This window comes from Pinus tabuliformis, chromosome 8, assembly GCF_031772625.1.
Source record: "Pinus tabuliformis cultivar Carrire ecotype Pingquan chromosome 8, CPIR1, whole genome shotgun sequence".
In the NCBI taxonomy this organism is placed as follows: domain Eukaryota; kingdom Viridiplantae; phylum Streptophyta; class Pinopsida; order Pinales; family Pinaceae; genus Pinus; species Pinus tabuliformis.
Window position 1 is genome coordinate 116,908,219 of NC_142294.1, and position 72,089 is coordinate 116,980,307.

A 72,089-nucleotide genomic window follows, 5' to 3' on the forward strand; every position below is an offset into this window, starting at 1 on the left:
TTAATAAAGCTGCTTGTGGAAGATGCATTGCACTCATATAAGGTCCCCCTCTCATGGGAATCCTTCCGCAATTTGACCAAAGATGGGGATATTAAAATGTTGATCGAAGAAACGGGCTCCTCTAGCAGTGAGGAACACGAAGCAGTGGCTGAGGAAAAGAAGGACGAAGAAAAGGGTGGCACACCAATCCTGTCAGCAAGGGAAAAGAGGATGAAAGGCAGAATGGACAAAGCTGAGGTAGTCCACGTCAGCCCAAGTACCTCAACAGCACCTGCAACCAAAGCAAAAAGCAAAATTCAGGCAGGTAAGCAAGCAAAGACGGAGACACCTGTACCTACAGGAAAACAGAAGCAGGCTTCTACAGGAAGCCCGAAAATCACTAAGGAACAGACTTCTACAGGAAGTCCGGAAACAAAGACACAAGCTTCTACAGGAAGCCCAAAGACTCAAGAAAAGGCTCCTACAGGAAGCCCAAAGCTGCTAAAGGAAAAGGCTCCTACAGGGAGCCCAAAACCGGTCAAGAAAGGGTCTTCTACAGGAAGCCCAAAAGTGCTGAAGGAAAAGGCTTCTACAGGAAGCCCGAAATTGCAGAAACAGGCTTCTACAGGAAGCCCCAAAAAGGTAAAAACCAAAGAAAAGGAGGTGGATATTCTGGCACGGGAGGCAGCAGCTGTATTAGCTGGCCTCAATACGCCACCTAAGCCGAAAGACAAGAGGAAGAGGGAGACTCCTCTGTACTTTAAGGCTCGGAGAAGTGTTAGGATAAAGACGGGCAAGCCACAGGCCCAATCCAGCAGCCCGATCGTCATCGAAGATACACCTACTTCTCCCAAAGAAAAGTCACCCTCCAAGGTCACAGTCACCTACGAGAAGGGGAGTCCAAAGAAAAATACATGGCAGGAAAAGTTAGAAAAAACTCAGCTACAGGAAGCAGAAAACGTTCTACAGGATACTCTGGCCCGGCTACAGGAAACAGAAAAGAGGGAAGGAGAAGGACCCTCATCACCAAGGGAGGGTGAGGCAGAACTGCCTGAAGAGATAGCAAGAGAACACATACCAGAACCTAGCCCTTCGCCCAATCTGAATTCATATTACACCTTTTTAGAGGCGGGCAAAATCATACCGCAGAAATTCACTGTGCCTCTATTTTTTGAACTAGAGAAAGAAAGAGTCCGTTCCCACACATGGATGCAGATCGCCAAATCAAAGGGTGTGGCAGACATAGGCCCTCTACAGGATCAACTCAAGGAGGTCAGGAGTGAATTCACCATGGCTAAACATGTGGCTAGTTGCCAGCAGGCACTTCTACAGGAAGAAAATCAGAAGTTACGGTTGCAGCTACAAGAACTAAAGGCAAAGGCAGGAACATCCTCCAAGGACATCACAAATGAACAAGAAGGAAAAAAGGAGCTGACCACCAGTCTTGAAGAGCCACTGACACTTCTACAGGAGGCAGAACAGTAGGCAAGAATTGAAGTGCAAGCCTTAAAGGAACAGCTGCAACAAAAGGAAGCACAATTGGCCTGCATGGCCAGTTGGGCCATGGAAGCAATTCAGTGCAGAACGCCCGCAAAATCCTATGGATTGTTTTTAAAAGATCAATGGCTTCAGTTCCAAATAAACACCTTGGCCCAAAGAGGTATTGCACACATCGAAAACCCACAACAATTTTCTGAATTATGCACTACTAGTTCGGCAGAAGACAAAGCCAAATTGGCAGAGTTTTACCTCCACAACTTGGCTTTGCCTAATGAAGTCTCATGGGATCCCAACATTGCCTTGGGTGATATGCAATTGATGGCCCTCGCCTCATGGTTAAACCATGAAGATCAAAGAGCAGCTGAAGCAAAATCGGTCATGAACCGAGAAGTGATCGAACCACTGTTCATTAGGCCGGAACTAGAGGACCCGGTGGCACTCATCTCAACCCACCAACAGTTGGCTACGGATCCCACAGCTTCCTTGAGGTTTATGGACCAACAAGCCCAGGCCATAGCTCACTTTGAAGACATGGAAAGGTTGTTGGGAGAAAGTGCTGCCCAGGCTTGTGCACGCAGATGGAATACCATGGCCCACAGCTTGAAAATCCGAGAGTACCATACCCCCATCCGGATGAGAGAAGCTTTGGCAAGGGTTGACCTTTACAAGAAGTCCATGCAAAGCCTCCAGGCCAGCTGGATTGGCCTTAAACTCAGCCCACCGCTATTGCTAGGATTGACTGAAGGAAATACAAAGGAAGATGACAGTCAACAATGGGAAGAGGTAAACAGAAAAGCAAGGTTTCACATCTACAGGGAGGACCCTACCACAGAGCCTTGGGATGCAAGAGAAGCAGTGAAAGCAATGAAAGATGAGGACTTGGACTAAGTTGCTCAAGGATGAGCAAATAGTTTAGCTGGGGGGTGATGATGAGCCCCAATTTTTGGTATAATTTGGGCTCATTTGGCCTGCTTGTTTTGCTCAAACCATTCACTTTTTATTGCTTATGCATGCATTTCTTAGTTTATTCGTGTTGTTTGTAGGAAGAAGGGTAGACATTTTATCTACGTGACTAATGCATTATGATTTCAGGTTTTTGCATTAAAAGGGAGAAAAAGACAACGAAAAAGGAGGAAAGGAGACAATGAGGTGGCACTGCTGGTTTTTAGGAGAGGATGTCCACAGTCTTGGGACCCTCCTCGTGATTCCCACCATAGCTCCAAGCTCCAATCCATCTCCCCACCGAGCTTAGAAGCAGCCAGCTGTTCTACAGGAACAATAGTTATAACTGTTCTACAGGAATAGTAGTTATGACTGTCCTACAGGATCAGCAGTTAAACTTTAGTTGGACAGCCGAGCTCCTAAAATCAAGGACACCTGTTGGATGATCATTTTTGCATAAGTATGGAGGCCGTAGCCTTTGATAGGTTGTTGAAACTTTCGCATTACTATTGTAATTTTTGAGCACAGCTCGGTGTAGTTCTTTTTGTAAGCCAATTTGGCATGACATCAGATTATGAATAAAGAAGGCAGATTTTGATCTAGTTCTGAGTTTTCTCAAGGAGCTATAGCTCTCAGGTTAGGGCCCAACCTGAGAGCAATAGATCTCCTCAGTGTTGTAATGTGTTTGCATTTCGTTCCAGCACTTTGAGTTTGTTTATTTTCACATGCAATTCGAATTCACAGTTTGGTAATTTAGTCGTTTTCATGAGCATAGATAGGACTAGTTTATGGTGATTTGCTTTCAGTTGCTTCAGTTTGATAGGAGGATAGATATAATCATTGGAGCTCCAGCAAAAAAGGTTGAGGAAGTCTCCACTGCCATCTCTATTTGGAGATTGGAGTGCAACCTATACCAGCCACAAAAATACGCAGTTCTTCACTTTATACATGCTGCAACATAGTCTCGGTTATGATAGATCTTTCCATGCACTTCACTCTTGCACCATACACCTTCATCACCGCTTCATGCACATTCCTCTACACGCTTTATACTGCTGTTCATTGAGTTCAGGTAGCTTAGGTTAATGAATTTTCATCTTGGTGACAGTCATAAGCCATTTGTTTCATTTACACTGCTTTTCATCATTCTATTACCTTCTTCTTCGTCTTGATCGCGCATACAACCACATTCTTGACCTCTGTTACGCTCTGTTATCTCCCAAACTCCTCCATTCCTCACGTAACTTCATTCTTTAGACATTTTGTTGTTATAACCTTCCATCCATCAACCCACTTCATACACTCGTTCTCCATCCTACTTCTCCACTCCCGAGCCATCACCAGCCTTATTCCTACCTTACACATCTCCCCCTACCATTCCATCACTCCTCCATCACTTCAAACACCCACGGTAGGTCATCCTGTAGCAATTTGTAGACTTCCTGTAGAAACCCCTACGTTTCCTGTAGAATCCCCTGTAGACATCCTGTAGGAGGCCACTCACTCGGTTGCTGAGCCTCTGAACGTGAGGAACCTCTGTGGACTGATGCTAAGGATCTATGGGGACCTCTCCTAGCCTCCCCAACCTTTCCCAAGCTTTCCTTCCTTCCGCATCACATCTGCACAACCAAACCCTAATAAGCACAAAATCACAATCACTCCATCCACTTAAAGAAAAAATACAAAAACATATCTTTTAAGCTGCAAGTAGATTAGATTCATGCATTTTCACTTATTAGAAGTAATGGCATCATTGGTAGAAGTTTCCTTCACATTCTTTTCATCATAGAGGTTAGACTAGTTAAATTAGGGTTTCCTAGGGTTTCCATGTTTTGATTTGCTTTCAGTTCATTTTTGCCAAGTAGATTAGTCTTCTTTGAGCTAGCTTTCGTCCATCATTGATAAAGCTTCTTCTGTGAGCCTATAGAAGTTGGCTTGAGCCCTAGCGGACTTGTGCCAGCTGACCAAGTGACAGCTGCGACAAGAGCTAGTACTTGTGCATACAGCACCGTCGCTTCCAAGTTTGTACGAACTACCGGGTTGATAAAATTAAGAGACAGGAAGCCCCAGGAGTTGTAGCATTATTGCTACAATACTGGAGCTCACCACAAGTGGTAATCAGTAAATCAATCAGAGGGGTAGATCCAAGGAGGTTACTAGAGCCACCACAAGGGCAATTAGAGAGTTTGTAAATTAGTTGTTTAATTCATAAACAAAACCCGGAGATTGACTGAAGCGACATTTATCTACTTTGCATTTTCATAGCAAATGCAGTTCGAAGGCTACCTAGCTCAACTTCAGGCTCCGTCTGTAAGTTTATAAAGTAAACAAATGTAGATAAACAAACAACCTAGTCGCTCCCCAGCGGAGTCACCATTTTGTTACAGGGAAAAGTGTCTATGCAGAACTGCTAATCCCACTAAGGCGGGTAGCTACCTTAGAAACAAACAAAGTAAAACTACTTTCGTTTTCCTTTATGAAAGATAGATGAGAGAAGAATAAAGGAGACCAACCTCTGTCTTGCGCTTGGTTCCTTGTTTGATTCCTCTCTCTTCTGATAGTCCTTTGCTACTTGCTTTCTTGTATACCCAGCTTCACAGAGTACCTGTAGAATCAAAGCAGCATAACACTATACGAGAACATGGATCTATTATCATAAACAATCTAGGATCAGATGTAAATTGACCATACAAATGCACAAAACATAAATTACACAAGAGTATGGAGGAAAACTTGAATAGCTTTATTGATAATCAAGAAAGAGCCAAGAGAGTTACAACCAGTTGTTCTGACCCAGCATCATCCTCTCAGCAAGTAAGCCCTTCTTCACCTCATGTAAAGGTTAGATCACCCAACACTATGATGTTGCCTCAAGAAACCAACAGCAATTCCTTACAAGATGCAAAATTCCAGCCTCTCTCACCCCTGGATCTTTGAGATGAGAGATCTATATATAGATATTTGCAGAGGTGTGAGTCAGCTCTAGGTTTTTGATTAGTGTCTTCTCTCTGATAGTTCTTGATTCCACTTGGAGATCTCATTGATCTCTTACTCATCCTTGGGCAATTCTGAGAGGCAAGTGTCACAAGAGAAGTTTCTGGAAGATTCCATGATCATCCACCTCGCAAACTGTCTACTCCACTTATCTTTTCTCGTCCATCGCACCCCATAGAAGGGCTTTTTGAAATGCAACGCACTTCCCGTGTGTACAAGGTGAGATGCATCGCACCCTAGCCATGGAGCAAGTGAAATGATCCAGTTTTGACCAGTTCTGAGTAGTTTTTCATGGAGAACTTAAGGGAGATGATGTAATCAGTTGACCTTGTTCTTTTAGGGGTTGGAACAACACCTTTAGGGAATTAGGAGCCCTTATTTTATGGACATTTATGATTGGGGTTGCAGTGCCCAAAAATGTCTATAACACCGGGGATTTTTCAAACTTACTGTCATACGGGAGCACTAAGTCATTTACCTTTAAGGTGCGCAACTTAATATGGTGATCGTGCCAGGCCTTTTCATGCTACTATTGTACCTACTGATGAAAATCAGCCAAGAACCGTTCCTCCTCAAGTTCTGCATGAGCCTTTCTTCCAGAGCTTCATGGTCCATCATACCTGTGAGCATTGCTATGCGCAGACTAGGTACAATATACTCCATCGGCATGACAACTTCCACGCCATAAACTAACCGGAAAGGTGTTTGTCCTGTCAATTTCTTTCATTTCCTATAAGCCCATAGTACTGCAGGTATGCACATGTCCCAGTCAGTTCGTTTCACATGGTGGACCGCGTTTAATGCTTCGCGTACTTTGTCAAAAGCTTTTGCGTGAATATGCTTTTGCGCACTCGGTCTTACCATACTTCCTGGTCTCAAATGGAGGGGTTGTTCATGCCATTGTCTTGCCCGCTCCTGCTTACCAATCGTGTTTCCTACTGTGTGGACGGTGTGCCTTCGTGCAAGTTGCGCACCAAACGCTTGTACCCATCTGGAAAGGTGGGCGCGCAAGCTGTTTCGTCCATCATACTTGGCTTTTCTCTGCATCTGAGGCTTCCAAAATCATAGGCGCATCATCCTTCTGCATTCACGCCAGTCCTCAAAACTCTGCTGGTGCATACCCCACCACCTTGCGGGCGTAGCGTGTAGTACCCATTTCAAAGCATCGAAATGCTGCTATTCTAGTACTTCTCTTTCAAATTTGTTCAGGAAATCATCCACCTTGATCAAACCATTGTACATAGGCATATCTCTTACCTCTGTTTCCATGCAGCACAGTGACCTTGTCATCATGTTAGAGTTAAGTGTGGTTACCTCGTGTAACCGGTTCTGCCATCGTTATATTTCCTCGTTCGAATCTGAGGTGCAAGAGCTTTCACGCTCCCATGAAATCCTACCATCCACTGTTGGATTAACCCAGTGTAGTTATCTTGTAGATAGAGTCTAAATCATCGTCGCTATCGTAGTCATGCACTGGCTCTGTGTAGCACGATCCTTTCGCGGGGTCTAAAGGTACCACTACGTGCAGTGATTTTTTCTCAAAAATCATCTTGCGCTTCTTTAGATTTATCACTCCATTCATGTCAGTGGCCCAATCTATTTCCAGTAGCGCGGGATAGGGATTGCTATCATCAACAATCTCTATCACTTTGAAATCTACAAGTGCGCTCGCTCCTTCAATATCTACTATGATTCCCTGCAGTCTCCCCATAGGTAGGATCTTCTGATGGTTTTCCATTCGCAGTTGGATAGGAGACCATTGCAGCACAGGCCTACCCATGCGCTCCCATGTCTACTTTGGCAGGACATTCACGTCCAATCCTAGATCCAGAATCACTTGATCCATTTCATATTCCCTGATCTGCGCGGTCAATCTCATCTCCCTTCCTGTTCACGTCATGTGCTTCCCAAGTTTCTAGACTATGCGCAGTTCTCCTAGCGCGGTCCCAGCACATCTAGTTATGAGTTCTTGCAGCCCCTTCATAGCCTTTCTATCGCACAGCAGCTTCATGCATGTCTCCAAGAATGTATTGAGTATCGATGGGTCCATTTCTGGTTCCAGTCTGTGTTTACTTCCTAAAGTAGAGGCATCCGTGAAGCTCTTCTTAGCTTCCATGAATGTCTCTTTAGCACACTTCAGATCAAATTCAGGTTCCTTCGTCGGAGCCTTGTGAACCCAGGTACTTTCTTCGGGTTGCTTTCCCATGTCATCCCCTATCACGATACCACTCCAGAGCACGATATTTATATTTGGGTCTTCCTCGTACCGCTCAGACCTCATCATTTGCAGGTTCTAATTCGGGGGAGGTTGGAGTGCTTCTTTATCGCACAACCTCGCTATCAACGTGGGAAAATCCTCCGTCTCATGATCAAACTGCGTACAATATAAGCATGATGATCTCGTTGTATTTGTACAATCACGGGCATAATGCCCTGGTCCTCCGCAATTGTAACATAGCAGTTGGTCGCGACCTCTTCCTGGTCCCATTCCTCCTTGGCTCGTCTGCGCCCCTGAAATCTAGTGCACGCCATTCTTTCATTTTGATTGAGGGGCCGTGTTTTAGCCTAAACTCTGTAGGTAGGAGTATGATCCATCATCAATTCATAACTTCTACAGGTGCACTCATCATGGCCTACTAACCTGCAGAAATTACATAACAACTGTTGGGCATTCTGCGTATACTTCTGTAATAGATGGCAGCTATATGTAATGTGCTTCCCTCCTATCTGAAAAATCGCACACCATAGTGCACATGTCATGCTCGGTCCTAATTGTGCCTTCGGTCTCAAAGGCATTGGTCCTCCTCCCACGAGGTAATTCGTGAAGACTGGAAAATGGTCCTTGTCATGTCCCTCGCCTTTGCACTTTACACACAACCTCTTCGTGCGCTTCTGGGCGAGTTGTCCTGTCTTGTTTCAAACTTTGCATCTCAAGGCACAAGCTCTTCAACTGCGTGCGATTCTGTTGCAATCCCAGGTTTGGATCTTGTATCGAAGTCTCGTGCAATCTCATCGCGACCTCCAAAGCTTCAGCCTAAGTGGTTAGCCTTTATTGCGACAGCGCGTTCCATAGATGTGGTGTTAACGAGGCTACAAACCATTCGCAGTGTTGACCGTCTGTTAAGGTCATGTTTGCTTCGCTAATTTTGCACTTCAGTCTTTGATCCAACTCCCACAGGGTTTCGCCTGGTAGCATGGTGATTTCCTTGAATCTAATGATCGATTGTGCCTCTGATTTAGGCCTGCTAAATTCTTTGTTTAGCACAATCTGGATATCCACTATCCCCGCATTCATATTTTCATTGGAATGTTTAATGTACCAATTAAGCGCGTGATCCTGCAAAGCACTGACTAACGTTTCCTTCTTTATATTTTCATCTGTGACACCCTGTGCTTCCCATACTGGTTTTACCACGAACCAAAATTGGCCCGATATCTTCATTCCCTACTCCCTTGAACACTGGCAGCTTTATCGCACTGGCTATATTGCTTTACGGTGGTGGCGAAAGTGGTATGGCCGAAGTTAGGGATGAAGATGGTGAAATTGGTGGTGGTGTGGGCGGGGGCAATATGCGTGGAATTCTCTACTTTACTATATTGATCGCACTTCTTGGTGAAACCTTCGTGAGCTCTTATTCATGCCCTCGTGGGGGTGATATCAAGGGGCTAGTTTAAGTTTTGTGCTACCTTCGTTTCTATAGATCATCCAACTCCGCGTAGCCCCAAACATCAATTTATTTGCATAACCCGATTTTCACACAGTAGCATTTTAATCCAATTATTCAAAGATTTAACATACTTACCTTGCGGTCCCTTAAGGAAGTTTCGTTCTGCCTCGCTATAGCTGACTGAAGTATCTACCGCGAATTCGGTGATGAGCCCTCCTATGATCTAATCTAGCCAGTGATCGATGGCACGCGAGATCTTATCTTCTGATTCTTCCAGTCTGTGCACCAATTCTGGAGTCCACACAATAGGTTTGTCGAGCCTACACCTTCCTTGACTATCTACTAGCTTTGCAATCCACTCATACAACTCAGAGAGGAAGGATGCAAAGAAAATTTCATGGATTTCCGTATATAAGTAGCAATCTAACCACTCTTCCTTCGATAATCACGGATCCTTGTTTTCTTGCGCCGCGAACTCGTGAATCTTTCTGTCCAACCACTCTTCAATTCCTTTCTTTATCGGATACCAGTGATATGACTTTAGACATCTTGTTAAATTGGCAACTAGGGCCAAACTCCATGTGGGTCGGCTTATTTATGGCAGCTGATATTTTTATTGGATCCCTCTCATCAAGAGGTGTAGGATTGATCCAAAGATCATCCGATTCCGATAAGTATTTATGGAGATATGAATTTATTTTGTCTATGTAATTATTATCAAGCCGACCAGCTCTTATGTAGGATCTAGAAGCCCAACCGACGTGTCTATTCATCATCCTCATTTTAGTATAAATAGATGAGTATTTGATGTCATTTGAATATGTATTCTTGAGTGATCTCCTCCTCTCCACGTCGTGGGTTTTTGGAGAAGGAGTGAGACACCAAGAGTAACATGCTCATACGTGGATGATGCCCTAGCTATATACGCAGCAAACCTGTTACATGCACAGCATGCCCTATACTCTACACGCAGACATACAACACAGCTAAAATGGATCTATACGCAGCTATGAAGCCAGCGTAATGAAGCAAAGGATCAGAGTCATATAATATAGATCTATACGCAACTATGAAGCCAGCGTAATGAAATAAAAGGAACATAGTCATATAATATGGAGACAGTGATACGTGGACAGCCCTATCAATATACGCAGTTCATAATTGATGAAATACGTGGACATTTCACGCTGTAGCATGCTCTCATGGGAATGACTTACACGCAGTCCATACAACGCACTCATGTGAAACGCTGGATACTAACCATGTAGTCCATACAACGCACAACACTTACACACAGTCCATACAACGCACAGCTCTCTATATTCGTTGGCAATATATGCACAGCTCTATATATACGCACAACTCTCTATACGCTGTAAAAGGTAACGAAGCTGCAGTTGTAGTGATGCTCTAGCCGCAATAGCCGTAGACACTTAGCCGCAGAGAGCCAAGATATATCCACAAGGATAGAAGAGCCGCAGTCCAGGTATGTGGAACCGCAGTCAAGACATGTACGCAATCATGAAGACTCAGTTTCAATCTTCTCCCAGTCTCGGTGATCTCCGTCATCACTGAAGCAATTACAATCTCGGCATACCTGAAACGCAGTATCTCGGATGGACAAAGAAGACTGTGTATATATATTGCAGAAAGAACAAGGGTTACATCTCGGCTCTATATTCAGATCTGTCTATACATATTACAATGAATATATGTGATACTTAGTATACCTGTGATTAAAGGAAATATCTGCGGATGTATAAATCTAGGAATATATATGAACAGCATCTCGTCAACCTGCAAGTGTTTTCATCAAACAGATGAAGCTGAAGGATTTGTCCTATGATCAAGGATCTCAGCATACAATTTATATTAACCTGCATACCTCAGTGTGCACTGCAATTTGATATCTCTCGATGGGTATTCGAAATAAAGTTCCACGGTTGCAATCACAGTTTAGACACACATGGAGATCTAACCTTCAGGTAGACTTCATGGATATGATAAGGAAGCAACAGTGAGGGTCTCAATGATGATGAAATAATGGTGCAGCAATAAGGACAACCTCAGTCTCAGCGCTGGAAGTCTGGGCATAATTACATTCATAGCAAGGTCAAGATCTCAATGAAGCAGTGATGAATGATGATGAAAAATGCGACACTGTGGGCGAAGTAATCATGGGCAGCATGATGAAGATCATGGGCAGCACAGTGATGTATGAGAGCATGAGCAGCATGATGATAATGGGCAGCATGGTTACTGTGTAGCAAATGGACGAGATGCAGCACGATGATAGGTGAAGGAGTCACCTTGAGAATCAGTTGAAGCAGAATGTCTTCAACTGATTTCATCATGATATGATCTATGATAGATCTAGATAAGTCAAAGTATTGACTTCTGTTGTAAATGTACTCTCTCTCTCTCTCCTTCTCTGCTGAACTTTGAAGATAAAAGAAGATTTGATCAAAGGGTTTCCCCACACATTGTGGGGTTTGTCCCTGGCTCACGCCATATCTTGTGTCCTCTTGCCTTGTCTTGTCTTCTGCGTTTTATATTTATGTTCTATCTGCCGTTTATCGTAATGTTGATGTGATTGCTAACTATAAAAATTTTATAAATTGCTCTAGCATAGAACATACCCAAAACTTAACACATCTCTATGCAGATCCCGGTCCCGGCAACATAACCATTTGTTGGCTTGTTGGGGCCTGACCCAAGTTTGGAGTTAATTAGCCAAACAAATCCCAGTACTACTGGCCCTTTCGGTAACAGTCTACGGAGCACAGACTGAGGTCTCACCCAAAGTAGTACGGGAGGGTGCTAGAACCAATTTTTCACACCCTAGAGATGTCTGATGAGTTCAAGTGGTCCGCGGTTTGACCCTGCGTGTAGGTTCCTTCGCGCACTTTCCCGTACTTTTCAACCTGATATACTACCTTCACGCAGCCCTACCCAGGGGCTGAACATCACGCTCTACATTATTACCCAAGACCTTACCGGTATTCCAATGTTAGTTGATTATTTTAGCCTACTTGCATGCTTTATGTTATACTTAACATAAACCATTCACACAGGTGCGAATAGTAAATAAACAGTATATTTGAAAATTATATCAATCCCAAGAACAGATACACATAATTATAACAAAACTTCTCTTTATTAATTCCTTTCTCGGTTATAGACTTGACTCCGCCCTACCCACTCAGCCCCCCTGGGTCCGTGCACTTAGCTGCAGACTACTAGGCATCTGCGCACTTAGTTGTAGAGCCTTCTCCTACTCTACGACCCAAAGACACACTTCACACTGTGACTCAATCACTTAGACTTCTCATTCTTTTCTTCCTTTCTTATTAGTTCATTAGAGACTCACTCTATTTATACAATCCCATGGTCCACAAACCATGGGTAGGTCTATCCAACCGACATTACATTTACAAAACTAGGGCGGACAACCCTGTGACTTTATCATATTTTCGCGCTCTGCGCCCGCAATTCGCAAACCTTTACAAGAATATTCGGTCAAAACTTGGGCTTTGAGCCCCAAAACATGCCTTGGGGGGATTCCATGCCCAACAACCACTCCTTTTAAGGTACAAGTTAACTTTGATATTCACATATTTGAGGGCTAGATAGATGTGGACATTGTAGATAAATGGTTGAATCTGTTGGAAGGATATTTTTCAGTTCATGACTTTTACAATCAGGAAAATATTACTTTTTCACTTCTTAAATGTGCCCCACACGTCAATGACTAGTGGGAAACCTAATGTGAACAAAAGGATAAGAGAGAATCCTCACTGTTTTCAACTGCACCCACTTTCCAACACGCCATCAAGGAACAATATTACCTTGTCGGTAGCTATGAAGATAAATACATAAAGTAGACCACACTACAGCAGGGAAGGGACCAAGATGTGCCGAAGTTCACAAATGTTTTCCATACCCTCCACACTAAGTTGGGTATCAAAGATTCTGAGTGACATTTGGTACTTAAGTACTGTGGTTGCCTACACAAGTACATCCAAGATGCGATGGAGTTCATAGACATCTCCTCGCTCAGCACGACATACTGATACGCTATCAAGATTGAGCATATGTTTTAATAGAAGAAGCGAGCTTTGGATCTGCGAATCCGAAGCAAGGAAAAGGCACTCCCAAACCACAGAGCAAAGGCCAAATCCAAGGCAAGGCGACCTAGGACAACCCGCTGAAGCCACAAACAAAGAACAACAACACAAAAACAAAGAAGAACACGGGAAAATTATGTGAGTTCCATAAGAGCTCCACACAAAACACAAGTGAGTTCTGGGCCAAGCAGTCATTGGTGGCCGAGCAGAAGGCCTCTGAATTAGATGCATGTTCTTACTCTAAGTCAGAACCCGAAAAGGGGAATGACAAAAGGAAGCAAATCATTGGCGCAGAGCCCAGTGCCACAGTAGCCAGCACCAAGATCCAGAAGAATGAGCCTGAAGATCCATAGGAGGGGGAATGCCTCTTCCACTCACAGATGTGGTTGAAAGGTTCTCTGTTGCAGTTCATTATCGATAGCGAGAGCCAAAAGAACCTCATTTCAGCAGAGGTCGTTAAGCGGTTGGGCTTACCGACAATAGTACATCCACATTCGTACACCACCAAGTGGCTTCACCAAGGACAAGATATCCACGTCAGCCAACAGTGTCGCCTTCCCTACAACATCAAGCCCTTCAAGGATGAGGTACTGTGGGATGTTGCTCCTCTTGAGGTTTGTGATGTATTATTAGGATAACCATACTTGTACAAGTGACATGTTGTATATGAGTCTAGACCTTGCTCTGTGATTATTAATTTGGGAAATAAGTTGTACAAGATACTAGAGGTAGAATTAGGGGAATTTTCAGGTCTAAAATGGGCCTCCTAAGGAAATTATAAAATAATAGTGGAAATTGTAAAATAAGATTAGATTACATCATCAAATTTTAAAGGGAAAAAACAAAAAACTATATTTTCAACTCGTATTTTCAACTTATCTCCCTATGGGTTTACTCGAATTTTGAGCGGAAACAGTCGTTGGATGTATAATTTAATTCCTCATCCAAGGGGTAACCATGTTCCATACTTTCGATGGACCCCACTACACAAGAAATGAGAAATACATGAAAAATGTGATTGCAATCACGTTTTCCATGTATTTCTCATTTTTTGTGTAGTAGGGTACATTGAAATTATGCAACATTGGTACTCCTTGGATTATGAATTAAGTTTTTCATCCAATGAGTACTCCTGCTCAAAATTTGAGTAAAACCTTAGGGATATAAGTTGAAAATACGAGTTGAAAAAATTATTTTATTATTTTTAATCTTTTTACTTTTTAACTCCAAAAATGGTGAATCATCCCCCATGGTTTACATCATCATCTTGAATCCTATTGATTCTTATAAAGTTTATTTTGGTTGTACATTTTTCTTAGGAGGCCCATTTTAGACCTTAAAATTCCCCTAATGCCCCGCCTACCGCCATCTCTTTGATCACTGCAAAGCAATGCAGTAAGATCATTTCCCAAACCAGGAAATTTGTTTTCCTTATGATTTTCCCTCAGGTCAAGAAGAAGGTTGTGGCCATGGCTTCCAGATAGGGCTCCTCCACACAAAAATAGCAGATGGACAAAGTCGTGAAGGAGTAGAAGGACATTTTTGCCTCACCTACAGGGGTACCTCTGCACTATCAGGTCAATGACTCCATCAAGTTGACCCCGGGCATGCCTCTACCCAATGGATCGATCTATCGACACTATACTTTGGAGAATGATGAGATCAGGAGGCAAATTTAGGAGCTATTGCAAAAAGGGCAGATCCGGCCAAGCTAATCACCCTATGGGAACCCGATTGTATTGGTGCAGAAGAAGGACAAGACCTAGAGATTCTGGATTGACTATCGGGCGTTGAACAAGATCATTGTATGGAATAGGTACCCAATCCCACAGATTGATGACCTGCTGGCCCAGCTCAAGGGGGGCAAATATTTCAGCAAGATTGACTTGAAGTGTAGTTATCACCAGGTGCCTATTGAACCCTCTAATGTGTGGAATATTGCCTTTAAATCCAAGGAGAGCCTTTTCGAATGGTTGTTCATGCCTTTCGGGTTGACAAATGCCCCCGAAACCTTCATGAGATTGATGGACGAAATCTTGCGACCCTTCACCAATGCAATCATGGTGGTGTATTTAGATGACCTCTTAATCTTCAACCAGAGTTGGGAAGAGCACCTCCACCATATTAAATGGGTCCTTCAAACCCTGCAACAACATAAGTTGTGTGGCAATTTGGAGAAATTCACTTTTGGCATGACTCGGACATCATTGATGAGAAGGGTGTTCATGTGGACCCATAAAAGATACAAGTCATTCGGGATTGGCCAGCCCCAACCACTCTAACAGAGCTCCACATCTTTCTGGGTATTTCCAATTTCTACCGTAGGTTCGTATTCAGGTTCTCTCATATCACTTGGCCTTTAAGTCAAGTCACAAAGGGCGGAGTGAAATAAATTTTTTTTGGTTTGAAACCCAATAGAAAGATTTTGTCGAGTTGAAGCATCGCCTCCGCTATACACCAGTTCTCACATTACCAGACCTGCAACAACCATTTAAGATTGAGACAGATGCTTCTGACTATGCTATTGGTGCAGTCCTTACTCAACAGGGGCATCCAGTGGCTTACCACTGTGATACACTTTCAGACATAGTCTGAAAGTATCCCACTTACGAAAAAGAAATGTATTCCATTGTGCAGGATTTTTGTCAATGGAAGCATTATATTATGGGGAAGGAAACAGTCATCCACATAGACCACTGACCCCTGCAGTTCATATAGACACAAGGGAAGTTGCAGAATGATCGCCACTAAAATTCATCCACATAGCTGCAAAAATTCCATTTTAAAATTAAGTACAAGAATGGAAACACCAATAATGTTGCATACTGCCTCAGCCAACTACCAGTCATGGTTTTGATAACTGTGGTCAACTCCTGTGAGCACGAAATTTCAGGGTGGCCGCATCTTTACGAGAGCGATCCAGAATTCGGTAGAACATACCAGACACTCCTGGAAGGTAACCAAGTTTCAAATGTTCACCTCCAATATGCATTTTCATGCCACCTGGGACACATCTGTGTTCCTTCAAGTGAGTGTGCCAAGATGATTTGGGATACGCACTACAGTTAGGTCGCTCGACATTTTGGAGTAGAGAAAACTGTTGCAGTACTGTAGAAGTAATTTTATTGGCTGAACATTTGTCAGATATTGGGAGGTACATTAACTCATGCACTTCCTGTGCCATTTCCAAACCAACCATCAAGAAGCAAGGCTTATATACTCCTCTGCCTACTCCTAGTCAACCTTGGGAATCCATCTCCGTGGATTACATGTCAGACCTTCCTTCTACTAAGCACGACAATGATTGTGTTTTTGTGGTCGTTGACAGTGTCTCTAAGATGGCCATTATCATTGTTGGGCCACTAGTTTGTCATTATTATTATCACTCTTTAATGCCTATTTCATCCATTTCTACCATTATTTATCACGTCATTTATCATACTTTATCATATAATTCTGTTTTATAATTATTTATGCTCTTATGGATAAATATTATTTCTTCTCCTTTAATTTTAATAAATTGATTATTATGTATGTTTTTACCAATGATGGTTTATTAATAAATTTTTTGTAACTTCACTCACCATTTTAGCCTCCAAGATATTTCTAGATTGCAGATTTGATCTCCAACTCATCATTAAATGTGCCAACTCAGAAATTCGCTGGAATAAGAAGTGACAGTTTTTCATTGGACGTTTCAGGCAAATGGAGAAGAACCTGGAAAATCCAAAACATGGGTTTTGTTCAGAACGGACCATATTAGTTTTGTAATGAGCTATTTTCCCAAATTCGGTCCGTATTAAGAGAAATGGAAGGTTCTATGAAGACGTTTTTCTCAGATTCGTTGTTGCGGCCGATTTCCAAATTATCCCAATTGAAATACCAAATTCAACCTGTTCCTGTTGAATGCTAATGGAAAAATATTTTAGATATGATCTTGCTAATCAATTTGTTGTGAACAATCCAATTTTTTAATGGGAATCATATTGTAATCATCTCGGTTGTAACTTCTCTTTTCTCTTTGTGTATTTAAATCAGAATAGAGATCAAAGAGGGGGAGAGATTATTATAGGGATTATTAGAGATAGGATAGGATGGATCAATCCTTGTTATTTCAAACTATAATTTTAATTTACAGACTTGTGTTGTCAAGAGAACGGGATCATATTGTAATGTTACTCAAGTTCAATGATTAATATATAATTTTAGGTTGCTATTAATTTTCCTTATCTAAAGTAAACTAGCAGTGTTCGCTGGCAGCCAAGGGCCCGGCCTCTAGTGGATTTAACTACTTCCGTTGTGCCATACATTTCTGATTCTCGCAAGTGTGATGGTTTGATGGTTTTCTTGCTTTATGTGATTTGATTTCCTTTGTTTTTTATTGTTTTCTTGTATTGACAGAATATCTCTACTTTATATGATTTACAGCACTGTCATTTGATTCAATTTACACTCATTCCAGATTCAATTACATATATCGTGAATCATATTGATTTAATCAACTGTAAAGAGTATAACTATCGTTGTTGACACTCTCAGATTGATATCATTGTTGTTTAGATTATTTATTGAAGACTGGATTTGATTTAGACTAAATCAGTTAAAGAGAGATGAGTTATCACTATTGTACTCTCAACTAATGTTGCTGTTACTTGAATTGATGTAAGATTTGATTTAGTTAGAATACTGAGTTTTCTTTCATTGCAATTGGAATTTATTAGGTGCATCCATTTACTCTTGTATTTAAAGATCTATACTGCAAGTTAGGAAACATTGCTCTCTAAAATTATAGCGTGCACATATTGTATACATTCTTGAAATAACAAGACTTACCCAGGTTGATAATTAATGTGGGATAAATAGGAGTTTTAAAAGGCACCTTTTAGCACCCAAAAATCGTGGCCTATAAGAAGAGTATCACAACAGAGAACACTGCTATCCTCTTCTTTGAGAGAGTGTAGGTACATTTTGGGATCCCACGGTACATTATCTTTGATCATTACAACAAATTCCTAAGTGCATTTTGGTAAAATCTCTAGTCAATGTTGGATACCAAATTCACTAAGTCCACAAATTTTCATCCCCAAACTGATGGCCAAAAAAAATTCGTACACAAGATGATTGTACACATTTTGCACATGTATAACTCGAAGGGTCCATGCACATGGGATGAAAGCCTCCCCTATGTCCAACATAACTACAAAAGAGCTCTCCACAACTCAACGGGCCACAACCCCTTTCAAGTAGGGCTAGGATTTTAGAAATTGTGTCCCATTGATGTGGCTATACCATTTGAATCTATTCTGGAATATTTGACTTATGTCCAGTCTGAACCCGATAGGGCTAACAGCTTCATTGAGTGCATTCAGCACATCTGCCAGCAGGTCCATGATACATTGGACAGAGCCAATGCTAAGTACAAGAATCACCATGATCAACATCGGGTGTCCCACAAGTTGTAGGTGGGTGACAAAGTTTGGCTACAATTGTAGAAGAAGTGCCTCGCTCGACGCCATCACAAGCTTCACCTGCTCTAATATGGGCCATACACCATCACCAAGGATGTAGGGTACAATGCCTTCGATCTCAACATTCCAACATTCCTTGGTCTGCACCCATTGTTCAATGTAGACCACCTTCGGCCATACTTTCCACCATTGTTGTACATATCCGATATTGTAGAATAACTCATAGAAATAGAGCTAAACCCAGACTACGTGGAACATGCCACAACTGATTGGATCATGGACACATAGTTCAAGAAACTTTCCAATAGAATATCCAACTATATCGAGTTGTCAAAGTTGGTCAATACCTGAACCAAGGCAAGTGGCTCACTAGGGACCAAGTTCAACAGAAGTTTCCCCATCTCATGGAGGCACTCAACGCAATCGGGACCATTACTTCCTAAGGGGGGAGGACTGATCTAGGTGGATATTTGTGACCACCCACCTATTCCACTTGGACCCCCAACACTGTCTCTTTTAGTTTTTCAGTTTCCTTAATTATAGCACAATTTACTATTTTTGGAAATTTTTTTGGGTCCTAAACTTTCAAAGTCGTTTTGAGGCCCTAAATGGAATTTTTAGGGATAAGGGAGACACTAAAAAATTGCCAAAGTATCCCACTTGTTTATGTTTAGCCTCCTCTTCGGGATATTTGAAACAAGGTATTATGATAGCCAAACAGAGATCATATGCCAAAGTTACAACCTCGGGAAGTTGATGTACTAGGCAGTCACTAGTGGCCGAGTTGAAGGCTTCTGAATCGGACACATTTTCTAAATCTGAGTTAGAACCCAACAAGGGGAATGGAAAAGGGAAGAAAATCATTGACGCAGAGCCCAGTGCCAGCTTGACCACCACCAAGATCTAGAAGAATGAGCCTGAAAATCCAGAGGAGGGGGAACACCTCTTCCACCCACAAATGTGGGTAAAAGGTTCTTCGCTGCAGTACACTGTCGACAGCAGGATCCAAAAGAATCTCATTTCAGCAAAATTCGTGAAGTCACTAGACCTACCAAAGACAACACATTCACATCCATACACCATCGGGTGGCTTCACGAAGGACGAGATCTTCGCGTCAGCCATCAATGTCGCCATCAGAAACGGTCCACATACCTGCAACAATTCTACTTGAACATTATGTACAAGAAGGGCAGCACCAATAATGTTGCAGACTGCCTCATTCGACCACCAGTCATGGCGCTAGTCACTGTGCTCAACTCCTATGGGCACAAGACTTCGAGGTGGCCATATCTTTACAAGAATGATCCAGAAGTCAACAACACATACCAGACACTCCTGGAAGGTAAGAAAGTTCCAAATTTTCACCTCCAGGATGCACTGTTGCACTATTATGCCACATGAGTGTTGAAAATGCAACAAGATGATGGAGCTTAGTGAAAAGGAGTCGCCCTCACTAAGTGGGCCCGCAGGCTATTTTTGGCGCAAAGTCTATTTTTAGACTATGTCTATTTTTAGACATATGGATCATGGTCTATGAGTTGCAGGATGCTATTTGTGGATGATTGGTCATGTTGGTAAAAATAGATGGACTTCTATTTTTAGACATATGGGCAGTTTCTATTTTTAGACTGCCGGGCTAAAAATAGAACAGTCGAATATTATTAGCTCATAATAATATTTGGACTATAAACATTATCTTATCCTCTTGGAGCACTTCAGTTTGAGCTACAGATGTGGCACATGCAGCTGTCAAAAGGAAATACGCTTTTCTTGTGGGTCAGTTGAGCTATTGCATGGTGGACTTCAGTTAGAACTCATGTGGTTGAGTTTGGTGGAGTTGATTGAGGAGTTGATGGAGTTGTGTTCAGTTTGACTTGGTTAAACTAGTTGTATTTAGTCTAACTGCATAATACACTAGTGATGAGTGATATGAATTAATTTTTAATTAATTCACTAATTATTAACTCATAAAGAAACTAAAGAATACATCAGTTAACTCAGTGCATGGACAGTTCAGTGGAGACAAGTGTTAGAGGTTGAGATTGCTATCAGTTGTGACTATAGTTGTGCATGAGATTTTGCACAATCAATGGGATTGAGCTATGCCAATGAGGACTGCGCAGTGTGGGCCAATATCTAGGCAATTGTAGCTTGTGCTCATGTGATTCTCTTGCAGGATTGTGCAGTGGAGGCAGGCAAAGCAGCAGAGGAGATTTGAACCTGTGACTTGTTCGAATTTGAGCTAGTTTTGTGTGTAACAGATGGAGATAGTACTGAGTACTTGTGAGGAGTATTGTACTATGTATTGTTACATGTTCTCAATCATTATAATATACATATAGTGTGAGGTTTTCAGCTGTATGCTTTCCCCGGGTTACATACGAGCAGTCGAATATTATTAGCTCATAATAATATTTGGACTATAAACATTATCTTATCCTCTTGGAGCACTTCAGTTTGAGCTACAGATGTGGCACATGCAGCTGTCAGAAGGAAATACGCTTTTCTTGTGGGTCAGTTGAAATATTGCATGGTGGACTTCAGTTAGAACTCATGTGGTTGAGTTTGGTGGAGTTGATTGAGGAGTTGATGGAGTTGTGTTCAGTTTGACTTGGTTAAACTAGTTGTATTTAGTATAACTGCAGAATACACTAGTGATGAGTGATGTGAATTAATTGTTAATTAATTCACTAATTATTAACTCATAAAGCAACTAAAGAATACATCAGTTAACTCAGTGCATGGACAGTTCAGTGGAGACAAGTGTTAGAGGTTGAGATTGCTATCAGTTGTGACTATAGTTGTGCATGAGATCTTGCACAATCAATGGGATTGAGTTATGCCAATGAGGACTGCGTAATGTGGGCCAATATCTAGGCAATTGTAGCTTGTTCTCACTTGATTCTCTTGCAGGATTGTGCAGTGGAGGCAGGCAAAGTAGCGGAGGAGATTTGAACATGTGACTTGATCAGATCTGAGCAAGTTTTGTGTGTAACAGGTGGAGATAGTACTGAGTACTTGTGAGGAGTATTGTACTATGTATTGTTACATGTTCTCAATCATTATAATATACAGATAGTGTGGGGCTTTCAGCTATATGCTTTCCCCGGGTTACATAATGTGTTAATGTGTGCATGAGATTGATGTTTCATTGTTTTTAATGCCGCTAAATTGATGATCAACGTAGAGGAGGTTATGTATTATGCATGTATTCCGAAATAGTGTATAATCGAGATAATCTCTGTGAATAAGTGTCATATTATTCAAAATTTCTACATGGTATCAGAGTTGTTGATCATCAGATCTATTATTCAGAAAGTGTTTACATCTTATTTCTTCAGGCAGAGTCTGTAATCGGGCCAGGTAGCCTCTAGATTCATCCTTCTTTTGGAAGGTGAGATATCCTGTAAAAGCCCATACAGTCAATCTCTGTATGAGAAATACTTTGTTCTCACGAATTTTAGATCAGAAGCGGTTGAGTTTTGAGCTGGTGGAATTCAAATTTGCAACAGTGTTTTCTTGGTGTCAAAGTTGAAATGTCTTTCAACGGATTGCGATTGGAGTATGCTCTTGAGGGCAGCTCGAACTATATTGCATGGAAGGACAGGATGGAGGCTGTGTTAGATGATAATGGGCTGAAGGATTTCATAGAGGCTGAGGTCCCAAAGCCTACTGATGCTACCAAAGCTGAGGTTTGGCAAAAGAAGACAGCAAAGCGTCGAAGGATTCTGTTGGAGGGCGTGAAGGATCACATTGCGTCCAGCCTGCACGGAAAGGCTTCTCCATACTTGATGTGGAAAGCGTTGACAAATCTACTCCAAAGAAAGAGTGACCAGAGGAAGTTGACGCTCAAGGATAAACTCAGAAACATTAAGTGTGAGAATGGAGACAGTATGCCCAGGTATCTCGCGAAGTTCACCCAGTGCCAGGATGAGCTGGGAAGTGTGGGGGTGACTGTTGATGATGAGGACTTGGTGAGCTTGGCTCTCCATGGTCTTCCGAAGAGTTGGCATTCCTATCAGGACTCTGTCAATGGTCGGGAGAAATTTCCAGGATGGGAGAGACTTTGGTCAGATCTTGTGCAGGAGGAGATCAGACGGAGCACCAGAGACAGTTCTTCATCCATGCATGATGAGGAGAACTGTGCCTTAGCGAGTAAGGTGAAGAAGGGGAAGGAGAAGGGTTCTCTTTCCGAATCTAGTTCTTCCAACGATGGGAAGAAGGTTGACAAGTCGAAGGTGAGATGCTTTTGTTGTCATGAGTTGGGCCATTATGCTACTAATTGCCCAAAGAAGAAATCCAGGAAGGGATCCGGGGAAGGATCTGAAGGCGAGGCACTTGCTTCACAGTTTGAGTTGGATTTCACACTCTTCGCATGCATGGTTTCATCCATGGTGGGAAGTGGTTGGTTTCTTGACAGTGGAGCTTCTTTCCACATGACCAGTGACAAGAGTTTGTTCAGTACTTTGGAGGAGAAAGATCTCCAAATACTCATAGAAATGGGTAATGATGAGAAGTATAGTGCCTCAGGTGTAGGCACGATTATTTTTCAGAGGGAGCATGGAGCTCGCCTTATCTTGACTGATGTCAAGTATGTACTAGGAATGAAGAGAAACTTGTTGTCGATCGCGATGCTGGAAGACAGAGGCTGTGATGTAGTCTTTAGTAAGGGAAAGGTTTTCCTTAGACACATCATCACTAGACAGGTGAAGCAGATTGGTTCACGGGTCAAGAACTTGTATGCTCTTGAGGTTCAAGATGCATGAAAAGCCTTGAGTAGCGAGGCAACCGATGGAGACTTGGTGGTTGAGAGGGAGTGTATATTACCTCTCAACATGCAGAGCCAGAAGAAGTCTCAGACGATTGTGGAGGAGCCACGATTGGTGCAGCAGCTTCAGGAAGTTGTGGGGCAGCCACAACAAGGGAAGCTGAGAGGAGATCGAGTAAAGACATCTACTCATGCAGAGACCTCCAGTAGAGGGAAACTTCGAGCCAGGTGGGCTGAGGGATCGCATGCAGCCATACCTCCAGGTAGGAGGTGGGGTGATGTGGATTGATTGTCCCAAGGAGGAGGGGCAGGATCCTTGAGGTACCCAACCTCTTGGATGAGACCTTGCTATGGGAGCCCCGATGTGGAGTAGCAGGAACTGACCGATTGGGTAGAGACAGGTGCGGATGGAGCAGCAGATAGGGCGATAGTGTAGGGAATCCTAGGACAGCGCATAACTAGCAGGCTGCAGCAATGCGAGAGGCACAATTGTTTTGCACAGTGCTAGGTGGCACAGAGAAGTGTGCAATGGTGCGAGATGCATGGAGATGTTGTAGTAGCACAGATGTCAGAGAGGGAGCACTTGTCAGCAACAAGTAGAGCTTCAGCATCAGAGTATGTTCCTAGCCCAACAGAGTGGTCAGTTGGGAGTGTTTTTGTTCCAAGTGTTGTTGGAGCAAGTGGACCGGGAAAATGTGTTGCATGCAGAGGCAGGATAGGGGTTTCAGATAATCCATATCTTGTTGAGAGGGAGTGTTGAAAATGCAACAAGATGATGGAGCTTAGTGAAAAGGAGTCGCCCTCACTAAGTGGGCCCATAGGCTATTTTTGGCGCAAAGTCTATTTTTAGACTATGTCTATTTTTAGACATATGGATCATGGTCTATGAATTGCAGGATGCTATTTGTGGATGATTGGTCATGTTGGTAAAAATAGATGGACTTCTATTTTTAGACATATGGGCAGTTTCTATTTTTAGACTGCCAGGCTAAAAATAGAACAGTCGAATATTATTAGCTCATAATAATATTTGGACTATAAACATTATCTTATCCTCTTGGAGCACTTAAGTTTGAGCTACAGATGTGGCACATGCAACTGTCAGAAGGAAATACGCTTTTCTTGTGGGTCAGTTGAGCTATTGCATGGTGAACTTCAGTTAGAACTCATGTGGTTGAGTTTGGTGGAGTTGATTGAGGAGTTGATCGAGTTGTGTTCAGTTTGACTTGGTTAAACTAGTTGTATTTAGTCTAACTGCAGAATACACTAGTGATGAGTGATGTGAATTAATTTTTAATTAATTCACTAATTATTAACTCATAAAGCAACTAAATAATACATCAGTTAACTCAGTGCATGGACAGTTCAGTGGAGACAAGTGTTAGAGGTTGAGATTGCTATCAGTTGTGACTATAGTTGTGCATCAGATCTTGCACAATCAATGGCATTGAGTTATGCCAATGAGGACTCCGCAGTGTGGGCCAATATGTAGGCAATTGTAGCTTGTGCTCACGTGATTCTCTTGCAGGATTGTGCAGTGGAGGCAGGCAAAGTAGCGGAGGAGATTTGAACCTGTGACTTGATCATATCTGAGCTAGTTTTGTGTGTAACAGGTGGAGATAGTACTGAGTACTTGTGAGGAGTATTGTACTATGTATTGTTACATGTTCTCAATCATTATAATATACAGATAGTGTGGGATTTTCAGCTGTATTCTTTCCCCAGGTTACATATTGTGTTAATGTGTGCATGAGATTGATGTTTCATTGTTTTTAATGCTGCTAAATTGATGATCAACGTAGAGGAGGTTATGTATTATGCATGTATTCCGCAATAGTGTATAATTGGGATAATCTATGTGAATAAGTGTCATATTATTCAAAATTTCTACACTGAGACACATATGTGTTCCTTCAAGTGAGCATGCCAATATGATTTGGGAGGCGCACTATCATCGGGTTGCTAGACATTTTGGAGTAGAGAAAATAGTGGCAGTACTACAGAAGTATTTTTATTTATCGAACCTTCATCAGGTGTTGGGAGGTACATTAAATCCTGCACTAGTTGAACCATTTCCAAACCAACCATCAAGAAGCAAGGCCTATATACTCCTATGCCTACTCCTAGTCGACCTTAGGAATCCATCTCCATGGATTACATGTCAGGCCTTCCTTCTACTAAGCATGACAATGACTTTGTTTTTCATGGTCGTCGAAAGATTCTCTAAGATGGCCATTATGACGGCCTACAAGAAGAGTATCACAATAGAGGCCAATGCTAATCTCTTCTTTGAGCGAGTGTGAGTGTGGGTACACTTTGGGATCCCACATTCCATTGTCTCTGATTGGGACAACAAATTCCTAAGTTCATTTTGGTCAAGTCTCTGGTCGTTGTTGGATACCAAACTCACTATTTCCACATATTTCCATCCCCAAATTATGACCAAATAGAAGTCATCAATTGTTTGATCATACACATTTTGCATATACACAACTCTAAGCATCCACGTGCAAGGGATGAAAGCCTCCCCTATATCCAAAATAGCTACAACATATCTCTCCATAGCTCAACGGGCCACAACCCCTTTCAGGTAGGGCTGGGATTTCAGACATTATGTCCCATTGATGTGGTCATACCATTTGCAACTCAGTCAAGCATATTCAGCTCATGTCCAGTCCGAAGTTCATAGGGCAAACAACTTCATTGAGCGCATTCAACAAATCTGCTAGCAGGTCCATGATATATTGGACAGAGCCAAAGCTAAGTACAAGTAGTGTCATGATCAACATCGAGTGCCACACAAGTTCCAGGTGTGACAAAGTTTGGGTACATTTGCAGAAGGAGTGCCTCGTTGGACCCCATTGCAAGCTTCACCCGCTCCGATTTGGGCCATACACCATCACCACGGCTGTAGGGGATAATGCAGCTCAACATTCCACTCTTCCTTGGTCTGCACCTAGTGTTCAATGTAAACCACCTTCAGCCATACTTTCCACCTTTACTGGACACATTCAACATTCCAGAATAACTCACACCAACAGAGCTAAACCCAGACTGTGTGGAACAAGCCACAACTGATCAGATCATGGACACACAAATCAAGAACACTCGCCAATAGAAGATCCAACTATATCGGGTTGTCAAAGTTGGCCAACTCCTGCACCAAGGTAAGTGATTCACTATGGACCAAGTTTAGCAAAAGATTCCCCATCTCATGGAGGCACTCAAAGCAATGGGGACCATTGCTTCTTAAGGAGGGAGGACTGATCCAGGTGGATATTGGTAGCCACTCGCCTATTTCACTTGGACTTCAAACATTGTCTCTTTCATTTTTTCAGTTTCCTTAATTGTAGCATAATTTACTATTTTTGGCATTTTTTCAGGTCTTGAACTTCCAGAGCCATTTTGAGGCCCTAAACGATGTTTTTAGGGAAAAAGGGTACACCAAAAAAGTCCCAATTTGGCTAAGTTATTTTTGGCCTCCTATTCAAAATCTTTGAAATGAGGTATTATGATAGTCAAAAGCAGATCGTATGCCAAAGTTACGACCCTGGGAAGTTGATGTATCAATTTACCCAAATGGGGCCCAGAGTTTTAGTGTTTCATCTCCTAGGGTTATTTTTCTGGATGTCTAAAGTTTTCCATTGTTAGGTCCCTATACTACTGGTGTATCCCCTTATTGTTATTAGTGAAACCCCCTTATTGTATCATTTTGCCCCATGCAGTCCTCATATTTTTATTATTGTTCCCTTTAGAAGCTCACTATTTTTATTGTTGTGCCCTTAGACTATTATTTTTATGTCGGCTCTGATTATATTATGACCCCATAGACTCCTATATATAGAAAGGAGGTCTTCTCATTTTTATCATCCAAGAATTATTCATTTGTGTAATGTAAAGGAGGTTTACCCCTCGAAGAGGATAATTTTGAAGTCGTTGATCTATATTTTCTTCTATTTTGTGAGTTGGTTGCATAACATTTGGTATCAGAGCTTTGGATTATAAGGCTTCGCTGCTCCAAATAGGTCATCGTGGCATTTTCACTATAAATTTTTTTCTACGACATTTTAGAAGCTGAAATTAAAACCCCTTTGAGACAAAGTATTGATGAACTTTAGGTTTGAATTTCAGATCTTTTCTCATTGTATTTGCGGCGGTATGATCTAAGGAATCTATAGTTTTTGTAGGCTCCCAAATTATATCCCAAACAGGTGACCTTGGGAAAATAGTCATAACTTTCTCTCTGAGCATCAGATTGAAATTTCGTAAGAAGTTACAAAAAGAGGACCAACTGTAGTTTTATGTATATCATTTTCAGGTCCAAAGGTCAAAACAACAACATGTGGAAGGTCGTACAAGTTTGCTCTATTGAACTAGTCTATAATGAAGTCGTCATGGTATATTTGACATAACTCAGTATTGAAGAATTCAATATTGATCAGACTGGTGGGGTTAGAAAGAAGACTCGTAGGTCTACTACAGGACAAAGTTTCAGACCTTGGAGATCTGAAATTACAGAGATACAACATATGCAATATCGAGATCTTACAAAGAGAAAAACAATGTGTAGTTTTTTATAAAAATTTCCATAAGTTTGGTTTGAAAAATTAGTTTGAAGTGATTCAAAGAGAGTAGTGAAGCATAATTATCATTAATTGATGCCCCAAAGAAATAAAATTGAAACACCTAGTAAGCAACCTGAAAGCTATACCTTGACTCGTGAATAAGAGGAAGAAATTCAACATAATATATCAAAATTACGAGATCAAGTGCAACAAATTTCACTCCCACAAAAAGTAACATAAGCTAAGATGGATGGTTTAAAGAAAGGCATGGAAGTAAGATGGAAGAAGTGGAAGCTAATATGGATGGTGTGGAAGCTAATATGGAAGCTAAGATGGATGATTTAGAAGAAAAACTGAAAGAAAAAATTGAATATTTTAAGAAAGACATGGAAGGTTTGAAAGGAGGTTTGGCAAAGTTGGTACACGAAATGCTTTCTAATGGTGAAAAGGTAGTAGAGGAAACTCATGATGAGAACAAAATTAATGTTAATTATTATTTCATAGAATCTAACGTTTGATTGAAGACTCACCATGTTCCAAATATTGATATGAGTAATTTTGATGGCAAGGATCCCGTAACATGGATACTACAGATTGAGCAACATTTCAATCTCCATAATGTGCAAAACACACAAAAGGTACAGATTACAACTTTATATTTGGAACCCAATCAGTTTATATGGTATCGATGAATTTTCTCTCGTAAACAAATTGTCACTTAGTCAATTTTTATGGAGGAAATGATATCACATTATTAGGATACAAAAAACAACACCTTCTTTAGCCAATTAATAAATCTCAAACAAAAGTGTTCAATGGTGGAGCACATTTAGGAATTCCAAAAATTGAATATAAGGGTAAAAGATATTCCAGAGGAGCATAGGATTGATATGTTCATAGGGACTTTAAAGGATAACATCCAACATGAGGTTATCCTTTGGGAACCTAATTCATTGGAGAAGACATTCAAGTTGGAAATAAAAATTGAAACCAAAATTATGGCAACAAGGAAGCTTACCACTCACAACTATAAAGATGTAAGTGTTGTTGCCCCTAGTCTTATACAACCTACAAGGTTTACACCACAAAAATTGGAAGAAAAAAGAGCAAAAGGGCTTTGTTATAGCTATGATAGAAATACACTAAAAGTAAGAAGTGTGCAGAGAAGAAATTATTTTACATAGATTGTGAAGAGGAGGAATAAAAGGAACAAGAAACATTAAAAGAAGAGGATATACACTAGGAACCAAACCTAGAGAAAGAAGAAATGATTCCAACCATATCTTGTAATGCATTGGCATGAATTACCACTTCTCAAACCCTCAAGATAGAAGGACATATCAAGAAGAAAAAGGTAATATTGTTGACTGATTCAGGTAGTACCCATAATTTTATTCATTGTAAGATAGAAAAGGACTTGAATTGCTTCCTATATCCAGCACCAGAGTGTTAAGTGATGGTTTCAAATGGAGGAACCATAAATTGCTCTGGAAAGTGCCATAATATAAAGCTATCCATGGGAGAATATTATTGAATACTTCAATGCTTTCCATTCCAATGGGTGGTGTTGATGTTGTATTAGGAGTCCAATGGATACAATCTTTGGGTATGATAGCTTTAATTTTCAAGAACTTTTCTTGAAATTTTTTTGGGAAGGAAAGGAAGTTGAATTAAGGGGTATCGGAGGGAAACCGAGAAAGATAATAAGCTCTAACAGCATGACAAATATTCTAAATAAATAAAAATGGGGCGTAATTGAACAATTATGTTCACTAGAGGTTCCCATATCGAAATCATCTATTTCTCGATATCTCCAAAAAGTTTTGAACAATCATTCCAAGATATTTGACACTCCCAAAGGACTCCCACCTATTCATGATCATGATCATGCTAGTCATTTGATTCCAAGAAGTGTTCCTCCAAACATCAGGCCTTATAGATATCCATATGCCCAAAAGAGTGAAATTGAACATATGGTTGCAGAAATGCTAGAGGCTAGTATAATCCATCCTAGTCAAATTTCTTTCTCTGCTCCAGTAGTATTGGTACACAAGAAGGATGGATCATGGTGCATGTGTCCATATTATAGGGAGATCAACAAGCTCACTATTAAAGATAAATTTCCTATTCTTTTCATTGATGAATTACATGGAGCAATTTACTTAACCAAGTTGGATATTTATTTAGGATATCATCAAATCAGAATGAAGACTAAATACATTTCTAAAACAGCATTTGGAACTCATGAGGGTCATGAATTTTTGGTGATGCCTTTTGGCCTTACCAATGCACCTTCTACATTTCAAGGCTTGATGAATTCCATTTTCAAACCCTTCCTTAGAAAATTTGTGTTAGTATTTTTTTATGATATACTAATCTACAGTAAGTCTTGAAAGGATCATGTTCAACATGTTGACAAGGTGCTAAAATTATTGGAGGAGAAACAATTATATGCAAAAGCCTCCAAATGTTTCTTTGGAGTACAAGAGGTGGAATATCTGGGTTATATTGTATCTCATGAAGGTGTTAAGATAGACACTAGCAAAATTAAATCCATCAAGGAATGGAAAAGCCCCACATCCATAAAGCATCTGTGAGGATTTCTCGGATTGACAAGGTATTGTTGCAAGTTTTTTAAGAATTATGGGAGAATAGCAGAACCTCTAACAACATTATTGAGAAACATACATTTTCTTGGACTCCAGAAGCAACAAAGGCCTTTGAACATCTTAAAGAGGTGATGTGCCAAGCACCAGTCTTAGTTACGCCAGATTTCACAAAAACCTTTATTGTGGAATGTGATGCCTCAGGAAATGGAATTGGTGTTGTTTTAATGCAAGAAGGAAGACCCAATTATTTATAAATTCATCTAATCAAAGGAAAGTATTTACACAAATCTATTTATGAGAAAGAAATTTTGGAAATACTACATGCACTTAAGAAATGGCGACCTTACCTAATGGGAAGGCACTTAAAAAACAAAACGGATCATGATTGTCTTAAATACTTTTTAGAACAAAGATTAAATTCACAATAGCAGCAAAAATGGGTCACAAAGATGTTGGATTATGACTGTGAAATCATCTACAAAAAAGGGAAGCAAAATATTGTTGTAGATGCACTCTCAAGAAAGGATGAGGATATGGAAGAATTGTTTTGTGCCATTTCTATTATTCAACCAGATTGGATAAATGAAGCAAGGGATGAATGGAAGAATGACGAAGAAGTGTGGGAATGCATTCAAAATTTGCAGCAAGATCCCAGTACATATGAGACATTTAGCTGGAAAAATGATTCGTTATGGTACAAATATCGCTTATACCTCTGTAAGAATTCCCAACTCAAACAAAATATTCTTCTAGAATTGCACACCTCTCCCTTAGGAGGGCACTCAGGATTTTTAAAAGCTTACCACAAGGTTAAGAAGGATTTTTTTTGGGATGGCCTTAAATATGATATTCAAAAGTTTGTGGCAGAATGTTTGGTTTTCCAACAAAATAAAGTTGAGACAATTAAGACCTCGAGTCTGTTACAACCTTTATCCATTCCAAGTCAACGTTGGGAGGAGGTTTCAATGGATTTTATCAAAATTTTACCCAAGTCCGAAGGAAAGAATGTCATCATGGTGGTAGTTGATAGACTTACCAAGTATGCAAACTTTTGTGCATTATCTCATCCATTTAAATCCAGTACAGTTGCTACGGAATTTATGGAAACAATTCAAAAGCTACATAGAAACCCAAAGATTATTGTAAGTGACAGAGATCCCATTTTCACTGGAAATTTTTGGACATAATTATTTTCTTGTTTGGGTACTCAGTTAGTTCATATCTCATCTTCTCATCCCCAATCTGATGGGAAACCTGAGATAGTGAACAAATTTTTGGAAGGATATCTTCATTGCTTTTTATCTGACAAATAAACCTAATGGGTCAAGTGGTTTCCCTTGGATGAATGGTGGTATAACACGTCTTTCCATACTGCAGCAAAAATGACCCCATTTATAGCACTTTATGGATATCATCCATCGTCATTCACATCATATTTAAGAGAAAATTCTAAGGTTCAAGCAGTAGAAGATCGCGTCTAGTATCAACAACAAGTTCTCCAACTCTTAAAGGATAACCTCACTTTGGCAAAAGATAGAATGAAACAACAGGAAAATAAACATCACAGCGAAAGAATTTTTGATGTAGGTGATTGGGTATTTCTACGATTACAACCATACAAACAAATATCCCTCAAGCAAGTTAAGAAGGATAATAAATTATCACCAAATTATTATGGTTCGTACAAGGTGTTACAAAATATTGGTAATATGGCATACAAATTGGAGCTTCCTGTGTCTTCACGAGTGCACCCAATTTTCCATGTGTCATGCTTAAAGAAAGTTATAGGTGACAAGCTCCCAGTTCAAATAATATTGCCAAAACTTGACGAGGAAGGAAAATCATATTGGAACCTGAAGCATTCACAGAAACAAGAAATTGACAACTACGAAATCGATCAATTTCAGAGTATCTCATCAAGTGGAAGAACTTACCCGTTGAAGATTCCACATGGGAGGATGAGAATTTTATATAGAAGCATCCATAACTACTCAAGTGTTGAGGACAACACTTTTTTGAAGGAGGGGCATGTTAGCTCCCTATACTACTAGTGTAGCCTCTTATTGTTATTAGTGCAACCCCCTTATTGTATTGTTGTTCCCATGTAGTCCCCATATTGTTATTATTGTGCCCCTTAGAAGCCCACTAGTTGTATTGTTATTCCCTTATAATATTATTGCTATGTCGGATCTGATTATATTGTGACCCCTTATACTACTATATATAGAAATGAGGTCGTGTTATTTGTACCATCCAAGAATAATCCATTTGTGTAATGTAAAGGAGGTTGCCCCCTCGAAGAGGCTGATTTTGAAGTCTTTGATCTATCTTTTTTTCTATTTTGTGAGCTGGTTTCATAACATCCATTGTTTCTCAATAATAAATAGGCCTTTGAGCCTCATTGTAATGCAGTTTAGAGGCATGTAGCTGCGAAATCTCTTTTCAGATATAAGCTACCATTGCTTGAGCTAGTTTATTTCCATTCTGTTTGTAAGCATATTTCAGTATTCTAATATTAATTAAATGAAGTGTTATTTCTACTGCATTTCTGTATTTATGGTTATATTTGTAATTTGTTGTGTTCCTGTTTAAGTTTGGATCACAAAGAAATTATGGATCTCATTCATTCTGATGTCTTTGATCCCATGAATCTAAATTCTTTTCTAGGTCATCTATATTATGTAACATTCATTGATGACCATTCAAGGAAAGCTTGGGTTTGTTTGATGAAATATAAGGATGAAATATTCAACAAATTTCAAGAATTCAAAGCTGAAGTACAAAACCCTACAAAAAGAAGGATAAAGATCTTAAGATCTGACAATGGAGAAGAATATACTTCGAAATAACTCATAACTTTCTGTAAGGAGGTTGGGATTAAGAGGGAGCTGATAGTCCCATACAATCACAAAAAAAATAGATTTGCAGAATGAAAGAATCGATCCATTGAAGGAAATGTAAAGCCATGCTACAATATTTTCCAAATTTTTTGTTGGGTGAAGCAACTACGGCTGTTGTATACATTCAAAATCAAAGTCCCCACATGTCACGAGATAACATGACTCCCAAAGAAGTATTCACTGGGAAGAAACCAAGTTTGGACTGTTACACAGCATTTTATCACTGTCCCTGTATTGTTCCTCGATCCTAGAGGACCTCTACAATGAACCTCATCTGTTTTCCTATCATGAAGAGCATGTATTTACATCACTCTTCATCTGCATAACATTTCCCTCTTACATAATTTCCCAATAATATTCCTTCAAACTCAGTTTTAAAGGCTAGCGTTATCCCTCAATTTCATCCCCGCGCCGATTTGCAGAGTTTAACACTGAGCCTAGCGTCGATCAGAGTTGGTATCCATCCATTACCTACGTCAATCCTCTTTTGGAATTTTTTTTTAAATGGAGTCGAAGCTTCCAAGACTAGAAGCTTCATGAACAGAAGTCTAGTAAATGGTTAGCCGAGATAGAGCCGAGAGAGACTATTTGGGCTCCTTTCCCCTATTAAAATGGAACAAACCAAAAGGGATAAGACCTCTCCCATCATAAGAGGATCCATGTCCCCTCTCTCAAGCTATATAAACTTCTCCTATTCCAACCTCAGCTAGCTAATGAAAGGGCTAGAATAATCTACAAAATCTTGATAGCCAAAACAACTCTTGATAGCCTTAGCCTTCTAGCTTGTGCTTCTAAAGGAGGTATGAGTTTGTAGTTTGTTTGGTTTGGAGAAAAGAGGAATAAGCCTTGAAATTCCATTGTTTGAGGTGAACCATGAGATGCTAACAGTGGTGTTGGAACCTAGACATGTCGAAGGAAACTTGCAATGCTAAGGCAAAGGTTGTACTTTCCTTTTTGTCATAATAATACAACTGATAGTTTGTTTCCTATATCAATCGCATATGGTATTTGGTAGTTTAAGACTCCTTAGCCTCTTAAGTAGGTTGAATCTATTGTATACTATTTTTTGTACTTTGGTTTCTTGTCTATTTGTTTCAGATGCTTGATTAACAATAAGGAGTTGATTGTTGGAGCAAAGACACAAGGAATTCATAAAACAAGGATAAGCAATACAATAGGTAGGATCTCATCCATTCTCAATCTAAGGGAACTTATGTCATATTGTCTTGTTTGTGGCTAGACCCTCTCCCTTGGGCTAGAGGGATTGTATGTGTCCGCGGGGACAATCTTCCTACTCCACAAATTAGCGAACATATTGGGGAACCATCCCTCTCTTTGGAATTTTTTACATTTCATGATTTGTGACGACTTTTATGGTATCACTCTTTCTCTTTTGTAATTTTTACTTTACGTTATCTACTACTTCGATTCTTGAATTTAGAGTAACAATTCTGGTTTTGGTTTGTGGAAATTTTTCTTTTTTCTTTGAATCCCTTTATCAGTGTTGTTATTTTGATAACAGTAACGCTAACCAGCGTGAGTTCATCTTGAACAATTGCACCACAGCCCCTTATGGTGCTTGTTGCTAGTTAGAGAGTCATGCTAATTCCTGTAGGTTAAAATTAAGGTTTCTCTTAAATCATTGCCAGTGTGTCTTGTCCTCATAGATTTTGTTTCTTGGCTTGTTTGCCTTTATTCTCCCTAGCTAGAATGCTTTGTTAGCTTGATTTGTTTTCTTGATTGTTTTGAGATTGCATTACTTGATTTTTTGAGATTTTGGATGCTTTCTATGACCCTAGGGCATCTAGGTCAATTATCGTTCATTTGTTTGGTTACTCATTGTGTAAAGTTTCTGATTTTTTGCTTCATTTAATCCATCTTTCAGTCGAAACATCTTCATTGCTTCATTTTCAATTGAATGAGTGAAAGAGTCTCTTTTGTTCTCTTATTTCGAGTATATCTTTTCTCTTTCCAAGCATAGATTACATTGCTTGGTTTGTCAATTGAAGCATTTATGTGTTTGGTTTGTTCGATTCAGGGAAGAAGTTGCTTTTAGTTTCATTTATCATGCTTTGGATTTTATCGATGCTTGTTTGTTCGGAATTGTGAAAATTTACATTAAAGTGCTTTATGTGAAAGATTCATTTTTCATTTTATGAAAAGAAGAACATCATTCTAATTTACTTAAGTGAAAATGCTGCATTAGTAGTGTTATTGAGAAGCTAGAATTGCATCATCATAGGCATGAGAAATGAAATAAATTTTTAATGGAAGATTAAGTGAATTTAGGACAAGTATTAGTAAAATATTTCATTCTTTGGTTGTTGTGTTGATTGCATGTTCTCTATCCCTCAATTAATGTAAAGTTTCATCAAAGACAAAGATTTATTTTCTCATATAGCTGCATATAGAAATTTTCAAATGACAGCAGTAGGGCCTTGAAATTGAAACCTAATTTAAGATAAGTCATTAAAATTTATTGAATTAACCTAAGGAAGCATTGAAACTTAATGCCCATATTTAGTGTCCTAGGCTAGAGATGTGTCCTAGCAGCTTTAATCCTAGTCGTTATTGTTCGCAACAATCTTGCATTAGACAGCACTAGCATGGAATTGTGCTCCCCATACTGTCATGTATATAAAGGGAGACCCCTATAGGTTGCAATACTTTATCCATAGGAAACCAAGTCTGCCACCTTGTAAACGTGATACACCAAACACAACATTCGAGGAGATTGCCTGCTCGTACTTTTCGGTTCGCCGAGAGGTATTCTGCAGTTCACAGTTACCTGGTAATCCTTTATGCCTAGAGTACCCTAAGTAGTCATTTTTTATCTTTATCGACTCTTTAAATTTGAAAAGATCATCGAGCACTTATCCTTTAGATCTCGTTAAATCTAAAAGCGACTAGAGTCACCTTTCATCCTTTTATCGACTCTTAAAACATGAAAAGTCAAAGTTTTGTTTCGGTGTCTTAAAATTAACTTCCCATGAAATATTCCTAGTTAAAGTTATCTTCCTTGCTAATTATTTAGGGTCGATTCCAATGGCAACATTTCCGGAGTTTACCAATCAAGGATTCCCCTCCAATGGGATTCCTGGTCCTTTTCCTTGTTTTGGAAACATTGGTGCTCCTTATATGGCAACGTTGTCCCTTCCTGGGTTAACTATTGTTTTACCTGTCTGGTTATTTTCGACCTCGGTGATCCCGAGTGTCCCAACCTCTGTCCAACCATCTCCTTCACCTAAACAATACCATGTTGATTCTAAGGTTGACCTCTCACCTTCTTCACCTATTTCTTCACCCTCTTCTTCTACTTCGCCTGGTGAAAGTTTGAAATCCAATAACCAGGAGGCTAAGAAGAAGAAGAAGAAGTCAGATAAGTGAGAGGCCAACCGTGCAGCTATTGCTCCAAATGCACTTCCCGTCGACAAACCTTCCAATCCTTTGCCGATGGTAAAATTCCCTTGCATTCTATGTAAGGGTGACCATCTCCTTTGAGATTGTCTTGGTATTCCCAGAGTCTTAGAAGTATGGTCTCAAAATCTAGATTGACCATCCCCATCGACCTCTGGAAATCATGTCAATGCTACACCCTCGGCTAGCGATGGTAAGAAGAAGGGAAAAATAAATTCCCCCCGTAGGTTATGTGAAGGAGAGCATCTTCTTCACCTTTGTCCTCTTATGGATAAAGCTTCCAAAGTTTTGGAAACCTTACAGCTCCTCAACCCTAACTTCATGTTGGTTATCAGAGGCTTTCTTCTAACCCTCTCCTAGTTGCTAAAGAGATTAACTTGGATTCATCTCTTTCCCATCTTGTTCTTCCTGAGCATGACTCTCTTGTGTCTGTTTCCAACCAACCATTGGTCGAAAAGAGTGTCGACTTGGCTTCGCCTTCAATTGTTCACTCTGTTGTCGAAGAGAGTAGTGGTCATACTTCTCATGTTCTTCCCATCTCCTCGGATTCTCATGAATCAAAGAGTGGCCCTCCCATCCCAGTTGTTAAGGAAGTCCTTCTCCTATTCCTCTCAAGCATGGAGGAAATACTATGATACCCCCACCAAGTAGTTTTGTTGTTTCTTTTGATTGGATTCAATTAACTGCATTCTGCCTCCCATCTTATGTGCCTTTCCAGTTTATGGTACAAGCCTATAATATGGTAGTACATGAAACTCTATTAGATGAAGGTCCATCTGTTAACATCATGTCTTATACTACTTGGCAAGATTTGGGATCCCCATAGCTTGTGCCTATCACCCAGAATTTGTTGGCTTTCAACGGAGGAGCCAGTCAACCTTTAGGGATCCTTCCAAAGTTCCCTATTGCTTTGGCAGGAAAGACCGTCTATATAGACATGATGGTAGTCCAAGGTCCCTTAGAGTTCCATATTCTCCTTGGGCACGACTATGTTAATGTCATGGGAGCTCTTATTTCTTCACTCTTCCATGTGGTTTGTTTTCCAAACGAAGGGAGAATAGTGACCATTGATCAATTATGTTTCATCAGTCACCAAATGGCTCCAATTCTACCATCATCCCCTATTGGTTCTCATTTTCAAGCAGTACCCTCCCAGCCACAGGTCAATTATGTGGCTATCCATTCCGTCTCCACATATTTTGATGATCACGCAGATGGCATGGTACATTATGTATTGGGGGCATTGGAACCTGATATGTAATTTGTAGAAGTTGACATGTGTCCCTCCAAGAGCGTAGTTCTCCTGTCCAGTGAGCACCTCTTGGGGGCCATGTTCTCGTATGGTCCATGATCAGGTTACAAGGATAGTTCTTTTTCCATGTCAACCTCGCTAAAAAATGAAACAGCATACAAGGATAGTTCTTTTTGTGTCAACAACGTGCGAGGATATTTTGTTCTTGTATCAACCTTGTTAAAAAATGAAACAGATTTCGAGGATAGTTGTTCCTGTATCAACCTCGTTAAAAAATGAAACAAATGTCATGAGGATAGTTCCTGGTCTTGTGTCAGCCTCGTTAAAAAATGAAACAAAGTTTCAGAGCATGGTTCCTGGTCTTGTGTCAAGCTCCTTAAAAAAATGAAACAAGGAGTCTTGAGGATAGTTCTTTTACTATGTCACCTCATTAAAAAATGAAACAAATACCTTTTCAAAATCGAGTATTCGATTAAGATCTCGTCAAATTCCAGTCGAGTCTTTCCTTGATCTCGAACGTGAAACTTCATTCCATCCACCTTTTAGCAACCCAATGTCTACTTTAGTGAATGAAATGAATTTTGGAGGGCATATGCCTCGGCTCTCATCATGTTGGGGGCATGCCATTTTTTCATCCAAACATACTTTTTCATTTCAATCTTGTGTAAACATGAACCTAAATTCGAGCATAGTTTTTTGTTTCAAGCTTGTGTAAACATGAAACCAAATCAAAGCATAGTTCCTCGTGGTTCAGGCTTGTATAAAAATGAACCCGTCTCCATTTTAACCCTCGTGATTGCCATTTTTATCAGCCTCTCCCGTCAAATAAGCCTTGGTTTTTTCTCCATTCCATTGCCACCATCTCTTTGGTCGATCATTCGCTTTCACTTGGTTGTTTTACACTTTCTTGAGGAACCGCAGCGATGATTGGTTTTACTAGCCAATCTCTTGACATCTTAGTTTTTTAGTAGTTCCACCATAACCGGAACCAGTTTCTACCCTTTATACCACTCGTTCCTCCAGGACAAGTCACCTTTAATCTTTTTTCTGACTCGTAAAAAATGAAAATATTTCAGAGTAGTTTTCCCTTTTTGACTCATTAAAGTAAATAAAAACGGGGAGTATGCTTTAAGCTCTTTCCGACTCTCAAAACACAAAAAGATTGTCGATTTCTTGTCATTTTGACCTCGTAAACGATTCTGAAATGTCATTTACCTAGTATACATTTACCCCTTTTTCGGGCTGGGATAAACTATTTACAAAAAAGGTACTCCTTGGTTGACATGGCCAAGAGGTTCTCTCAAGTATTGTTTTCTACCTTTTCAGGCTCGAGAGACAACTTTACGAAAAGGGACCTTTTGGAGTTTTCTTTTCCGTGTCTTTTTCAAACTCTCTAAACATGAAGGACATGAGCTTCTCCTTCCTAGGGCTTGTTAGTATTACTAGGTCGGATCCATATGAATGTTGGACTTATATTACAAGCATATGTTATCCCCTTCAATAGTGTGATAAAAAATAATTGGGGTACCTACCAGGAATGGTCGAGGAAAATGGAAAAATTTTACCAGTTGTGTTGGCAGCTTGTCACTCTTGAACATGACACTCTTTTTCTTCATGTTGGGTTGGGATATCCTCACTTCATCATTGACCTTCCAGGGTTTGTGTCATCCACTTTTCTCCTTTCCTTTTGATCTTTGCCACGTCATCATGACCTCCGATACTATGGATCCAAAGAGCTTCTAAACTCCAGAGTCATGTTGTCGATATGTTCAAGAGTTAATGCTTCTGCAGTTTACACTCATTCCTAATTCTTTGTATCATCCATAATCATTGCATCCCCTTGTCTCGTGTCGATGATGTGGGATACATCATGGCCTTCCTTCGATAAGGTCACTTCCTATCGACTTCAACTCATTATCCGGGAAGTTGGCTGAGAGACTCCCTTCCAGTACCTTAGAGCTTGCATGCCCTAATGGCAAGTTCTTTGCACTCGATGACAGGTTCTCATCATTGGCTTTTGATCAAGTGACTTCACGGGTGTTCAACTCCAGTTCCTTATTCACACTCCGTGAATTTTGTTGTTGGTACCTTGAGATCCATTATCATTATTGGTGGTTTCTTTCGCGCTTGTTAACCGTTCACATCATTGGCTGGTAATCAAGTGATTTTATAGCATGTTCGACTTCAGCAAATCTATCCACATGTTAGAACTTGTACTTTGATCAGGTCATGTTGGAGCGCAAGACCCTAGGCTTAGATTACAAAAGTTCAGGTTGTGAGGCGATGCAACATGATCGTGTTTATATACATGTATCTTTCAGATGGGTGGTTGCGACCATACCATGAGTTTGTTATATGTGATCCTTCTAATTATTGGATGGTTGCGACCATATCTTGGGTTAGATATGATCCTTTTGACTAGATGGTTGCACCCATACCTTGGATCCATTTACATGATCTTTTTCTGGATGGTTGCACCCATACCGCAATTCATGTATCTTTTACCAGATATTTCAGTGATGTATATGTATCTATGCTTGCTTGCAAGTTTTCCAATGACAATTTCTAGTTCCATGCATCTACTCGTAAAGAATCTCACCCCTCACTCTTGTTCAACCTTCAGGATTTAGGGGGAATCTGTTACACAGCATTTTTTCACTGTCCATGTACTCCCCATTCCACGATCCTGGAGGACCTCTACAGTGAACCTCATGTGTTTTCCTATCATGAAGAACATGTCTTTACATCACTCTTCATCTGCAGAACATTTCCCTCTTACATCATTTCCCAAGAATATTCCTTCAAACCCAGTTTTAAAGGTCGGCGCTATCCCTCGGTTTCTTCCCTACGCAGATTTGCAGAGTTTAACACTGAGCCTAGCACTGATCAGCACTGGTATCCATCCATTACTTGCGTCGATCCTATTTTCAAAAACTTTTAAAAATGGAGTCAAAGCTTCCAGGCCTAGAAGCTTCATGAATGGAAGTCTGGTAAATGGTTAGTCGAGATAGACCCGAGAGAGACTGTTTGGGCTCCTTTCCCCTATTAAAATGGAAAAGACCAAAATGGATAAGACCTTTCCCATCATAAGAGGATCCATGTCCCCTCTCTCAAGCTATATAAACTTCTCCTATTCCAACCTCAACTAGCTAATGAAAGGGCTGGAATAATCTACAAAATCTTGATAGCCAAAACAAATATTGATAGCCTTAACCTTCTAGTTTGTGCTTGTAAAGGGAGAATAAGTTTGTAGTTTTTTTGGTTTGGAGCAAAGAGGAAGAAGCCTTGAACTTCCATTATTTGAGGTGAATCATGAGATGCTAACAGTAGTGTTGGAACCTGGACACGTCGAAGGAAACCGGCAACGCTAAGGTGAAGGTTGTACTTTCCTTTTTGTCATAGTAATACAAATGATATTTTGTTTCCTATATCAATCACATATGGTATTTGGTAGCTTAAGACTCCTTAGCCTCTTAAGTAGGTTGAATCTATTGTATGTTATCATGTGTGCTTTGGTTTCTTATCTATTTGTTTCAGATGCTTGATTGACATTAAGGAGTTGATCGTTGGAGCAAAGACACAAGGAATTCATAAAACAAGGATAAGTGATACAAGAGGTAGGATCTCATCCATTCTCAATCTAATGGAACTTATGTCAGATTGTCTTGTTTGTGGCTAGACCCTCTCCCTTGGGCTAGAGGAATTATCTCTGTTCACAGAGAGAATCTTCCTACTCCACAGGACCATCTCCGAATTTTTGGTTGTCCTGTTTATATGTAGATACTCAAAGGCAAAAGAAAGAAATTGGATCCTTCAGGCATGAAAGGAACATTTGTTGGCTACAATAATACTTCAAAGGCATATAGGATCTACATAAAGGAATTAAAACAAATAGAAGTTAGTCGACATGTGATATTTGATGAATGTATTGCATTCAAGAAATCAAAGGATATCGCAATGGATTTTGATGATGAATAAGTTCCTATATTTGAAGAGGAAGGAACAAGGGAGGAAGAAGAACCAAATCATGAAGATGAAGGTCCTAGTGAACCAGTACAACCAATGGTTTCAGCCCCGAAACTAGAAAGAGACCTAAATAGTTCAAGTATACTCTACTAGATGTAGAAGGACATGGAGCAGCCCAAGGAAAATTCAGGGAAAGTAAGAATCCCAAAAGATACTCTGGATATGAAACATACATGAAAAAGATGATAGAAGTAGAGCCATCCACATTTGAAGAGGCTATCAAACATGAAGAATGGAAAGATGCCATGAATGAAGAGTATCAATCAATAATGAAAAATGTAGTTTGGGAGATCATACTTAGGCCCAAAGACAAATCTATGGTAACTTTGAAATGGATCTACAAGATTAAACATGCGACAGATGGAAGTATTGATAAGTATAGGGCCAGATTTGTGTTTAGGGCCTTCTCTCAACAAGAAGGCATCAATTATGAAGAGACATTTTCTCCTACAACAAGGTATACAACCATACATTCAATGGTCTCCTTGGAAGCATCGATGGGATGGAACATTCATCAAATGGATGTCAAGATTGCATTCCTAATTGGCACGATTTATGAAGAACTATATATAGAGAAACCCTTGGGATTTGAAGTCAAGAATAGAAAGACTTATGTTTGTAGGTTGAAGAAGGAATTATATGGCCTTAAGCAAGCACTAAGGGCATGATATGCAAGGATGGATTAATACCTACAAATATTGGGCTTCACAAAGAGTTTTTTTGATACAAATATCTATATCAAGGTTGTTATTGTAGCTCCTAGAGACAACCCCTGGGTTGAGGAGAGACTAGTTCCTAGGAAATCTTAAAGAGTGTTTGTAATATATGTTGCAATTATACACTTACACTTAACATTGAAAATATTTTTAATAAAATTGATTCAGAATCTATTTCAAGAGGGTATATTACCATTTATATCAAAATAGACTCGTAGAAGACTTAAATATCCAGTGTTGGTGGCTAGCTTAGAGAGTCACATAGTTCATTAGTCATCGTAGCAAGGGTGACAGAAGAATATGAAGAGGAGAAATCAAATACACATGGCTAAACATAGAATCCCATGCATCAGACTTCAGTGAGAAATGAAGGAATGCATCAACTCTAATCTTAGCCTCTACCAACATTTGATTGCACTGTTCCCATGACATTAATTCTCCTACGAGGTCCCAAAAATTGGGAAGTCTTGCTCGGACCCTTTGTTCGAACTCTGAATCTAAAGTAGCTACATCCTTCAACACTTTCTCCAGATATTCTTCAGCTTTGGCTCTGGCATATTCTTTCTGGACCATTTTGGATACCTCCATGATTGAAGTCACCTGATCTACCACATCTATATCAACATTCTTTTCACCCTCCTCCTTGGAAGATAAGATGAAAAACTCATAATCCTTGTGTTGATGGTGCTGGACCTGCCAACGTGTCAAGGGATCTCCCCGATAAGAAGTCCCAAATAGACCTCACACCGTTTGGTGTAGGATTCCCAATAGTGGGGCGTATGGTAATGCCTTGACCGCGATTTCACACAGAGGCAAGTAAGACAACTTTGTTCGTAGCAAGGTTGTGATAGCTGCGACGAGCCAAGGAAGGTGCATGAAAGGTTCTAGCACATGGGGAGTGAGGTGAGTGCGGCCCTTGGAATCCTGTAATAGTACTCGGCTTAGAAGGGAACACATGAGCAAAGATGCATGACCAACTAGAAAGCAAAATAGCGAGAAGTCCAAGGTGATGTTCAAACCAACAACACATCTGCAACAAGATTCATATAATTTCATACAAAATAGTTCACACACAAATAGGTAATTTAAACAACATACATGCTACAGCAACCAGAATAGTCCAACTACAATAACAACATATGCATGAAAACATGATGGATATGTTTTACTAAAAAGTGTAAGTTCCATTCATACAATACATCCATGTATACCCGCTAGTCCCAATAGTGGAACGTTACAGCCACATCCGCCTGCTCCTCCAAAGAGATGTACTAGCTCTGGCAGTAGAGAACCTAAGGCTCGTTACAATATTATCCAAGCTCTATCCACGATAGTCTTATCGGAAGCTTGGCTGACCAAAAGACCTTACAATGAGTTATGAGGGACTATTTATAGCAAAGGGTGGGGTGACCCTTGACATTCCCCTTTGTGACAGTTCAGCTACCCTCATGACTCTTCACCTACTCTATGATTGTTACATCCAACTATCGACACTTGACTTACACTTGACATGACGTTACATTACAATGCACATGTACTCATGTGAGACAAAATGGCTATAGAAAGTCATGCAAGACATCATTAACACTCAGTCCATTGTGGTGAGACCAACTCTTTGACATGCTTGTGATGGTGAAGGTGGTGAGCTGATTTCCAAGCTTGGTCACATGTGATGCTGTGCATGCGCTCCATGGTGACATCTTGTTGAAGTGAACTCTTGCCTTCATTGCAACCAGTGTATTGTTTTGGCTCCTTCATCCAACTCGTCTGCTAACATGCGCATGGTCTTCTTAGGTGTGGCTGAATCGGAAACACAATGATGCATAGTTTCTGTGTTGATCTTCAAGTGTGTGCTGGTGATCATGTGCATCAACTTGTTGAAGTACATGTTCAGCTCCAGTTGGACTTGCTTCTTGTCTTTGCCTTGGTGAGTGTGTTGAATGGGTTGGATCGCATGCGTGTGCACAATGACATGCATGCTGCTGAATCCCTTGCATGTGATCAACAACACTGCTCATTATGTTTGCTTCGTGTCAACTGCTTGGATGGATCTTTAACTTGTATGGGCGCAGCTTCATCCGTGAGTGCATGTTGCGCCCACTGATGTTCTTGTTCATGCTGCAACTCATTCGTCTATCTGTGCAGCTTCATATTCTTCCTTGAGTTGTTGCTTCAGCACATGCAACTCCTTCTTTGTTCCATTCTCTGTCTTCACGCAATCTTCATGTTGCGTCGTCACCTCATAGCCTGAGTCTCCAAAGTTACTTTCATCACTAGTGGATCTGCTTGATCTTGCAACTTTGTTACGCCTCTATGTTGTCAACAACCTTCCTCTCGTGTTCACTGCATCTAGTATGCTACCTTCAGTTGGTGCTCATGATGCTACTCGCTGTAATGTTGCTGCGGTCATATCTTGATGTCCTTGTCTACGAACAACTAGTTGCCTTCGTGGGTAGGAAAATTCATAGACACTTGATTGACTGCATCCCCAAGTGTGCTCTGAACGGTGTCTTCGACTCTGCTCTCTTGAAACCATTGCACCTCCACTGCTGAGAGGCATATGAACACCTACAATACCTGGAGACATGGAAACACTCATGGCAAACAATATGTTAGTCGAAAACCAATATGAACTTGAGAACTGACTTGCAACATACCTGTGTGACTGATCATGAATGTTGCGCAATTTCGGTCAGGAGGTCGGGAGCTGACTCCCAAGACTGTACAAGGAACATTATGGGCTATTGGGAGACTGACTGACTGTTGGAACTGCACAATGCACAGTCCAGTCTGGCTTCTGACTGCTGGAATTTTGCAATCTTAGCTAGCAGTGGCTGCAGGGTCAGTGACTGCATTGCACAATTTTCTGCGCCAACAGTCACTATCCCTCATGATTATGCAAAGCAGACCTAGGGAAAAGTTTTTGGGGTGAAATTCACATTTCTGGAGAGCAATACAGAGCCTTCCCTCCCAGGATTGTGCAATTTTGTCTTGGTGAGGCAGAATCTAGGCCAAGGCTGCCCAGACTCGCCGACGGGAAACTGAAAGTGAATGTGAATTCATGGCAACACTGAGTGTAAGCATAAGTGAATGATTGTGCATGCAAATGGTGAATGATAGATTCAGAAAACGGAACAACATGCATGTGGGTGAGGCAAGTCGCTGAATCGGTGACCGTTCGTGAAAAATTGTTCCATGCATGCGACAAGAGTGAGATAGCAACAAAAACTAAAACGGTGCAAGTACAATCTAGTGTGTATCAAAATGACAACAAGCGTCATTGAAATCAAGTAGAAAACGTTCATATGAAGCGAAACACAAAAAGCGCTAGAAATGCAACACAAGACATGGAAAGCAAGCTTACCCCAAAACAACTGAGCTGAATGTGCCGACAGCTCCTAGATGTGATGTGGGATGTCAAAGCTGCAAGGTTGATGTGAGGAATGAGCTCTATAGCACCCGATTGATGATTTTTTATAACATCGAGGTTGTGACGTGCATGCCACAAATCTAGAGGAAGCAACACTTGGTGGGACGTTTCTAAAATGATCCTTGCATGTAACCTCCAACTGCCAAAAATAGATCCTTGAGACAAGGGATGTCTTTGCATGCCACCTTGGGAGAAGCAGCCCATGAATGCAAGTCTATTTTGCTCGGTCCCATAGGGAACCGGTCAACTCAGCTGCACATGCAAGAGGATGTTCGACTGCTGGGAGAAAATGTACATTTTAGGTTAGGAGCTGGGTTGGTTTCCCAGGTGATTTACGCAATTTCTGGGTAGAGTAGCTGACTGTTTCCCAGATTTACACAAATTTTGGGCTGAGCATCCCTGCTAGGGAAAATTGTGCAATTTTCACTGGGAGTGTTGACTAGCAGAATTGCACAATTCTGGAGCCCAACAGGCTGCCAAAAAGGATTGCGCAATTTCTGGAGGGAAGGCTGGTTGCCCTCCAAAAATGTGCAATTTCTTGGGGGAGCTGCTCGGCGTGCAGCTGGACCAAGTCTCGGTGATCAACGTGTGAGGGGAATTCATCAAGTTGTGATCGATAGGCTGCCTTTGTGCAAGCAAAACATTGAAGCTTGTGTACTTGACGAAGCAAGACAAAGTGTTGTGAAAGGTTGGTAGGGAGGCTCCAAAACGAAGTTAAGACAAAATTTTGGAGGGTGGTTGTAGCTGCTACAACACTTGGCGACACACTGGTAGAACTCCAGCTCTCTGAATGGACCTTGTTTGTGAAAATCAATTCTAACACCTCCAGAAGTATTGTTCAGTTCTCAACTCATCTTGGTTTCACACTAGCTTGATTGTAAGATGTAGTATCTACCAATCTCTTGGTCGATTGACACACATTCCAAGCCAAGGAAACACAGTTGTTTCGATTAGGGTTTAGGGGTATATTGGTGCACAAGCAGTATAGTCATCAAAGTTTTAGTTTCATCTCTAGTGTTGCTCCACTGCCAGCAGGCCTTGACAGTACCCCGACAGAGTCACATAGGAACATAAGCATGGCTCTGCTACTAGTGAGCCTGGTCAGTACCCCCGCGGAGTTACTTGCATCACCTCCCTGCGCAGGAAGCCTTTCTCTTCTTTTGCCTTATTCATTTTCATTTTTCATTTTTTGAATTTTTCATTTTTCATTTTTTCAACTGTGCATAGCACTTATTCATTTCAGAAGTGGAAGAGGGATCCCGACTTATTGAGAGCAAAAAAGGTTGTTCCATAGAAGTAGTTTATTGTATCTCTGACGTGCCTGTTAAGGTTTTCCCCCTCACTTTAGTATACTTGACTGAGCTTAAAAGGGTTAACCCAAAAACAACCGACTAGAACACTAGTTTGCATGCAAGCTTTGTGTTTTCACCAAGGTTCACTTCGAACAGTACATATTTTCCTTCGACATATCATGGACTAAAAGAAACAATTTCTTCATATAGAGGCAATATGACAAATAACCAAGTAGTGATAGCTATACAAGCCCTCTTTTACTTCACCCGGCTCGTTGTAAGAGTCATACATGGTTTCATTCGAAACTAACCTACGAATGAAACAAATGAACTAACAAACAACAAAGCAAGTAAGCAAACAAGCAAGAAAACAAAAAAGCAAACAAACAAAGCGAGTAAGTAAACAAGCATGCAATCAAACTGACTGAAAGCAAACACTACTCCTACTCCTACACTAATGGTGCATGGACCTGATCATGTGAAGTGATATTTCCAATGCATCCATCGACGCATTGGTTGACCCATGTTGGTGAAGGTTTGGTCGCGAGCAACCCAGTTGTGCGAACCAGCAAGCAAGAAAGATATAACAATGAAGACAACCAAACTTTGTGTTTCAAAGTTCCCACAGGACATAAGTGAGTAAAAGTGCATGATGATAAGATTGTGGACTTATCATAGTGTTGTGTGACACTGCGTGCAACTTTGAAGCATAAGAACACTCTTGACTGTGACATGCAAGCAAACGAAAGAAACAAAGATAACTTGCATCACGAACAAGTGCTTGCAATGTAAGATTCCTTCAATGCATGAGCGATGGGATCGCGCAGTTCAAGTGGAGTAAGTATGATCTGTGTGTGAGATTGATCTTCAATGCATACAGATGAGTGATGAGGAGCCTTGGGTGATTGAACAGTTTCATGATCAGAAGTGAGACTAACCCCAAGAGAGCGAGGGCTTGACATAACCATCAGCTTAGGTTGAAGTGCCTCAACATTATTGGGTGTTTCAATTTCATCATCAGATAGATCATCATAAAACAGTGGCTTCGAAAGATCAACTGTGATAGAGCCATGATCGTGATCAAATATGGTAGTAAATGGATCACGATCTCCATGATCAGAAAAATCAATGATTTCATCGGTATCCTCGGGATCAGATCAATCAAACAAAGGGGTAGATGAAAAGTGAACAAACTCATCCCCTGTATTTCCCAGAAAGGCAGATAAAAGATCAAGTGGATTTTCAATGAATAACTTATCCTCTCCGTTGTCGAATGATGGACCAACATCCGTTGAGTCTTGCAAGTGATCAACAATGGGTGCATCCATGGATGAAGACACACATGCAAAATCATGGATGGCAGGTTCACCAAAGATGGTAGGAAAGAACGGAGGGGGATCGGATGGAAGGGAGTCATCCTTCGTCGAGTATTCGTGCTCAAGCTCCCACCCATACTCTTCATGAATGACAGTGCATGTTGGTTGTGCAACACTAACTCCGTCAGTGGCTTGCTCCTCATTCACAACATGTGAAGATTTTGGAATGGAAGAACACAAGATAGTATCATCCGGAGGAACACTCGAGTGCGAAGACGGAGGTTGTGGAATAGTACGCATATGGCAACTCGATGGACTCACAACCAAATCTGCGCGAAAATTAAGTGAATTGATGTTGGGAGGATGTGAAAAATGAACAAGTGTGCGAGCATGATCCTCAACATCACTCGGTAGTGGTCGAGTTGTTGGATGAGAGGATGGCGGACAGTCAGTCGAGACAGTGGCCGCATCCACATGAGATTGTGTAACTCCATCAGTGAAGAATGTTGAGTGAGGCTTGATTTCAAGCTTCTTCTTGGGACAAGCAGATTTCTTAAGGAAATACTCGAATTGGTCCCAAAGATAGGAAAATTTCATCTAGCTCCTCGGAGCTTGAAACTGAAAGTCATGGAAGCGTTGCCAAAAATCTATAATCGATTCATGTGGAGCCTTCCATTGCTGTAGTAGCTTTTGGTCAAGATGGTCCGGATCAAAATGATAGAAAGTGTCTTCAATGAGATCACATAAGTGCTCAAGTGAGTGCACGCTGTTAGCCGGTAGGCTGCACAGCCATCGAAGTGGAGATTCGCAAAGTGTGTATGCAAGAAGCAAGCTGGCCTGTTCATCAGAACACCCATCTTCCTCATGAAGCATGGAAATAAATTCATGTAAGTACTCAAGCCAGGCCACTTCACCTTCACCATCATACATGTAAGTGGACAAGAGATCGAAAAAATCCCTCGTGATGGTGACATCTTCACGATTTGAAAAACATCGCAGAGGGAGAAGAGTGCAAGAATCCATGAAATATATGAAAAGTTTCAAAACCATATGAGAGGGCACATCTTTTCATCTGGCCCTCCTTCTAGAGCCAGAAATGTTGACGGTGTTGGACCCACCAACATGTCAGGGGATCTCCCCGATAAGAAGTCCCAATTAGACCTCAGATTGTTTGGTGTAGGAGTCCCAGTAGTGGGACTTACGGTAATGCGTTGACCACGATTTTGCACAAAGGCAAGTAAGATAACTCTAATGGTAGCAAGGGTGTGACAGCTGCGGCAAGCCAAGGAAGGTGCATGAAAGGTTCTAACACATGGGGAGTGAGGTGAGTGCAGCCCTTGGAAACCTGTAATAGTACCCGGCTTAGAAGGGAACACAAGAGCAAATATGCATCATTGGATAGAAAGAAATATAGCGAGAAATCCAAGGTGATGTTCAAACCAACAACACGTCTGCAACAATATTCATACAAAATAGTTCATACACAAATACATAAGTTAAACAACATACATTGCGACAACAATCAGAATAATCCAACTACAATAACAACATATGAAAACGTGTTGGATCTGTTTTATTAAGAAGTGTAAGTTCCATTCATACAATACATCCATGTACACCCGCTGGTCCCAATAGTGGAACATTACAACCACATCTGTCTGCTCCTCCAAGAGATGTACTAGCTCTACACAGTGGAGAAGCCAAGGCTCGTTACAATATTGTCCAAGCTCTATCTGAGATAGTCTTAGCGGAAGCTTGGCTGACCAAAATCCCTTACAATGATTTATGAGGGACTATTTATAGCAAAGGGTGGGGTGACCCTTGACATTCCCCTTTGTGACAGTTCAGCTACCGTCATGACTCTTCATCTACTCTATGACTGTTACATCCAATTATCGACACTTGACTTACACTTGACATGATGTTACATTACAATGCACATGTACTCATGTGAGACAAAATTGCTACAACAAGCCATGCAAGACATCACTGACACCCGGTCCATTGTGGTCAGACAAACTCTTTGACATGCTTGTGATGGTGAAGGTGGTGCGTTGATTTCCAAGCTTGGTCATTCGTGATGATGTGCATGCACTCCATTGTGACATCTTGCTGAAGCGAACTCTTTCCTCCATTACAACCGGTGCATTGGTTCGGCTCCTTCATCCAACTCGTTTGCTAACATGCGCATGGTCTTCTTAGGTGCGGTTGAATCAGGAACATAATGATGCATAGCGTCCGTGTTTATCTTCAAGTGTATGCTGGTGGTCATTCGCATCAACTTGTTGAAGTACATGTTCAGATCCAGTTGGAATTGCTTCATGTCTTCGCCTTGGTGAGTGTGCTGAATAGGTTGGATTGCATGTGTGCGCACAATGACATGCATGATATTGAATCCCTTGCATGCGATCAACAACACTACTCACCATGTCTGCTTCATGCCAGCTGCTTGGATGGATCTTTAACTTGTACAGGCGCAGTTTCATCCGTGAGTGCATGTTGCGCCCACTATTGTTTCTGTTCCTGCTACAACTCATTCATCTGTCTGTGCAGCTTCATGTTCTTCCTTGAGTTGTTGCTTCAGCACATGCAACTCGTTCTTTGTTCCATTCTCTATTTTTGCACGATCTTCATGGCACGTCGTCACCTCATATCCTGAGTCTCCAAAGTTGCTTTCATTGCCAATGGATCTGCTTGAGCTTGCAATTTTGTTCCGCCTCTATGTTGTCAACAACCTTCCTCTCATGTTCGCTGCATCCGGTATGCTACCTTAAGTTGGTGTTCATGATGTTTCTCGTTGTGATGTTGCTGCCATCATATCTTGATGTCCTTATCTACAAACAACTCGATGTCTTCGTGGGTAGGAAAGTTCATAGACACTTTATCGACTACATCCCCAAGTGTGCTTTGAACGGTGTACTCTGCTCTCTTGAAACCATTGTACCTACACTGCTGAGAGGCATATGAACACCTGAAATACCTGGAGATATGGCAACACTCATGGCAAACAATTTGTCAATTGAAAACCAAAATGAACTTCAAAACTGACTTGCAACATACCTGTGTGACTGATCATCAAGGTTGCGCAATTTTGTCTAGGAGGTCGGGAGACTTATTACCAAGTCTGCGTAAGGCATAGTCTGGGCTGCTGGGAGACTGACTGACTGTTGGAACTGCGCAATGCATGGTCCAGTTTGGCTGTTCATTGCTGGAATTACGCAATGCGTAATCTCAGCTGGCAATGTGTGCAGGCTTAGTGACTGCATTACGCAATTTTCTGTGCTGGCAGTCACTATCCATCACGATTGCGCAAAGAAGGCTTGGGGAATAGTTGCTGGGAAGAAATGTGCATTTCTGGAGAGGAATACAAAGCCTTCCCTCCCAGGATTGTGTAATGTTGTCTTGGTGAGGCAGAGTCCGGGCCAAGGCTGCCCAGACTCGTCGACAGGAAACTAAAAGTGAATGTGAATGTGAATGCATGGAGATACTGAGTGTAAGCATAAGCGAATGATCGTGCATGCAAATGGTGAATGACAGATTCAGAAAATGAAACAATATGCATGTGGGTGAGGCGAGTTGCTGAATCGGTGACCATTCGTGAAAAATAGTTTCATGTATGCGACAGTACTGAGATAACAATGAAAATTGAAACGGTCCTAGTACAAGCTAGTGTGTATCAAAACGACAGCAAGCACTCACTGAAATCAAGTAGACAACATTCATACAAATCGAAACACAAAAAGCACCAGAAATACAACATAAAACATGGAAAGCGGGCTTACCCAAAAATAGCTGAGTTGAATGTGCTAACAGCTCCTAGATGTGATATGGGATATCAGAGTCGCAAGGTTGATATGAGGAATGAGCTCTGCAGCGTTCGGTTGATGAGTTTTGATAACATCGAGGTTGTGACACACATGCCACAAATCTATGGAAAGCGACACTTGGTGGGAGGTTTCTAAAATGATCCTTGCGTGTAACCTAACACTGCCAAAAAAAATCCCTGAGACAAGGGATTCCTTTGCATGTTGTCTTGGGAGAAGCAACCCATGCATGCAATTCTGTTTTGCTCAGTCTCGGAGGGAACCGGTCAACTGATATGCACATGCAAAAGGTTGTTCAATTGCTGAGAGAAAATGCGCATTTCAGGCTGGGAGTTGGGTTGGCTTCCCAGGAAATTTACGCAATTTCTGGGCAGAGCAGCTGAATGCTGCCCAAATTTGAGCAAATTCTGGGCTGAGCAGCCCTGCTGGGGAAAATTGCACAATTTTCACTGGGAGTGTTGATTGGCAGAATTACGCAATTTTCATTGGGAGTGTTGACTAGAAGAATTGTGCAATTCTGGAGCCTAGCAGGCTTCCAGACATGATTGCGCAATTTCTGGAGGGAAGGTTGGTTGCGCTCGAGAAATGCACAATTTCTTGGGGGAGCTGCTCAGCCTGCAGCTGGACCAATTCTAAGTGATCAGCCTGTGAGGGGAATGCATCAAGTTGTGATCGACAGGCTGCCTTTGTGCAAGAAAAACATTGAAGCTTGTGTACTTGACAAAGCAAGACAAAGTGTTGTGAAAGGTTGGTAGGGAGGCTCCAAAACGAAGCTAAGACAAAATTTTGGAGGGTGGTTGTAGCCACTACAACACCTTGATTACAATTTTTTACGTTGCCATCAGAGTTATATAAACCCAGTTATTCTTCATCTTTGTTATGACTTCATCCCACATCAATTGTTTAACATAGACGAGAGACATGTTTCCTTTCAGTCTGCCTTTCAACTCAATGATTTCTTGATTTTTTGCCTGTATATTTTTGTTGATCAGTTCTGCATTTGTCTTGGCAATATTCAGTTGTTTCTCCTTTCGTGCAAGGGCATGTTTGGCATTGTCTAAATCCACCTGTACCTTCTTTAGTTCTCCTTCAAAGAGTTGTATCTCGGTGAGGATCTTAATGAGCTGCTCAGTGGGATTCTGAGGATTCTCTGGTACTAGCACTGCACAAATATGGGATTCAATTTTATGTTGGACCTCTGCTACTTGTTGTTTGAGGGCCACCACTTCATTATTCTGTCTATTAGCTCCTTGGCTAGGATCTATTTTTCTTCCTCCACCTATGCTAGTTCTTTGTAATGCACATGTTCACTAGCAGGGATCTTCAACTTATGCCTCATTTCATGGATCTCAGCCTATGAACTCTAGACAAGAGTTTCTAAGGAAACTTTGTCTTCTGGATTCACTCCCAACTTCACAATCAGTTCCATGAAGTTCTCATTTTACATATGTAGGGCTCTAGAGTTAACTCTCTCTTGTTTCAACTTTGTTGCAGACTTCTCCAGTAACTTTTCAACTTTTATAATGGTCATAACATTCCTACTTAGTTCACTATACAACATTTCCCCTACCTGCCTATGAAAATTTATCTTTTCAGGCGGAGGGACACTTGTCAGGCCCAGAGGCACATCCAAAGCCTTAAACTGTGAGCCTGATGGGAGGGACTGTGCTAAGGGGTGGTGCAGTGAAAACTTCAGCTAATTCTTCTCCAGGTCCATGTCAACTAAGAGTCTGGTCTGGTAGGGGACAAAATGTGATGCCAACTAATGTTGCATCCCTTCTCTAACATTTTTGTTTATTTCCTCTATCATGTTCCCTATAGGCCAACTATATCTTGTGATTTTTGAAATCCCTGTAGAATTCATAAGGGCTACTTTTGTAGATGAGGAGGCAAAAGCTTATAGTGGTTTTTCTAAGGTCACCTGGAATCCTACCTAGTCTAGCTTTATCTCCATCAACTTGGTTTCAATCTCCTCCTCCTCTGCTTCTTGGGTTTTGGCACTTTTGCTGGTGTGAACGTATTCCATTTCCACATCTCCGGTCTCATCCATACTCCTTTTCTGTGTCTTTTCCTTTGTTGTTGGAGTCTCAATCTCCATTTTTGTGTTAATAGGCCAGGAATCAAGGTTAGTTTTCCAAGCAATTTCTGGCTTGTATTCATGACCATAAATTTAATAATTAATGTTTATCCTTTTGTTTGCAATGAAACCATGGGGGTCATAATGCCAAATATCCCCCATTTCAAAATTCATTTCTTTCAACAGATTCTCAGCTAGCTAAAAGGCCTGCCTAGTATTGACAATGAAAGGGCCTATATGCTTGCCCAATTTGAACATATATCCTTTCTTAGCAGGGAAAAATTGGATTTGATCCACATGTATGCTTTGTCTAATAAACTCTAGGGAAAATATTTTCATTAGTATGAACACAGGTAGACGATAAGGAGGAAGATCACACCCATAAACCCTAATTTCAGTGTAATTTTCAAACAAATACCAATCACCCACCCTGGTTTCCTTACTAAGCTAGAGGATCTCTTTTTGTTGAAGCAGGATTCTTGGTGGGGAGACATTATGGATGATTTTATATTCAATATCCATATAAGAATATATGAATTGAGAGTAGCCCTCATTATTGGGTTTCTTCCTGACAACAACATCCCAATCAAAGGAAGACTTTCTCTACTTGTTTGAATCCATTAGACCGAGACCCACGTATTCAAATTCATCTACAGGGGTTTATAAGAACAAATAGAACATTATGCAGTAATTTTTTAAAAGTAGGTGATAGTAAAGTGGTGCAACTGGAATTTGATGGACTCAGCCAAGAAGGAGGGTATGTCAAACATATGGCCTGGATGCATCATCTCTCTTAGAAACCCTGTGATGGCTTTGGTAGCAATATTGGCATCATCCACCCCAAATAACTAAGCAATTACAGTAAGGATAGGCTTCGTTGCCTCTGTAAAGTTCGATAATGGGAAAAGTATCAATGATAAGAAATTATTGGTGGACAGGTGCCAAAATCATTTGCAGAAAGGACTACTGCTCCCCAACTGAGAGGGCACTGTAACTATAGAAAAAGGTGGTTTCAGTGAATTTTTGTGGTTCAGGAGAAATTGGGTATACTAGATCCTTTTGGATCAGCTATGGGGTCACCTCCAATATTTTGGCTTGACTGGAAGATATAAAACATTTTTTCTTATCAACATAAGTCACAGCCATCCATGAAATGAATTCAAGAAAATGATAGACAAAGGGTGCAATTTGATAATATAGCCCAGACTTGAATACTTTTCAAGGGTCCTCTCCCTTGAGGTGTCGGCCATACATGTCGAACCGGAGGTCCGACAGGTGGTAGGGGTAGGATGGGTCAAATATTTATGCCTCTATATCCATCAGTGGCTCCATGTAGGATGAGGGTTTGGCTTCTTGAGATTTGGGGGTCTTTGGGGTTGGTTTCTTCATTTTTAGCACCGAGAAAAAATTATAGGTAGGAGGCTGATTGGTTACCTGGTTGACCGAGTGAGAATTAGGAGAACAACATCAACGCGTGCTCTGGAGCAGTCCAGCGGATGAACGACATCGTGGACCAGTTGAACGACAGGAGAACTTTGGTTGTGAAAGGAATGAATTTGAATTCAAACGGTTAAGAGGGGAGGGCCTTTATAGGCAGAGAGGAATGGTCCATTAAGGTAATTTTGAGGTCTAAAATGGGCCTCCTAAGTAAATTATAAAATAATAGTGGAAATAATAAAATAATGTTAGATTACATCATCAAATTTTAGAGGGAAAAAAAAAAAAAAAAAAAAAAAACAATTTTTTCAATTCGTATTTTCAACTTATCTCTCTATGGGTTTACTCAAATTTCGAGCAGCAACACTCGTTGGATGCATAAGTTGATTTCTCATACAAGGATGACCTATGTTGAATAATTTTAATGGACACTACTACATGAAAATGAGAAATACATGAAAAATGTTATTGCAATCACGTTTTTCGATGTATTTCTCATTTTTCGTGTAGCAGGGTCCAGCGAAGGTATGCAACATGGGTACTCCTTGGATGAGGAATTAAATTTTGCATCCAATGAGTACTCATGTTCGAAATTTAAGTAGAACCTTACAGATATAAGTTGAAAATACGAGTTGAAAAAGTAGTTTTACTATTTTTAATCTTTTTACTTTTTTACTCCAAAAATGGTGAATCATCCCCTATGGTTGACATCATCATCTTAAATCATATTGGTTCTTATAAAGTTTATTTTGGTTGCACATTTTTCTTAGGAGGCCCATTTCAGATTTCAAAATTCCCCTAATGATCTAACATCGGATGAGGTCATGAGGGGGGGGACACGTGGCAGAAGCTGATTGGAAGGGTGGCAGGTGGACCATGGATGGGGTACTTGACCATTACCTCGGTGTTTTCTGGTGTTGTCGGCAACTGGATGCATGGCGGGTGTGGTCCCCACTTCTCTCTGGTGGTTGGGGGAGAGAGAGGCGGGATAAGATGAGACCCCCTGAAGTTAATCTGGGTCATAGATTGGCTGATCCTGCCCCACTGACTTTTCAACTCAGGTGGGTGGCCCCCATGTATTAGTAATGCAAGTCCCCCACCCCGAAATGCCTCTAGGGGTCTGTCAGGCAGAGATTAATTTCGATCCACCCCAAGACCTGCTCAATCTTTAACAAAAACCCATTTCCCTGTGTTTTCTCCTATTCCACTATTGCGCCCGCCCAATGAAAGATTTTTCTCATGCGGTCTTTTTCCTAAAGACCTTTAGGGTACCGCTAACACCAAAATTTTGTCTACTTTGGCCAATCTAAATTGATCTATCAATTTCTGCACCAAGGATGTCAAATGAAACCCTTCAAAACCCATACAAAGAGTATGACTGATAAAAATAGTTGCGAAGAATGAGCCTATAATCATTCATCTATATGTGGATGATCTTCTCTTGACAGGTGTGGAAGGTTGAATCCAAGAAGCAACTAGCAGCAGAATTTGACATGAAGAATCTAGGGTTGATGCACTACTATCTAAGACTGGAATTTTGGTAGGGATCTTATGAGATTTATCTAGGTTGAGGAAAGTATGTGATTGAGATGTTGAAGAGGTTTGATAAGATGGATCGGAAACCTATGACAACCCCCATGATCAGAAACTTGAAAAGGATAAGGAGTTTTGAATCGAGCCCAGTGGATCCTACTAGGTATAGATAATTGACTAGCTCACTGATGCACTTGGTGAATACTCAACCAAACATATGTTTTGCAGTGGATGTTCTGAGTGAGCTCCAAGTTGAGCCAAAACATGATCATTGGATAGAAACCATGTGCATACTAAAATGTCTATAAGGTATAATCCACTACTTCCTACAGTATGATAGGAGGAATGATGTCCACATGATTGGATATACATATTTTGACTAGGGAGGTAGTGAGCAGGATGGAAGAAGCACTATAGGAGGATGTTTTAGTTTGGTATCCTCCATGATCTCATGGATGAGAAAAAATCAAAAATCAATTGCTTTGAGTAGTGTTGAGGCTAAATATATTGCAGCCTAAGCAAAGAAGTTGTCTGGTTGAGGAAGTTATTCTCCAACTTGCTTGAAGAACCAACGGACCCTACAGTGATACATTATGACAACGCCAGCTATATAAGATTGTCTAAAGACCCAATGCTTCATGGAAAGATAAAGCATATAAACAACAAGTATCACTACATTTGAAAGCTAGTGTAGGATGGTGTGTTGCAGCTATGATATATCTCCATTGATGAACAAGTATCTGACATCTTGACAAAATCTCTTCCAAATAAGAAGCTTGTGTATTTGAGAGACAAGCTTGGATTAGTTGATATATCCTCCCTAGTTGAGAGGGATAGATAAACACGTCATTCTTATCTTCACTTGGGAAGAAACAATGGAGGATTGGTTAAGCATCTACCATTTGATACTCCTTGAGGGTGAGTTAGGGAATCCAAGATAAGTTTATTCGTAGAGGATCGATATTATTTGAGGATAGGGAATCCAAGATAAGAATAGTCCCGGAAGGTCATACGTTGTGAACACCCAAGTGGGGTATGTACCTTGAGAGACAATGATGAAGGTGTCTGTAAATCATTGGTCTCGCCAACATTATGCTATGACCTTGTGGAGGTATAGAGATGTTAGTCAAGGCCTTGCTATGTGACAATGCTAGTTGTTATGATGCTAAACATATGGGTTACCAATATGACTCTTCTTATGATATCTCTTCAGATTGGGAATGTCCATTTATGAATACCTCCCCAGTTAAGAGGGAGTGATGAAAAATGTGTAACTAGGTTCGGTCTTCATAAATATGAAATGTGCTTTTTTATTCTTTTATATTTTAAAATGAAATAAAAATTATTAATATTTTTGGAGCATGGGTTCCATGCTCAAGGTATTTTATTTTAGAGGTCAAGCACCCATTGAGTTCTTCTATGGTTTTCCCTAGGTCAAGAAGTCAAAAGATTCATTGTCATATGTTGAAGACCCCATCAGGAACACTGTAACTTGTAAAAATAATTATTTTTTCATTTAAAAGTGTTAAAATACCCTTCAAGATTGAGTCGGACTTCCAACTAAGAAGTCGACCTATTAGGAGGGAACTCGACCTCCTAGAGGCACAATTCATTCTCTCATCAAGTGAGTGAAGGAGAAGAAGAAAGAGGCTAGTGAGGAAAGAGAAGGAAAAGGATCAAGTGTTTGGGCTATTTTATCTCTCTCTCTTCACACAATCAAAGAAAGGAAGCTATGGTTTATGTTGTTGGGTTAGGGTTTAGCTGCTGCAGGATCAAAATTGGAAAAGGAGCAAGAATAAGGTCAAATTAGGTCAACCTCAAGCCCTAGAAGAAGGATAAAGTCAAATGAAGGTTTGAAGATGTCTTGGAAACCCTAAATAATCTCACACATGTGGAAGTTTTTGCTATCGCTGGGAGGGCCAAAAATTTCAGACCTGCAGTAGAGGCCGAAATTCTGTTGATGGGGTCGAAGTTGTGTTGCTGGAAGATATTTGACTAGGTTTAACTTGGACAAAAATAAGCACATCATCAAGGAGGTTGGACTTGGTCTTGGAAGGGTATAGGTCTTGGTCTAGAGGTATTGGAATTCATCAATTGAAGAATGTATAAGAAGAGAAGAGATTTATGGGTTTTCCTCTCAGGTGGAGAGGTTTTGGCCCTAACTTGTAGCCTATATCCTACGTTCTTGTGTACTTCTTCTTGTTTTGGTAGTTATTTTAAGATGAGAACAAACATAATAATAAGGGAAGAAGCTAATAAGTAAGAAAAAATAAAAATATATCACAAGAAATTATCAAGTAAAGAGAAATTATCCTAACTATTTCCCTATAGATTTCTCAACAATTTACAAGTACAAAATGAAGGTTTCCAAGGATCTAGTAGCAGATGGATGCATCGGGAAAAATGAGGCAATGTTTTTGGAAAGAGGATTCTCCTAGGATTGAGCATAAAACTTAGCTAGAATGGTATGTGTTCAAGAGGGAGAAATTGTACTAACATCTAGAACGGTGTCATATGATAGAAAGAGCTTCTAGTTTAGGGGCAATAAGCCATCAAGTTTAAAGGATGCCACGATGGAGAAAATTGTGTCGATACCTTAAGGGAAATCAATGGTGACATCGAAGTGGATATACAATATAAAGCATACAATAGATGGCAGCATAGAGAAGTACAAAGTGATATTCATGGCAAGATGGTTCTCCCAGAAAGAGTGAGAGCACTATGAAGAGACATTTGCTCAAGTTTCAAAGTACACTTCTATTATAATTATTATTTATATTTCTTTTATGGGTTGGAAATTACATCAAATGGATGTGAAGACTGCTTTCCTTAATTGAGTAATTGAGGAAGAAGAAGTTTACATATAACTACCTCATGGATTTGAGGTACATGGGAGGGAATCTCATGTTTGTATACTAAAGAAGAATTTATACAGACTCAAGTAGGCACCTTGAGCCAGGATTTCTCAGATTGATGGATATCTAATGAGTCTTCTTTTCATCAAGTGTAATGTTGATCCCAACCTTTAGTACAATGTTGATATTGTTATTATATGACTTGTTTCTGAAGCAAGCAAAAGGACTTACGTGAAACAATGGACAAGTGTTCTAGTCTCTATGGTGTCTAAGAGGTTAAGAAACAAGAGATCTTCAAAACCCAAAAACAGTTTCATCATAAAATCCTTAAAAATACCTCCATTAAATTAATTGACCAATAATTAAATATCTCCTAATTCTAACTTAGGAAAACTAGTTAATTAAATTAGATTAATTGAGGGAGGTCGATTTTACTCTAGAGACTTTCAAAAAAGTTAATTGACAGAGTCAAGATGATCATAGCCATCGATCGAGATGTTATCATGGCATTTGGTTGCTAAATATAAGATTATAAGAGTAGGGTCGATGGGGTTGGAGATGATACAATTGAGACACAAAACATTTGAACAGATTGACTTACCTAGTTGCAGTGATTCAACAAGGGATAGTTGAAGCTAGGCAGACACTAAGCAGTGGGGTTTCAAATGTGAGAATGCCTAGAGAAATTCTGAAGAGGTTTTCTAGCATTCCAGTGTTAGGAAGGGAGGTCATTATTTCCAGGATAGGAGGTCGAGTTGAGGTAGTGTGAGTTGCAATGCAAGATTTTCATTCAAGCCAGTGCATGCTTCAAGGTCAATAGTGAATGTTCCAGTGTCAAGAAATGTTCTTGAGGTAGAGCGAGTTTCCAAGGAGAGAAGTAGCAGGGAGTGAATGTTTCAGGAAGAGATTTTGGAGGCAGGTGTGAGTTACCCATAGCAAAACTGCACAATCCAAAGAGGAGTGTGAGTTTCTAAAAGGAAGGCTGAGTTAATTATTGGATGGAAAAACAATTTTCCCAATACAATTACCAGAGGCTTTTCATTCTACGACAACCAGTTGTAATTCTCTATTTTGTTAAAGAATAATATAAACCCTCATTTGTTGCATTGGTTTTCCTTTCAGGGTTTTCCAGTGACATTTTTCCAAAATAATGGTGTTAAAATTATTCTGCGTGTGTGAATATTTCTCATTTCCACTATTTTATTTTACGCAACAATTTTCTTTATGAAGATAACAATAGTGGATTGTTCGCTATTTTCTATAAATCAATTTACAAAAGAAAAGTACACTGCATAAGTTAAGATAATAATGTCCAATAGCTGCAATTGTGGAAATTTCACATGGTATTAGAGCATATCAAATTAGAGAAGATTTAAAGCGAGGTTGGTGCAGTTTAGAGGGAGATTTGAAGCACTGAAAGCCAGATCTATGTAGGCTAGCTAGGCAGTGCGAATTTCATAGGAAAATGCTTGATTTTCATTCTAGAGAAGTAATTCAAAGGAAGTGTGAGTTCTCGGTGAGTAGCAACAGCAAGTGAGGTTTCAGAAAATGGTTTCCAAAGGCACATCATATTTCGTAGAGCGGATCTAGCCCAAAGTGTTTGCAACATAAGGTTTTTCCAGTAGCAGATCTTCGCAAGGAAAGGAGGAGAGAACACAAGGGTTTTAAAACCAAACTTATTTATTTCTCCAGTGTATTTGACTTTCACAGATTTTTCCAGAGATGGTTGCAGCATGATTGAGAGATCAAGACTAGTTGGATGGAGCCTCCAACTTTGGAATCTGGAAGGAAAAGATGTTGTTTCTATTGGACGAGCACGATTTGAAGGAGTTTGCTACAACAGTGATTGTTGTGCCAACATATACCATTAAGTATCATGACTACATGAGGGATAATTCCAAGGCAAAGACTGAAGTCCCACTGCACAACTGACCTTCCACTAGTTCCTCTAACAGTTAGAACTAGGATAACTGAAAAGAACTTGAAATAACTGACCTTCCACTAGTTCCTCTAACAGTTAGAACTAGTTTAACTGAAAAGAACTTGAAATAACTGACTTTGATTGCTACAAATTAGCCATCACACATTATTAATTGAACTTCAACTCCTATAACTCAAATTTACTAAGTTACTGAGTGACAAAACCCATGTCACACAAGTTAACGCATCCAAGTTGTCTGCTGATGTGGAAATTCAAATTTTCTCAATTTCACCAAGGCAAAATAAAATTGAGACTTTCTTTATACATTTTTCAACACTCCCTCTCAGCATGAAAGGGATTATCAACCATTCCTATCTTGCACCTATGGAAATCAAACTTATCTCTTGATAAAGCCTTTGTCAAAATGTTAGCATCTTATTCCTCTGTTAGAATGTATTGTAGCAACATTATCCACCTTTGTACACAGTCCCGTAAATGGTGATATCAGATATCTATATGCTTGGATCGACCGTGAAATACAAGATTCTTAGAGAAATTGATGCAACCACGATAATCACAATAAATCATTTTTGGATCCATCATCTAACCAAACAGTCCCACAATTATATTTCTCATTCAAATAGCCTCACATGATGCTTGACTTGCAGCCATTTATTATGCTTTTGCCGAGCTCAGTGCCACAAATATTTTCTTCCTGTTATACTAGTAAACAACTACAGACCCAACATTGAAAATTCCACATGTTGTACTCTTTCGGTCGGATGGACTCCCTACCCAATTTGCATCTGTGAAGCCACATAACTTCACTCCCTCTGTCCATTTGTACCATAGTCCAAACTGGGTAGTTCCTCTGAGGTACCATAAAACATTATTAACTTCCTTCTAAAATAATTTGGTTAGCCTAACCATAGCTTGGCTCAACTGGTTGAATGCATAACACATATATGGTCATGTTTGCACAAGATACATCAGTGGACCCACTAGCTGTCGATAAATGGTAGCATTCACTTCTTCACTTGAAGTGGAAACCTCCTTCCTCTAGTTGGTCGCTAGAGGTGTCTCCACGAGATTACAAATATCCATGTAGAATATTTGCAGTATCTCTTTGGCATACTTTCTTTAGTCAAATAATTCCACATCGCCTTGCCATACTTCCAGCTCGAGGAGATAGTGCATGAGACCCATGTCCATCATCTCAAATTCCCTTGCAAGGTCCTCCTTGTAAGATCTGATAAACTACTCATCACCAGTTAAATTCAAATCATCAACATATAAGAAAATAATATGTAATTTACTTCCTACCAGAATATGATAGAGGTTTTCATCCGCCAAACGAGTGAGATAGCTCTCGATCCTAGTGTACCAAGCACGAGGTGCTTGTTTGAGACTGTACAATGATCGCTTGAGTCTTCACACCTGAGACTCCTGATAAAATGTCTCAAAACCTTTTGGTTGCTTGATGTACACCTCCTCCTTAATAACCCAATTGAGAAATGTTGTTTTTACATCCATTTGGTGGATCTTCCACCCCATCTGTGCATCCAGATCAAGAATTGCCCTAATGGATAAATATCTTGTTATAGGAGAAAAGGTCTCCTCATAATCAATTCCCTCAACTTGAGAGAATCCTTTGGCCACAAATGTAACCTTATACTTCTCTGTGATTCTTTCTATTGTATGCTTAACCTTGAAGATACATCTTGAACTCACAACTGATTTATTTATTGGTCTTGGGACCACTTCCCAAACACTATTCTTTACAATGGATTTGTACTCTTCCACCATTGCATCAACCCATATAGGTTTCTCTTCTACTTCATCGAAAGAGGATGGCTCAGTCTCTACCATCTCAGTCATTAGAGTGATGTAGCCAGAGTACCTCTCAAGTGACCTCCTTTTCCTGCACAAATTTGAAGGAGTTCCCACATTCTCCCTCACATCCTGCACAAGTCTATCAACTTCCCTAGTTCTTTTTTTCCCTTCTCTGGATGGTTCTACTTTAGTGGTTTTCTCCAGTCTCTTCTCCTTAATTTTTGGTTGCTCCAAAACTCCTTGAAGCTTCTCCTTTGGAGCTAAAATCTCCTCTTCTAGTGGGATCTGAAGCTCCCTCTCAAGAGAGCACCAAATCGCTTTTCCCTCATCAAACTTTACATCCCTTTGCAAAAGTGTCATTCTGAGGGAAGTTAAGTGCACACAGTAGTTGTGAGGAGTTTTTGTGTAAACCACAAATACCCTCAACTATGTTATCGGCTCAAGCTTCTTCCTCGATTATTTGGAGACATGGCAGTAAATAGGGGCTCCAAAAATCCTGAAGTGCGACACATCCGACATTCTCCCCGAAAAATCCTCCTCTAGTGTAATCATACCAAGAATCCAGTGAGGACCCCAGTTATGCAAATATATTGTTGTTTTACATGCCTCAACCCACAAATTCAGAGGTAGGACTTGGATATGTAACATAGCTCTCAATGCTCCCACAATGCTCTAATTCCTCCTCTTAGCTACCCCATTATGTTGTGGGTTGTGGCGTATTTTATCTCTCTTCAAATTCCTTCTTTCACACAAAACTTTTTGAATTCATTTGAAACATACTCACCTCCATTATCGCTCCTAAGACCCTTCACCTTCTTGTCATTTTCTTTCTCAACTAGTGCCTACTAAATTGTGTAACTAGGGTCAATTCCATGTTTGTTAGCTCATATGATGAAGATGATGATTGCATTGAATTCCTCTTTTCGAGAGGACCAAAATCGACCTAAAGATCACCTCATTCGGACAAGCATAAGTTGGATTTTGAATTTATGTACCCACACACGCACATTTGGACAAGTCGACCTCAACATCAAATGGACACCCATGGAAGCCTATAAATACAAGTGACCTCAAGCTCATTTGGATATCATCATCATCAAGCATGTTTTTCTTCTCTTATTTCATTTATTGGTTTTCAGAGGTCTAACGGAGGAAGCTCGCACAAGGTCTGAAATTATAGGTCTAAGGCTTGCACGAGTTTAGGGTTTCCATTTTCTAGTCAAATGCTTGATACAAGATTGATCCAACATAGTCGCTCGCTTGCATGGATTAAGGGAGAGACTGGGAAGCCATAATTGCCCGCATGAAACCTTGATGAGTGCAACTGGGGCTCTGAGCTAGGGTTTGACTCTTAAGCGATGTTGACCACAGATGACCGAAGGCTGAAAGGTTTCTCCCTATTGTAGAGTGATTCTGGAAGTCTGTTTCTAATTTGTATTTGGTAAATCTTTGGATGATTTTGTATTGGGTTCATTGTACTCTCTGCTGAAACATTTTATGACAATCTAATAATAAGAAGGTTTGAAATGATTTTTCCACCTAGTGGGTTTTTTTCCCTAGTCTTTGACCAATTTGGTGTCTCTTATTATTGTATTTATTGTTCTATATTCAATTACTATTTATGATTGGAAACATTGTTAATAATTGAAATAATTGCTAATTGAAGAATTGGATTGGGCTAAAGTAATTGAAATGACATAGAACAATCTGAAAAAGTAACATGGTATCAGAGCTAAGGTGAAGGACAAGCCCAAAAGGAGACAAGCATTGAAGCTATCATCTTTGGAAAGTTGAATGAGCTCATCTAGTAAAAGTCAAGATGTATTCCTCTACCTTCAAGGAGCATGAGAAGTTGGGTGACTCATCCAAATTTGTTGCATGGAAAGTTAGGTTGGAAATAGTTGTTGATAACAATGATGTGTTGGAGTACATTCAAGGAAAAGTTCCCGAGCCCTTGGAGAATTCTTCCACTTCCATCGAAACCAGGTACAAGAAAGGTGAGTCCAAAGCAAAGAAAATTATAGCTCATGGTTTACAAGATCATTTACTTGCATATGTTGGGAATTTGAGGAATTCCAAAGACATGTATGATAAGATCGCTGGAATGTATGAAACCAACGATTTGAATGAGATCGTCTCTTTGAAAGATCAACTCAAAGACACCAAGATGAAGAAGGGAGAATCTGTGCAATCCTATATCATGAGGATATCTTGTCTTAGAAATCAATTGCAGAGAGTTGGAGAATCTATGTTTGGCAGGGAATTGGTTATTGTGACTCTTAAAGGTCTCCCTTTAGTTTGGGAAACTTTCATTACTACCATAAGCAACAACAATGTCTTCATGCCATTTGATGAGATTGTTGGAAAGCTTACTTAAGAAGAATCAAGAATTATATCAAGGGAAAGGATTCAAAAGCATGAAGAGGGAGAGCTCACTACATATATCACTCATGACAAGAAGAAGAAGAAATAAAAAGGATGTCCATCAAGCTCAAGAAAGCCTCCTCTCCATTTAAATAAAAGGAAGGAATCATCACACATTGAATGCTACAATTGTCACAAAAGAAGCCACTATGCTAGAGATTGCCTCGAGAAGAACCATGGACAACGTTACAACACTACAAGCAACAACAACAGAGAAAATAATAATAATAAAGAAAAATAAAATATGATCAAAGGAATGATCGCAATAGAAGAGATGAAAGAAGAAGAAGAGATGCTCCAAGCTACCATGAAGAAGATCGTTGTCCCAAAAAAAGTCAAGATTTTCCAGGTATAAAAGTACTGTTGCAAATCAATCCGAATATATTCTTATTTTTTCTCTTACTAGTTCTTCTCCTCTAGATTCGTGGGATGGTTGGTTGATAGTGGGGCTACTAATCATTTCTCTGGGTATAAGGAAGTTCTCTCTAATCTAGTAGAGAGGGAGACAAAGTTGAAGATTATTCTTGGAGACAATACCACTCATCACATGAAAGGCTTTGGGTTTGCTAAATTCAACTTGAATTTTGGGGAATCTGTTTTGATGCATGATGTTATGTATGTGCCCGGATTAAAGAAGAATTTGGTATTTATTTCTGCTTTGGAAGATAAAGGGATGAGGGTTTCCTTCATCAAGGGAAAATTTCTTGCTTGGTATGCTTGTTTAGCTATGAGAGATGCATTCACATTGGGATCAAGATATGGACTCTACAAGGTTACTGGAAGACAACTTCTAGCATTCGTCCATGATACTAATCATCTAAGCAAGCTATGGAACCGAAGATTGGCCCGTCAACATTATGATGCTCTTCCGAAATTGGATAAATTGGTCTCAAGGATTCCTGAGGTTCAAGCCCATCATGATGGAGTATGTCTAGGTTGTGCCATTGGAAATAAGACAAGGGGACCATTCCCCTCTAGCGAGAATAAGACAAATGACATCCTCCATCTCATCCATTTTGATATATGTGGTATGATTCTCATACATTCTACTGGTGGCCACCTCTACTACATCACCTTCATTGATGAATTTTCAAGAAATAAATGGATATATTATTTGAAGCACAAGGATGAAGCCTTTGAAATGTTCAAGGAGTTCAAATCTTTGATCGAAAATCAAACAAGGAAGAAAATCAAAATATTCAGGTCTAACAATGGTGGAGAGTACACTTCGAATGAATTCATTGATTTTTGCAAGAATGAAGGTATCAAGAAGGAAACGATTGTGCCCTATAGTCCTAAATAAAATGGAGTAGCTGAAAGGAAGAATAGGTCTATTGTAGAAGTCACTTGTGCCATGCTCCATGATCAAAACTTTTCGAAGTTCCTTTGGGGAGAAACAACAAATGCTGTCATATATGTTCAAAATAGGGTGCCTCATCAAGCATTTGACAACAAGACCCCGAAAGAAGTGTTCACGGGTGTTAAGCCTGATGTTAGCCATTTCCGTATCTTTGGCTTCCCCGTATACTTTCATGTGTCAGCGAGAAGAGGAGCACAAGGCAACCATTCCAACAATGTCAACTAGTGCACGAGGTAAAGAAAACTCTAATGCTATTTTTATTAATGAATAATAACAAAAAAATATCAATTTAACATTTATCTCTTATTACAGTTGATGATCCACCCCTCTTGCAGCAACCTCGACAAAGTCACGAGTACACGACTAGGCCATCAAAAATAAAGAAAAAGAAATAATTTTACTAGTTATATCATTAAAAACATCATGTATCATATTATGAAAACATATTTTCAATGATAAAAAAATTTGAGATAAAGTATTTTGTGCCTATGATTAATGAATGAACGTTATATGTTAATGAATCATTGTTTTATGTCTCTTTATGTACATGACCTTGTTTCATATTATGTAAACAATTTTTTTATGATAAATTTATTGAGATGAAATATTTTGTGGATTTACGAATGAATGTTTGCTATTTGTTTTTTATGTGTATTAATGTCTCGCTTTCAGCAATGTCCTATATAGTAGATAGATCGGGTATTGGGGAATTGAGAGTGATGTGTAGGGGGGAGGGGCCATGAAAGCTTCCACCTTCATGTGGTTGGCCCTGTTCAGTAGAGAATAAATTAGGATTTTGATAATCTTGGAGCAAAATACCATCAATCCATCAGAGCAACAACAACATCAATGTTGACTTTGTTGCTACTTCGTAGAGTGGAGGGAGGTTGCTCGAAGATTAAACTACCCCAACAATTTATTCTCAAAACCAAGAGGATCTCATTTAGGTATTCATGCATGCAAGTCCTTTTAATTATTTTTTGTTCATGCAATTAAATTTAATATTTGGTCAACTTCAATCTAAGTTTGCCTCATTGGTCTCATGAATTTGTAGGACAACTCATTTCAATTCGGATGTTGAAGTGGAACAACTATCTAAAGGAAATAACTCAAAATGGTAAGAGTTTAGGTGAGACAACAAAATTTGTTTAATATTTTTGTTGTATGTCTTGGCCGAGTGGGAGTTACATAAAATTTTATAAGAAATAACAAACTTTTCCATGAAAAAAATTCATGTAGTATTTGTCTCTCTTTGGCAATTCTATTTGTATTTGAGTGAAAGACCATAAATTGTTTTTTTTTCATGCAAGGCAGTAGGAGAAACTCTTACTCTATTAATTGGGCATAAGGCACTAGCATGATTTTTCTTCTATTTTATTAATTATTTACCGCATCTAACTTCTCTTCCCTCCTTTGTTTTGCAGGTATTTTCATTCGTGTATCTAGATTGAAAGATTAAATAGGGTTGGAGTCATATATGTGGAAAAAAAACTCATCGAAGCACTGCTCAACTTTAGCCCACCAAGCGCTTGGCTACCAAGTGGGTGATTTAGTTTTGCATTGCATTTGATTTCAAGAATTTTTTTATTTCTACATCACAAATCTTCCAAGACCATAAATGTTGAGAAAAGTTAGGGCAAACAAAATTAGGGTTTATTTTAAAATGGTTTCTCTTGTTATATTGACAATTCTTGTGATATAGTGTTAGTCCATCATCATCATTATTATTTTGTGTTCATCATGAAGATAATGTCAATAAATAAGATCACAATGCAAACAAGAATAATAGAAATAGGCTCCAGGGCAAGGCAAAACCCCTCCAATGGGGAAAATCTTATAGAAATTCAAGGAATACTTCCAAGACATTTGATCAAGACAACTCACCAAGTGAAAGGCTAACCACCCAAACAACAACTCTTTTCTCTATAACTCATTTTTCCATCTTCTCTAGTTTGAAATCTAAACAGAGATAGCTTTCTTCCCATATGTGTGAGCTTGCCAAACAAAGAATTGACGCACAAGCCAAACAAATAGACGTTCTTTCTTTCTTCACTATCCTTCGCCCCTTTCTCGTTCTGAATTTGACTCAGACTTCTTGAAGAGATTGAATTAATTATGTGACTCAAATGAGATCCAATGCCTCTCCTTTGTGAGAAATATAGGGCATTATGTGAGTCATATTCTTCAATTTGATTTCTCTTATCTTGACATTTATTTGCGAGATTATATATTGATTATGTTAGTGTTCCTTTCATCAAATAAATATCAACATGAAGATTACAAAGACAAGAACACAAGATCTAGGCACACAGCCAAGGGAAAACCCCTGTGAAGGGGAAAACCCGGTCAACTCTTTCTCTAGTAGATTAAATTAGGTTGAGACACACTTGACCCTTTGAATAAAGAAATAGACTTAATCTAACCACCAGACCAGTTCCTTCTACAATTGTCTCTGCAATCATGGTTCTCGACTCCTTTTGTTTCAACTTCAAATATTTGACCCCGCTTCTACAATAGTCTTGGCCCTCCTACTTCAAAAATCTCAGCCTCCCTGTTTCATAAATCTTAGCGTTCATTCTGCAATAGTCTCAACCCTTTGTGTAATTATCTCTACAAGGAACTTCGTCCTCCCTATAACTATTTTTGCAATTCACATTTTCAGCTTCTTCTCTATAATAGTATTCTAAGATTCTCAGTTTCCTCTCCATTTTTCAGTCTTGTAATAGTTTCTCTTACTTCTTGAACAAATGCTTCACTTCTCTCCTTAAAACGGTGAAATAATAGGTTATTTATACTCACTGGTCACTCTGCGTTTGAGTCAACATGAACAATTTGACTTGAAGCCGACTTGTATGCTTTTAATGAAGGCCGACTTGATTATCTTTTGTTTGGAGACTAACTTTGATGGATGAACGGATTATCCTTACTTCAGAAATCTCGGCGTTCCTCTTTCATAAATCTCAGCCTTCATTCCGCAATAGTTTCAACCCTTTGTGTACTACAAGGAACTTCATCCTCCCTATAATTATTTCTGCAATTCACATTTTCAACTTCCTCCCTATAATTGTCTTCTTATATTCTCAGTTTCCTCTCCATTTTTCAGTATTGTAATAGTTTCTCTTACTTCTCTCCTTAAAATGGTGAAATAATAGGTTATTTATACTCATTGGTCATTGTGCATTTGAGTCAACACGAACAAATTGACTTGATCATCATTTGTTTGGAGACCAACTTTGACGAATGAACGGTAATCCTTTTGGGAGAAGGCACTGCTTTGGTGGTAGAGATATTTGTTGGAAAACCAGAAAGGCAATAAATATTTTTTTAACCTTAATAATTACTTGTGATGTTTCTTATTATTATGATTCTTTATATCTTTTTTTTTAGTTCATCAAGCAATTACCAAAAGCAACAACACATAAAACAATGAACACAAGACGTAGGCACATGCCATAGCAAAACCCCTCTTGAGGTGAAAACCCAATGAAAGTATTTTTTCCTTTCAATAGTGTTCTTTGAGACTCTTCACCCTAGACCAAAACTAGAGCTTCCCTCCACACCAAGTCAGCCTCCAGCAAATTGACCTCTTCCCAACAACTTCGACTATGCAATAACTTGCAATAGCTAACAGTTTCCGACAACAATCCAACTTGTAAGACTTAGATCTCCAAATCCAGAGCACAAAACATAGAGAGACCAACACCAAAATTTCGATTTTCATTGACTCCTTAGACTCACCCAAACTTGCATTCACTTTGGCTTCCCAGCAACAGACTTTCCCAACTACCCACTTTGCACTTCCACCTAGCAACAAGATTTTCGCACTTCTACCCAATATAGAGAATTCAAACTTGA